The 72,089-nt window shown below is 34.7% G+C and overlaps 3 protein-coding genes and 1 long non-coding RNA gene across 6 annotated transcripts; all 4 read right to left on the minus strand.

The window, feature by feature from the left end:
• Positions 1–23,216: 23,216 nt before the first annotated feature.
• On the minus strand, positions 23,217–24,664 carry LOC113355821 (glucan endo-1,3-beta-glucosidase 14-like). Its single transcript, XM_026598772.1, has 2 exons — positions 24,611–24,664; positions 23,217–24,499 (listed from the first exon to the last, which is right to left on the minus strand). The coding sequence occupies exon 2, from the start codon at positions 24,294–24,296 to the stop codon at positions 23,427–23,429; it is 870 nt and encodes a 289-aa protein (XP_026454557.1). The 5' UTR covers positions 24,297–24,499; positions 24,611–24,664; the 3' UTR covers positions 23,217–23,426.
• Positions 24,665–25,251: 587 nt separating this feature from the next.
• Positions 25,252–28,593, minus strand: LOC113355823 (methyl-CpG-binding domain-containing protein 11-like). The gene is made up of 3 exons (XM_026598776.1): positions 28,436–28,593; positions 28,147–28,259; positions 25,252–26,582 (listed from the first exon to the last, which is right to left on the minus strand). Exons 2-3 carry the CDS (start codon positions 28,246–28,248, stop codon positions 25,524–25,526), a joined length of 1,161 nt encoding a protein of 386 aa, XP_026454561.1. The 5' UTR covers positions 28,249–28,259; positions 28,436–28,593; the 3' UTR covers positions 25,252–25,523.
• Positions 28,594–29,192: 599 nt separating this feature from the next.
• On the minus strand, positions 29,193–33,547 carry LOC113355822. Of its 3 annotated transcripts, none has more exons than XM_026598773.1 (7): positions 33,247–33,547; positions 32,708–32,760; positions 31,678–31,838; positions 31,285–31,462; positions 30,877–31,185; positions 30,704–30,787; positions 29,193–30,461 (listed from the first exon to the last, which is right to left on the minus strand). In XM_026598773.1, exons 4-7 carry the CDS (start codon positions 31,396–31,398, stop codon positions 29,367–29,369), a joined length of 1,602 nt encoding a protein of 533 aa, XP_026454558.1. In that variant the 5' UTR covers positions 31,399–31,462; positions 31,678–31,838; positions 32,708–32,760; positions 33,247–33,547; the 3' UTR covers positions 29,193–29,366. The 3 variants fall into 3 exon arrangements, with proteins under 3 accessions (XP_026454558.1, XP_026454560.1, XP_026454559.1); XM_026598775.1 differs by having other exon boundaries at positions 31,602–31,838; XM_026598774.1 differs by having other exon boundaries at positions 32,708–32,754; positions 33,247–33,537.
• Positions 33,548–48,180: 14,633 nt separating this feature from the next.
• On the minus strand, positions 48,181–49,959 carry LOC113361131. The gene is made up of 4 exons (XR_003364958.1): positions 49,220–49,959; positions 48,969–49,105; positions 48,818–48,879; positions 48,181–48,500 (listed from the first exon to the last, which is right to left on the minus strand). It is a non-coding gene; the product is annotated as an uncharacterized LOC113361131 (long non-coding RNA).
• Between the last annotated feature and the right edge of the window lie 22,130 nt (positions 49,960–72,089).

The raw sequence follows: 72,089 nt of genomic DNA on the forward strand, positions 1-72,089 counted from the left end.
TGTTGGATAGGAAGTTACGATTGCCAATCACTTTAGAATACTGAACGAAACTTGACTAGCTTGTTCTTTGGTTGGTTGGGATAGAAGGTGGAGGTTACATTAAGAAAGACAACCATCGAATTTAACTGGGTGCATCAAAAAGGGCTACCTCTTGCAAAGTGTCATGTAATCTTTTGTTTCCTTTTGTATATTTATCAATAGTGTATCAGTTCAAAAAAAAAAAAAAAAAAAAAAAAATCGATGTATATTCAAAAAAAAAAAAAAAAAAATATATCAGAAAAATACCAAAAAAATCAAGTATTGTTCAATTCCATCCTCTCTTGTTCCAAAAAAAAAAAAAAAAGATTTGTCAATGTAAATAAGAGTTATGTAAATAGTCATCTTTTGTTGTTTCGTTGTAATAAGCAAGGAGGGTGTATGCCATTGATGTACAACGCGAGCAATTGTGAAATACCTCCAACTCATTCACAATTCTCGTAAAGTCCGGACAGCTAGCTAGATTTCGACCTCAGTTCTTAGCCTGAGAAACTATCTCTTGGTGATTAGTAGTCATGACTTCAGATCTTTCTTTACACATGTGTAGATACACTTTACACTCTTATCACATGTCCTTATTTGTTATCAGTGCTAGGATTGTGCCTTCGATAGCTAGATTGACATCTCCATTTTGCTGTGAGCTTAAACTGTTTTGCACATGTCACGTTTGATGGAATCTGAGCTTATATTTTGACCTAGAACTTTGTAGGTACGTTCTAAGCAAACCTTCACGAGACTTCAACTCGTCCACTAGGGACACTTAGTGGTTTAAAAGGCTTAGTGCATACGCTAAATGCATTCGAGAGACCAGACAGTGGTATAGTTAGGATTTCCTTAGTTTTGTTTTACTTGAGGACAAGTAAAATTCAGGTTTGGGGGTATTTGATGAGTGCCAAATATTGTATATATTTATCCCTTTTTCTTTGGCATTTAACTCATCTTTTGTGCATTAATTCTACATTTTATCCCATATTCTGTATTTTCATTGTTTTCATGAATAAATATTTTTATTAATTAATTTTGCATTTTTAGGTAATAAATAAAGTTCGGATGAGTCGCGGAGCGAAAAGAGCAGAAAAGTAGTGAAAAGCCGGGAGAAATTACGCAAGGAAGCCGCGAAGAATGGTGCGCACAACCTCATTTTCTACACACAAAAGCGCCTCCGTTCTCAGCCATCAGATCAGTTCTCAGAAGCATCCGATGGTCGCTCCTTCATAGAGCATCAAAATCTGAAGTCTCTGCCGAGCACCACAGCGCTGAAATTCCAAGCCTTCAGATTAGATGGTAGTTGAATCCAACGGTCGCTCCCTTGCTGTTCATCAACGTTTGATATCTCCACCTTACACTACAACACCTAACCCCATCTAGAGCCGTTAACTTCGTCGTATAAAAAATCCAGCGGTCGCTACAAGCTTCACTTCATCTCACCGTCAGATTAATCTTTCATCTCCCTATCCCACGGCTCAGCGTCGCAGATCATCAAACTCGATACACTCGCCTCACACCCTAGCGACCGAGCACCTACACCTCAAACAAACGCACCCTTCCCTTTCTCCATCGAACCATCTCCTCCATCAACCCCCTCTGCAGAACCACCATACTCTGTACCACCACCATGTCCGTCTCCATCACCACCACCTCACCCCAAATCACTCCACTATTTTCTCCCCAAATCACTCTACCTATACCCATCATCACTATCACGTTTTACATCAACTAATCTCCTCAATTTCTCATCTCTGCCGACTGAAACCCTAGGTGAGAAATTGAAGATATAAGTTGATGTTAGAGCAGCAATTGGAGCGGGAGATGACTCAGGAAGAGAAATAGAAGGATGGGTCGACGAGATGGAGCGAGAATTTCATCAACAGTAGGTAATTGGCAAAACCTAATTTTACGGACTTTGGGGAAAATTGGGGGAAAACCTAATTTTGTGTAATGGGTATAAATTGGTGTTGGGGGAAGCATTAGAAAGACACTATTTACCTCTCTGGACTAGCCAGTAGAGAATTGGAGAAAAATTTTATGAACTAAAAATTTTAGCACTTGTATGTTTACAGTTGCAAATTGCTTCTGTTGTAGTTATTTGTTATGATGCAATCTGTGTTTAACTTATCTCATTTAGTGTATGCATGTTGTCACTTCATGGTTAGCATGAGCTAATCATCTTCAGGCCAAGGCTCAGTGAAGCCTTGTGCACTGTCAAGTGTGAATGAGCTAGTTGGTTACTTCCTGTTGCTGTGTTGTGAATGTGTATTTGAGAGAGGCCAATGCTCATAGAGCCTGTGATTGGCTGTACTGTCAAAAGACAGCCAATGCTAGGGGTGGACTAGTGAGCAAGTTGGTGTTCTTCCATTTCTAGTTGTATGCTTAGGATTGAACTTAACCTAGACCATGTCACTTGATTAGGATACAAGGTGGATCATATGCTTTGGCTTGCCCACCACTTCTCTTTTAATCAATCTTAATTTCAGTCACTTTTAATTTCAGTCTTGTATGCTTGTATCACCTGTTACTTTTCTTGCCTTTCATTTTCTTGCATTTTATAACTATTGTGCACTGAAGTCAGTGCACTGAACACAATCCTGCCTCTTGCCCTTGGCTGCCAAGCCTTGGTTGTTTGTTGCTTTTCTTAACTGCTTCTTTATTGCCTTTCCCTGCTTTGGTTCTCAGCCTGCTTCTCTATTGCCTTACCTTGTGTTCTTATTTCTCTGCCTGAAACCTTGCCTGCCCTTAGCTTATTACACATCTTATTAGCCTAGGAAAACTTCTTATATGCTCCTCTCCCTGTGGACAAACCCCTACTCACCCTTTTATTACAAATCTTGACCTTGTATACTTGCAAGTGTTTTGTGTGCATCTAATCATCACACCAAGACCCTAGTTCACTCATCTCACCATTTATTTATTCACTGCCATCATCTTATGTCACTGCCTTTGGATCTTTGCCACTGTCATTCTTTGTCACTCTTTGTCACTCACTGCCACTGTTACTCTTTGCTTCATTAGTTCACTGCTTAGAGAATTAGCTTAGGAAACTTCAACTTACACACACAAGTCTCTGTGGATCGACTCGCACTTGCACACACTACATCACGACACCGTGCACTTGCGGTTATAACATGTAGGCTTCTTATTCTCTTATTTTACACACATTCCCAAGCCTACCAGATCTTCAATATCTTCTTTGTCTTCAAATCTTCTTAAATCTTCAATAAGAACCTGCACACAATCACTTGATCTCTTGTGATCAATCACGCACAGAACGGAGTCTGTTAACAATGGATTATCACAAGATCGTCTTTAGAACTAAAAACAGTCTAAAGATCCCTGTCGAAACTCTAAATTAGTTTGAGTGAATCTTATATCATAAGAGAAGATTCTAAAGAATAAACAAACTAGGTGCAATCAGATTTTCAACCACCATTAGTCAATCAAATCAATAGAAAACAAAGATAAACCGCAATTATCTAGTTTCCCACCAACTGGTCACGCTAGAGCTTCTCAATCCCAAAGAAGACTTTAAGCGGTAATAGATTTCGCCTAATTAGGTTACTCTCCTCTCCAAATAGGCGGCTACACCAGTAACAACAACAAAAGAGTAAATCTGTTGTTACGAAGGATTAGTTTGCTAGAAAGGAAAACTTCGTGTATTTATAGACAAGGAAGTTTGGACACCAAGGAATTTCCAAAACCGAAAATATTCTCAAGATATTCATTAAAGCACAAATTCGGTTTTCATAATTCCTAGAAATGCTCTGTCCAAAAATAACGATCGAAATCTCTCGGAAAATCTAATTATTAAATGCACATTACTAATTCTGTGATTTCCCTACAAAATGAAATTAATAACCTTAATTAAAAGATTCTTAACTTACTTATGTTTCGATCCTGAGATTCTATTCCCTTATCCGTTAAGGAATATCTTTGAACAATTATAGAAATAACATTCACATCACGTTTTCAGAGTTTGTCGACATCTTTACTTTGTAAGTTCTCTTTCACACTTACAACCTTGAAACCGATTCGCTACACTTCCAAACAAGTTTAGAATTGGTTCATCTGAATTTCAAAGAACTACATGATTGATCAAACCAAAATTCAATCACAATCATGGGTTTACAGTTCAAAACAAGTTTCGGTTCTACCTCCATGTGAGTATTACGTATAGTCACACTAGTTTCCTAAAGATTCGGTTGACTAGGTACTAGGATCGGTTCCCCACATATATATGGTATCTAACTTATATGTGTTGCACATGTCCATAGGATCGGTTCCCCTTTCTGCTATAAACCTTGTTGCACCCCATACAAGGATCGGTTCCCCTTGATGTACTGCACCCCTTACAAGGATCGGTTCTATTTCCCTTACTAGGATCGGTTCCCTTTCCCTTACAAGGTCAGATATACAAAATCCGATCATACCACAGGTGATTACTTAAGATTGGTTTTACTAATAAAATATATACCAATACATAAGTCAGGCCTTTGTGAATAGTTCTACCAAGAACACAACAAGCTTTGAGCGATTATACTCTATTACACATATTGGTTGTTTATAAGATATACAATGAATAACAAAACCAATAACACCTGGAAATTTGCTTTTCGGTTCACAAACAAGTTTATGAACTTACTTCCTTAGAACACATGTAAACATTGTTCCCTAGGATGAAATCCTCACCTCATACCCATACATAATCACAATTGCATTCAAATGATTATGGCGAGGTCTTATCTACAAAGTTTAATGGTTAAGCAATAAACCTCGTACTGTATTCCTCAATACTATGTCTATTTAGAGTTCATATATGCTTTGCATTTATGTTTTCAATATGCACGACTTGAAAGATACGTTAGGGAATGAAACAGTTCAAGTCAAACATCACTAACCTCAAGTGGGAGGATGATTGTTGTCGTTGTAGCTCCTTGCTTCTTCACATCTTCAAGACTTCGTAATATTTGTAATGTCTCATATCCTAATACTTTCAAGCTAACCTATACGAAGTTGAATCTAGTACATAATCAAGCGACTCTTAACATGAGTTTTGATTCACTAAAATATGACAACCAAACTTGACATACCAACCCTTAGTGGGTTCAACTGAGAAATGCTCTAACAATCTCCCCCTTTGTAAATTTTAGTGACAAAACTCTTACATCATATGGATCAACAAATTACAAGAATTCATTACACTCGGCTTGATTCCCAATTCAACAACACAGTAAAACTGCTTACATTCAATCCTTGAAAATGTCGCTATTGAAATTAAAATAACAAAGCTAGTACTCCCCCTAAGGAAGATAGGTAGATATTAAATCCTCACGTCTTTGTTATACCAATCTATATGACATGTTACTCCCCCTTAGTCTGTGCTTTCACTCCTTCGTTAGATAAAACATTCAAGTACCAATGTTCTTTTCCCTAGTGATGCCAATCAATATAAAATCAATGCCAGCATCACCTGTTTACTCCATATAATTCTCCCCCTTTTTGTCACAAAAATGACAAAGAAACGAAAAAATAAAGGACAACACAAAAAGAATCTTACAAATCTCAGAATAGACTTGCAAACTTGTAGAGTTAGGCACGAGGGTTCCACACATCACATTCTGATAACCAATATCAAAACCGAAACTACAAGTAATCTTATTTTGATATGTTACCAAGGAAACAATTGTCCGAAACAATTTTTCCAATTTAGTTTAGCAAACCAAAAACAACTAATCACATTTGTCCTTTTGCTAAACCGATTGCTTAAAAATAACTGCTTAATTTGATAAGACTAAAATAAAGATAAACTCCATTTTTCTCATCAGGTTCTAATTATCCATAAACTTAGACCTTTCAATTTTAAACAAGCTAAATACTAGGTTAGTTAACTAGCATTTCCTTGTTTAGGAATTCGATTAGACTTGAATAACCGAAACCTCAATTTGATAAGACAAACTAAGATCAGAATTAACTTAGCTTCTTATCCGGAATCGAATTGGACTAAACAACTCATCCCGTACACAAATTATTTCGTTAAGCCATAAATAATTCATACAAACCAAAATAAATCAACTTGCGTAATTATTTACCTCAACGGGAAGCAATTGAAACAACATAGACATTGAAAGCACCGCAATTGCACCGTAATTTTGTAAGCCTAAACAATTGATATCATACAAAAGCAAGATAACAATAGTTTTTCTTAACCGGAACCAATTGAATCACACACACATCAATTGTACCGTAATTTTGTAATCCTAAACAATTGATATCATACAATAAAGCAAGATAACAATAGTTTTTCTTAACGGGAACCAATTGAAACACACATCCACACACACATCATGGAATAAATATCAATTGAACCGAAATTTTGTTAAGAAAAAGCAACAAATACATATAATATAACCTCAGGCTTTTCTTAAACAGGAAAATGATTAACTAACAAGATTGTTACCTCAAATTTCGCATCCACTTCTCCAATATGATAGCATCTTCGTCCAGAGATAATTGATATCGAAATATCACCACGTTGTCATCCTTATGCGTAAACAAAAGAATAACAACATACCTCAACCTTTACCAGAGAAAGGTTGAAAACCGGTTTTAACAATTGCAAGCAAGAGTTGAAAACCGTCGAAACACGTATGCTTTTATGCTAAACCAAACCGATTCAAGATATTATGACTTTTTCACATATTGTTTCTATTAGAACCCCTCATAATCCTTTGATAAAGCCTACCTACTAGGGCTAGAACTTAATCCCGCTAAATCAAAAAGTCACCCAAACCATGAGGGTTCACAATATATGAGATCGAATATTAAGGTAGTAAAACCGAAATCAAACATCCCATAAACATACATAGCAATAAGGTAAAACCAATTAAGCACAGGATATGTAAACCAAAAACTATCACATGAAAAATTACTAATCAAATAATTTTATTCATAATAGTTTTATTCATAATAGACCAATACAATCAATGAAGGAAATCAAAAATTGACGTCTATTATATTAGATTAAGTAATACAGTAAATAACTTAAACTCTAGTGGTGCTCTTGTTGTTTACTGAGTTCTCTTCAGTGTTCAAACTCTTAAAGCGTGTCTCAAGAGACTTGTCCGCAACCACTTTATAAATCAAAAGATCTTCCATCTGAAGCTTCAAGTTAGCAAGCTCACTTTTTGCCTCGATCTTGCATCAAGGAGAAAATAATTTTTATGAGTTTATCAAACCCATGCATAGTTTCGTGCATACCATCAGTGGAGAACCACATGGCAGAATCTGAATCATTGATCGCAAAGAGACTTATTTCATCTTGAGATCTATCAGAGTTATTATCAGATACATTTCTTGAGACAAACTTCCTGATTTTTCAATATGGGACAAACCCTTGACAGTTTCTTACTTTTCGTGCTTCCCTTCTATCACTCCTTGTAACACTGCGAGTTATAGGAGACATCTTTATCAAGGAAAGACAATAATCTTAACAGAGATTTTTTGAATCAGGGTTTTCGAAAATATATACATATATGTTTTTCGAACTTCTCTTTTTATTAAAAAGTAGAATCAAAAGATATTCCAAGATGTCTCTTATTACTAGAAACTTCCTTTAATATGTGCCCCCCCTTTTATGTGCTTTTCTCATCCAATATTAAGAGCACATCACGGGATGAGAGTGCATAATTTCGATACAACTAAGTTGCATCAGAGTAAGCTTTTTCCATCTTACAGTCATTATCTGAAACATAGTTCATGTTCCTCTTCGGGAATTTCTGCCCAAAATATTTTCTCCCAAGACGATGATCTTTTCTAACTCTAGAGATATGATCATGTGGAGAAATTGTACTAATGTGATAATTCTCAGAGATAGCTAGATCTCTCTTAATTCTTTCGATGAGATTTTCATAAGAGTTTCTCATTCTAAGGACTTCCTTATTATTCACATTAATGTGATCATCTGAAACAACTATCGGAAATTCCTGATTGTTTCTTTTGGAAGAGATTCGCTCTTTCCCTTCCTTCTGAAGTCATTCCTCATAAAAAACAAAATTGTTTCGATATGGGTGCGGAGGAACCTTTTTCCAAAAGCGATTATAAAGTCTTTCCTCTGACTCCGTTGAGTTGATCTTGTTGGGATGTAGTATAATCTGTCTTTCTACTGAGGAATAATCTTTCAATTTTTTAAGACAAGAAACTTCTTTCAAAAGTTTTACCATCGTATGTTGAAAAAGTATAAGTTTCCTGTCAAGTGACTGAAAATTGTATTCCTTAGAGTCATCACGGAATCGGTTCAAAGTTTCCTTTGGACAAGATTTCGTTTGATCATCAGTAGATCTAGAAGCTGGTTTCTCATCCTCTTCTAACTTGATATAGTTAGGAAAACTACCATCATCTTGGGTTGTTTCAGATGTGATTAACCCGTTTTGTCACAATCTTTAAGAGTCGAGCAAGGACTTTTAGTTTCCTCATCATAAGAAATCACAACTGCATCATTAGTCAGAATCATAGGACGTGTCTCTTTATCTGTAAGAGATTTACCAAGAGCTTCTAGTTTGACAACGGGATTCATTTTCTCTTTGGATAGACATTTCGGTTGAATGTCTTTTTCTCTGATCTTCTGCTTAAGAAGATTTGACTCCGTCTTTAAAATAAACACTTTAGAAGACAAAGATTGTATAGGCTTTAGGAGTTTTACCAACTCTTTATCAGCATCTTATTTTTCTTCATAAAAAGACATAGATGTTTTCGTAACTCCTCGATCATGATTCAACGAAGTACTAAAATCTTCAACTTTTGAGCATTCAAACTCTTGCATAACGTTAATTGAATCGGACATAGATTCAATTCTTATAGGTTGGATCGCACCAAACGTAGATTGTTAGATCTTTTCATGTTTGTCTGATCTGATACCAATTGAAAAGGCGAGGGTACCCAAATATACTTCAAGCTAAAACTTTTCCTACCTATAATTCCTTTCTCGGAAAGTGATTGTCTATGGACTGAGTCAAGACAATACAACTAATCAGTTGATACTTCGTGTGATCATCTATGGATACGAGATCGAGACAATACAATAATGAAGTATGTGTACTTGATACAAAGGTTCGGACTTAACCAAACACAATAGGATTGCTTATAAAATAAATAGGAATTAACGTTTGTGTAATTTACTTTAATTATAATAAAACAATTATAATGCGGAAAATAAAAGAACATGACACAACAAGATTTTGTTAACGAGAAAACCGCAAATGCAGAAAAACCCCGGGACCTAGTCCAGAATTGAATACTCTCAGGATTAAGCCGCTACAAAAAATTATACCAACTTCGTATAGTTGAGACCAACTAACTAACCCTATAGTTCACCTAGTTCCGTATGTATTCCCACGCCTCCAACTTATAAATAAGTCACGTACTTGGATCAATCCCTTTGGTTCATATTCCAAACAGTAAAGGAACAAGAAATCTTTTTGGTACCAACTCTATTCAACCAAGTTATATGAATCGGGCAAAGGCTCTTCCGTTTATCTCAACATAAACTCCTTTGTCGGGTCTAGATCTATCTTATGTTCAATCACCCGAAGGTAATCGTTTAAGATTAAGACAACAACACCTTTAATCCAAAAAACCGTGTGGATTCCGATATACTTAATAAATCAATCCAATCTACCATAAGGATAAACCGATTATTAATTGGATCCTCTTTTACCGAAACAAGTATTGTGCACACCGAAGATTATAAAACCCAAGTAAGATCTTTAATATCTTCTTTGTCTTCAAATCTTCTTAAATCTTCAATAAAAACCTGCACACAATCACTTGAATCTCTTGTGATCAATCACGCACAGAACGGAGTCTGTTAACAATGGATTATCACAAGATCGTCTTTAGAACTAAAAACAGTCTAAAGATCCATGTCGAAACTCTGAACTAGTTTGAGTGAATCTTATATCAGAAGAGAAGATTCTCAAGAATAAACAAACTAGTTGCAATCAGATTTCAACCACCGTTAGTCAATCAAATCAATTGAAAACAAAGATAAAACGCAATTATCTAGTTTCCCACCAACGGGTCGCGTTAGAGCTTCTCAATCCCAAAGAAGACTTTAAACTAAGCGGCCGTAAGAGATTTCGCCTAATTAGGTTACTCTCCTCTCCGAATAGGCGGCTACACCAGTAACAACAACAAAAGAGTAAATATGTTGTTACGAAGGATTAGTTTGCTAGAAAGGCAAACTTCGTGTATTTATATACAAGGAAGTTTGGACACCAAGGAATTTCCAAAACCTAAAATATTCTCAAGATATTCATTAAAGCAAAAATTCGGTTTTCATAATTCCTGGAAATGCTCTGTCCAAAAATAACGATCGAAATCTCTCGGAAAATCTAATTAGTAAATGCACATTACTAATTCTGTAATTTCCCTACAAAATGAAATTAATAACCTTAATTAATAGATTCTTAACTTACTTATGTTTCGATCCTGGGATTCTCTTCCCTTTGTCGTTAAGGAATATCTTTGAACAATTATAGAAATAACATTCACAACACGTGTTCAAAGTTTGTCGACATCTTTACTTTGTAAGTTATCTTTCACACTTACAACCTTGAAACCAATTTGCCACACTTCCAAACAAGTTTAGAATTGGTTCATCTGAATTTCAAGAACTATGTGATTGATCTAACCAACATTCAATCACAATCATGGGTTTACGGTTCTACCTCCATGTGAGTACTACGCATAGTCACACTAGCTTCCCAAAGATTCGGTTGACTAGGTACTAGGATCGGTTCCCCACATATATATGGTATCTAACTTGTATGTGTTGCACATGTCCATAGGATTGGTTCCCCTTTATGCTATAAACCTTACTTCACCCCATACAAGGATCGGTTCCCCTTGATGTACTGCACCCCTTACAAGGATCGGTTCCTTTTCCCTTACTAGGATCGGTTCCCTTTTCCTTACAAGGTCAGAGATACAGAATCCGATCATACCACGAGTGATTACTTAAGATTGGTTTTGCTAATAAAAGTTGTACCAATACATAAGTCAGGCCTTTGTGAATAGTTCTACCAAGAACACAACAAGTTGTGAGCGGTTATACTCTATCACACATATTGGTTGTTCATAAGATATGCAATGAATAAGAAAACCAATAACTCCTGGCAATTTCCTTTTTGGTTCACAAACAAGTTTATGAACTTACTTCCTTAGAACACATGTAAACATTGTTCCCTAGGATGAAATCCTTACCTCATACCCATACATAATCACAATAGCATTCAAATGATTATGGCGATGTCTTATCTACAAAGTTTAATGGTTAAGGAATAAACCTCGTATTGTATTCCTTAATACTATGTCTATCTAGAGTTCATATATGCTTCGTTGTTATGTTTTCAATATGCACGACTCGACTACGTTAGGGAATGAAACAGTTCAAGTCAAATATCACTAACCTCAAGCGGTAGGATGATTGTTGTCATTGTAGCTCCTTGCTTCTTCACATCTTCAAGACTTCTCAATACTTGTAATGTCTCATATCCTAATACTTTCAAGCTAACCTATACGAAGTTGACTCTAGTACATAATCAAACGACTCTTAACATGAGTTTTGATTCACTAAAATATGACATCCAAACTTGACATACCAATTCTTGGTGGGTTCAACCGAGAAAAACTCTAACACTGGGTACTAGGATCGGTTCCCTACATATATATGGTATCTAACTTGCTCCAAATTGCACTCATAGGCTTAATTTCTCATATAAATAAAGAACTCCACCAACAAACCTCAGTGTTATGCTTGCAGATGCTGAAATTTTTTATTCAGATGAATGGATTATTGATAGTAGTGCCAATAATCATGTTACTTCAGATTCTTCTACTTTACAGGAGTCAATTCCTTATGATGGTACTTAAATCATAAATACAGCAAATGGAGGAGGTATGTCCATTACTCATACTGGTTATTCTAGCAAGCATATCCATGATGATTAATTCTTTTCATCTAAATGATATTCTTCTTGTTCCACAAGCCTCTCATAATTTTCAATCTGCTCATTAATTCACATCTGATAACAATTGCTCGTTAACTCTTGATTCCAATGGATTTTATGTGAAGGATCAGAACTGTGGTAAGATTCTCTTCCAAGGTACACATAAAAATGGTCTATATCCTATCACATTTAATTCCTCATCACCACATGCTCTTTCATCAATAACTGACAAAGCTCTACTGCATTGGAGATTTGGCCATCCTTAATTTCAAACTCTTCAGAAAATCTGTAACATTTTACATCTATCAAATGTGTCAAATAAATATTTTTTCTGCAATGAATGTAAGCTTTGTGGGTCATAGAAACTGCCATTTCAATTATATTATATTGTGGTACAACAACCCCTTGATTTGTTACACATGGATCTTTGGGGTCCATGTCATGTTTCATCTGTTTCAGGGAGTCTGTACTATGCAAATATTGTTGATGAATATACTAAATATTGTTGGATACTTCCCTTAGCAACAAAATCTGAATTCAAGACAACTTTTACTTCCTTTGTTACTATAATTGAAAAGTTGTTATCTTTTTCAGTTATTACTATTAGGACAGATAATGGTGGTGAATTTCTAAACACTTTTCTCCAAGATTTTTGTGCCACAAAAGGTATTTCTCATGAACTTTCATGTCCTCATACACCATCAAAAAATGGTGTTGTTGAAGTTAAGCATAAACATTTTCCAGGTGTTACTAGAGTTCTTCTACTTCAATCTGATCTTCCTAATTCTTATTGGGTTGAACCATTGCAAACAACCAATTATCTAATCACAGATTACCCACTAGAGTTATTCAGTTCATGTCTCCTTTCACTAAACTCTTTCACAAACAACCAGACTATAATTTTCTTAAAGTGTTTGGATGTTCTCGATTTCCCTTGTTGAAACCATATACTCACAATAAATTAGAACCTAGAAGTAAACATTGTATCTTTTTTGGTTACAGTCTACAATATAAAGGATATAGATGTTTAGATCCTATCTCAGGGACTATCTACTTCTCAAGGCATGTTTCCTTCAATGAGTCTTCCTTTCCATACAATGATCTTGTCAATCATGTCTCCACTTCTTCTAATGAGAGCATTTCTTCAGTTCTTCCTTCTAAGTCTCTCATGTTAAAAGACCATTCCTCCTCTCATACTTCACCTCTCATCACAAAGAATGATCATGCCATGACTACTAGAGGCAAAAATGGGATTTGTACAACTAATTCATATTCTTCTACAACGCATTCACTTGCCTTTATATCTGTTGTTCCTAAGAGTATTGCGGCTGCTAATAAGGAGAAAGTATGGAAAGTATCTTCAGTTGCAGAATATAATGCGCTCATGCAGGCTGGTACTTAGTCTCTTGTTCCACCTAATAGGTTGCAAGTGGATGTTCAGGATTAAGTATAATGCATATGGAAGTATTGATAAACATAAAGCAAGACTGGTAGCTAAGGGTTATCATCAGCAACCTGGACTTGACTATGAAGAAACATTTATTCATGTAGCTAAGCGTACAACTATCAAAATAATACTCTCAATGGAAGTTCAGTTTGAATGGAAAATACATCAACTTGATGTCAGTAATGCTTTCCTACATGGTGATTTTCAGGAAGAGGTTTTTATGTCTCAACCACCTGGTTTTATATATCCTGCAAAACCAGATCATGTGTGCTTGTTGCATAAATATATCTATGGACTCAAGCAAGCCCCAAGGGCATGGTATGAAAAGTTAAGTAATGCTTTAAAATATCTGCATTTTTTCAACTCAGCTTCAGATACTTCTCTTTTTGTGCACAAAGATGGTGATCAAATAACAATGGCTCTTGTCTATGTGGATGGAATTTTATTAACTGGTTCGTCATCAACATTTCTTCAGTTTGTTATTACTCAGCTTGAACTGCATTTTCCAATCAAAGACTTAGGTGACTTACATTTCTTTCTTGGTCTTGAAGTCAAGAGAAGTGCAAATCAGTTGTATCTTTCTCAGACAAAATATGCAGTTGATCTTCTTCAGAAACATCATATGGAGGGTGCCAAACCTTGTTTCACTCTGATTATAGTATCAACTGAGCTGAGTAATACATCAGGAGAACTTTAAGATAATCCAACTGAGTACAGATCCTTAATAGGGGCATAACAATATCTTACTTGGACTAGGCCAGATATCTCTTTTGCAGTTAATTTAGTATGTCAGTTCATGCAGCATCCTAGAGCTGAACATCTTCTGGCAGCTAAGAAAATCTTAAGATATCTTAAAGGTACTCTACATTTTGGCTTACATTTTCTGAAAGGAAACTCTTTTTTTCGTGGATTCTCTGATGCAGATTGGGAAGGAAGTATTATTGAAAAGAGATCCACTGGAAGCTACTGTATATTTTTGGTCTTGAAAGAAACAAACTATTTTGGTTAGATCCAGTACTGAGTGTTAGAGCATTGCTCGGTAGAACTCGCATGCATTGTTATCTCAAGCATGTTTGTTAGTGATCAAAACTATAAGTCTTGATTTCTAGCCTATTTATAGATGTCTCAGACTAGGACATAGATAGTGTAGTTGAGCTTAGATTTCTCGGCGTTCATCATTTGAAGACGAAAAACTACTAAGGGGAGCTTGTGGAACTTCATCGACAAAAGGTATGTGGAGACTTAAACTCATATATCACTAGGAAAGTCTATTTCTACCCTATCTCCTATATTGAGACATGAGTCGTATTTACAATATAGTTTACAACTATACACTTTTGAGATTTCGAGCTGAGTATATCTCGCTTACATATTTATCGAAATATGTGTTGGCAAGCTTTCGCTTTAGCCATTTTCATCTTTACTCGTGACGAAAGTCGTTGACATTTCAATATCTTGAAAATTGCTTTGATGCTAATAGTGTGTGAAAACGGCTATTGTCATCCTCTAAGAATGTTTCAGTGATTGGAATGTAGAGTTGATAATATAACCATCTTTGGATATAAGCATATATACTGTGTTCGCACATTAGTATATAAATCCATAAATCGGGAGCCAAGTGTATGCATATGTGTGTATACCAAATTGGTGAAGGAGACAAGATAAGTATGCGTACCCATACGCATACAGGTAGATGTTTTCGAACCGAAAACATCTACTGGGTTTGGGAATTACGAAATCCCAAACTAGTCACCTTAAGTATACGTACCCGTACGCATACTGGAGGAAGTTTTCAAAACCGAAAATATCTGCCAAGTTTGGTAATTACAAACTCCTAAACTGGTCACCTTAAGTATGCGTACCCGTACGCATACTGGCGGAAGTTTTGAACCAAAAATTTCTGCTGAGTTTGGAAATTTAACAAACTCAAGAATCCAGTTGCTTTGATACGCATACCCGTACGCATAATTAAGTTGGTTATTTTATCAAACCGGTCAGTTCATGAATTTAAAAATTTAAATCATAAGGATGCAATCTTTACAAACCGTGACTATAATGTTCATGATTGATTCAAGTGAATCAAACCGATTTTGTTTCGATTGTGTCTTCTATGCAATTGAACAACTCATTAACTAGTTTCATTTGAGTCATTTGAACTAGTTATGGTTAAGATGAATAAGGTTGATGTGAGAGTAATCATATGGCTAACTTCGGTTAACTATTTGTGAACCAACATGGTGTACACGTTTAGGTACAATTACATAAACCTAAATGAGGGTATATTTCATTGGTGTGTAACAAGCTAAGTTCGATCTAACGGTTGAAAGATATTAGCTTGGTTGAATCAGGTTTTTCATCCAAGAGTGAATATTGAATGCTTTGTTACCAAGGTAACTTAGATTGCAAACATTGATTTGAAAACTATATAAAGGAGAATTCTAACAACTGGGAAACCTAATCCCCACACCTCATGTGTAATACTAGTTGTATTGCTAGAGTCGATTCTCCTTTAACATTAGGTTTCTTCTAGAGACCTTGTAGGTTAACGACTTAAAGACTTCATTGGGATTATGAAGCCAGGCCGAAACTACTTCTCTTGTAGTTGTGTGATCTGATCTTGTTGTTTCTATCGTACGAGTACAACTATAAAATTGGATTGAGATTTATATCTCGGATAGGCAACATAAAAAGAAATCACAAACATCTTTGTCTCATCGTTTGTGATTCCAAAATATCTAGTTTCGCCATCATACGATTTAGATTATTGTGAGGTGATTGACAATACTAGGCTGTTGTTCGAGAATATAAGACCGGTTTATCAATTGGTTCATGTTCACCTTGATTTATCAAAAGACGGAACAAAAACTCTTGGGTATTTCTGTGGGAGACAGATTTATTCAATCCTATAGACTTTTCTGTGTGAGACAGATTTGTTTATCAAGTTTTCGACTTTGGGTCGTAGCAACTCTTGGTTGTGGGTGAGATCAACTAAGGGAATCAAGTGCGTAGTATCCTGCTGGGATCAGAGATGTAAGGAGCGCAACTGTACCTTAAATCAGTGTGAGATTGATTAGGGTTCAACTACAATCCAGTCTGAAGTTAATTTGTAGTAGGATAGTGTCTGTATCGGCTTAATACAGTGTGGTTTTCAATCTGGACTAGGTCCCGGGGTTTTTTTGCATTTGCGGTTTCCTCATTAATAAAATTTTGGTGTCTGTGTTATTTCTTTTCCGCATTATATTTTGTTATATAATTGAAATATCACAGGTTGTGCGTTAAGATCAATCAAATAGAATATCCAACCTTTGGTTGTTGATTTACACTGATTAACACTTGAACATTGGTATTTGGTACCGTTCAAGTAATTCCTCTTATATTCAATCGGGCTCGCAGATTTATATTTGATGATTGCGTCTTGAATTAATAGTTAGAGATATTAAACTCTTTGATATATTTTATTCTAGATTGAGTCTGACTGTCTAGTTGATTATCTAGAAAGTGTATCGGAGTAAGTCTTCTCAGATTTCCAAACGAATTGTTGGGTGTGGTTGTTAGACCCCCGCATTTTCAATTGGTATCAGAGCAGGCAAACACGTTAAATACCTCATAAGTCTGTGTTTGTAGCGATCTGATATGGATAGCAGTGCTATCTCAATAAATGTACCACCAGATCCATGGATTGTATAATTTTCTTCCATGACTGATTTAATAAAATCTGTAGAAGAAATTCTGTCTAAACCTCCACCAAGTTTAAAATACCTAGAAGTGTATTCAGGTCTTGAGAAAAGGCTTGAGAGCTTGTCTCTTGATGTTGATTTATATCTCCAAAAAGAGAAAGAATCTCTTGATAAGATAAATCAAGTTATGATGAATAATATTCATGTTGAAGTTGACATTGATTTACTAATCAGTGAGAGCAGTGCTTCTCCTCTGCATAATTCAATTAGTTGTAACAAACTGAACGAATTACAAGGGGAGTTTAAATATCATTCATCTGAGTGTATCACCTCTCGGCATTAATCGATTCATCGCTTAATTCCTGATACTTCCTATCAAGATAGTAGTATTGTCTTCTTTTATGAAGAAGCTAGGACGTCTCTTTTTATCAAAAGAGTTTCCCTTCGCAGTACTAAAAAATATCTGCAGAAACTGTTTTTTATAAGTTGGAAAACAAGAAATCATAAACACAAATATTTTTGGGTTCTCTTGAAGTTCTTTGATAGAATTATAAAAACAGTTCCTTGGGTGTTCTCAACACTACAAGATGTAAGAGTTGTTGGAAAGAAACTCTTTCTTGGTGCCATGGTGAGCAAGACATTGTTCACCTCAACAAAACTTGTTTGTGTAGAAAGTGCATCCTCACCAAGAAATGCCCTGTTTTGTATACGGTGAGGGAAACACAAAAACTGGGGCATACATATTATGTTGGGTATGATTTTGAATGTTTGGTACGTTGTAGAATTCGATCGAATTCTTCTAAAAAGGTATGTCTTTAAACTTGAGCAATTTTTATGATAATCTATGTACCTTGTGTATCGTTCATGTCTACCTAACTTGATTTGTGTTTAAGGTTCTTAAATGTTCCGGTTTGAAAATAATAGTTCGGGATGTTTGGATTACATGGTACACATACTAGGTATGCATAACATCATTTAAAATCAAAATCCAGGGGTTTAAGTACGCATACCCGTTTGCATACTGCTCCAGGATACGAAAATTCGTTCGCAAACCCGTATGCATACTTGACGTCGATATTCGGTAAATTTGCTTTGGACGTAACTTCTTCGTCCGAACTCGGAATGACCTCATTCTTTTTGAATCATCTTCCTCTTTGAATTCTCCTAAAAATGGTGATGATAAATATTAAATTTGGAGGACTTGAGATTGGGTTTTGTCCCGAATCTTGTTTTTGAGTGTTTTGCTTCGTTTCGTCACACTTGTTCCACTTCTCTTGGACTTGGGCACTTGGATTCTTGGAGTAATACTCTTATAAGATCATTTGTATATTTTATAAGAATGTTGTTGGTGAATCACAAAGAAGGAAGTTCAAGAATGGGCAGTAGTACACAATGATATCGGGTTCGTGAATGTTCACAATCATCTTATGTGAACTATTGTGCATGGTCGTTAATGACTTTGTATGTTCTTCTTTGTTAAGAAAATCTTTTTATACGCCTTTGATAGCTATTCTTAGTGTAAATTCGAGCGAAAAAGATTGATTCTACCCTCTAAGGACAATTTATCTGGTATGTGTATTACGAGTTTGTCTTGATGTCTAGGAAACTTAGTATGAGAATTTATTATTGTGATTTAAGAAGGATAACTAGGGTTTGGAATAACCATACTTGTGGTATGTACACATAGCTATGTCCAACGTTTTCATCTTCAATGCTTTTAGATTTATTTATTTAAATTCTAAGTATTTTGGAAGATGATTTTTGCAACTTTAATCTTTATGATTTTATATATTGCAAATTGTTATGGGATATGTTGTTTACGTCCGTGAACCTGTGACTGTCCCATACTTGTTCAAAATTTATCTCTATTATGTCGATATGAATGTGTTGATAAAAGATAGAATGAACTTTTGACAAACAAAAGCTAAAGCCTTTTATGTTATTTTTTTGATAAAAAAAAGGATAGAACTTTTGTTTACAAGGATTAAGTCTATTATATGTCATTGTGCAAATAGTAATGAAAGATATAATGAATCCGTATTTATTCCGCAGTATTGGTCGATCTCCGATCCACATTTTTGTACATGTATTGTGTTGCTTCATAAGTTTTCTTATGATTGAGAATAATCAATTGAATTGATCATTCTCATGATTTGTTTAGTTGTGTTGCTCCGTAAGTTCTCTTATGTCTAGCATGACCAATTGAATTGATCACACTCTTGTGGTTAATTTAGTTGTGTATTCCAATTGAATTAATCATGGGTTCTCTTGTGATCAATTTAATTGAGTATTTTGGATACAAATTCATGTTTTCATGTGATTTGGTTATATCCAAAGAAATCCTTATTTTCTTGTAAAAGCAAGGTCTCCTTTGTTGTTCCTCCCGGAATGACATTTTATGGGGGAGACTTCTTTTAATTTCAATATCTTTGTGGGGGGGTGTGGCTGTGGAAAATTTTAGGGGTTATGTTGTATCTTTATAAACTCCTTGATGAATGCATTTAGCTTCGGCTATATGATTGCATCGAAATTTGTTGGTAAGTTAATACACCTTTGGTCATGAAGTATCTCCGTGGAAATTTCATTAGGATCCCACTAATTTTCATAACTTTGCCAATTTTTTTGACAAAAAGGGGGAGAATTAATGTGTAGTTCACACTACAAATACATATGGTTTACGGATCATTATGTAAGGGGGAGTGCTTTTCATGTTGAGATAAAGTGTTGACTAGGGGGGAGTGATACATATCACCATAGTATTGTTGTCAAAGTTGTGATACAATTGAACTTTGATACTATGTAATAATACTAAGACACTGTATAATAATGATTGAGAGCATTTGTTTCCTCATTATTATAGCCACGGATCCTCAAAACGATGATGTTAAACTTACAATAATTGGAACCATTGGAGTACTTGGAAGTGACAAAGATTTTGAGTCGTGTTGAAGATGCCAAGGAGATCAAGCACGTGGATGAGAAGCTACATTTTTTATTTATTTTGTAATCCATATGTATTGATAGTTTTTTCACTAAAATTGACAAAGGGAGAGATTGTTAGAGCATCGCTCGGTCGAACTCGCATGCGTTGTTATCTCAAACATGTTTGTCAATGTTACTGATCAAAACTATAAGTCTTGATTTCTAGCCTATTTATAGATGTCTCGGACTAGGACATATATAGTGTAGTTGAGCTTAGATTTCTCGGCGTTCATCATTTGAAGACGAAGAACTACTAAAAAGAGCTTGTGGAATTTCTTCAACAAAAGGTATGTGGAGACTTAAACTCATATATCACTAGGAAAGTCTATTTCTACCCTATCTCCTATATTGAGACATGAGTCGTATTTGCAATATAGTTTACAACTATACACATTTGAGATTTTGAGTTGAGTATATCTCGCTTACATATTTCTCGAAATATGTGTTGGAAAGCTTTCTCTTTAGCCATGTTCATCTTTACTCGTGACGAAAGTCATGTTGACATTTCAATATCTTGAAAATTGCTTTGATGCTAATAATGTGTGAAAACGGCTATTGTTATCCTCTAAGAATGTTTCAATGATTGGAATGTAGAGTTGATAATATAACCATCTTTGGATATAAGCATATATAGTGTGTTCGCAAATTAGTGTATAAATCAATAAACCGGGATCCAAGTGTATGCATATGTGTGTATACCAAATTGGTGAAGGAGACAAGATAAGTATGGTAGAAGTTTTCGAACTGAAAACATCTGTTGGGTTTGGGAATTACAAACTCCTAAAATAGTCACCTAAAGTATACTGACGGAAGTTTTCAAACCAAAAATTTCTGCTGAGTTTGGAAACTTAACAAACTCAGGAATCCGGTTGCTTATGTACGCATACCCGTACGCATACTTAAGATGGTTATTTTATTAAATCGGTCAGTTCATGAACTTAAACATTTAAATCATAAGGAATGCAATCTTTGCAAACCCTGGCTATAATGTTCATGATTGATTCAAGTGAATCAAACCGTTTTTTTTTTCGATTGTGTCTTCTATGCAATTGAAACAACTCATTAACTAGTTTCATTTGAGTCATTTGAACTAGTTATGGTTAAGATGAATAAGGTTGATATGAGAGTAATCATATGGCTAACCTCGGTTAACTATTTGTGAACCAACATGGTGTACACGTTTAGGTACGGTTACATAAACCTAAATGAGGGTACATTTCATTGGTTTGTAACAAGCTAAGTTCGATCTAACGGTTGAAAGATATTAGCTTGGCTGAATCAGATTTTTCATCCAACGGTGATTATTGAATGCTTTGTTACCAAGGTAACTTAGATTGCAAACCCTGATTTGAAAACTATATAAAGGAGAACTCTAACAACTGGGAAACCTAATCCCCACACCTCATGTGTGATACTAGTTGTATTGCTAGAGTCGATTCTCCTTTAACCTTAGGTTTCTTCGCGAGACCCTGTAGGTTAACTACTTAAAGACTTCATTGGGATTGTGAAGCCAGACCGAAACTACTTCTCTTGTAGTTGTGTGATCTGATCTTGTTGTTTCTATCGTACGAGTACAATTGGAAAATTGGATTGAGATTTATACCTCCGATAGAAAAGATAAAAAGAAATCGCAAACATCTTTGTCTCATCGTTTGTGATTCCACAATATCTAGTTTCGCCATCATACGATTTGGATTATTGTGAGGTGATTGATAATACTAGATTGTTCTTTGAGAATATAAGACCGGTTTATCAATTGGTTCTTGTTCACCTTGATTTATCAAAAGACGGAACAAAAACTCTTGGGTATTTCTGTGGGAGACAGATTTATTCAATCCTATAGACTTTTCTGTGGGAGACAGGTTTGTTTATCAAGTCTTCGACTTTGGATCGTAGCAACTCTTGGTTGTGGGTGAGATAAACTAATGGAATCAAGTGCGTAGTGTCATGCTGGGATCAGAGACGTAAGGAGCGCAACTGTATCTTGAATCAGTGTGACATTGATTAGGGTTCGACTACAGTCCAGTCTGAAGTTAATTGGTAGTAGGCTAGTGTCTGTAGCGGCTTAATACAGTGTGGTGTTCAATCTGGACTAGGTACCGGGGTTTTTCTGCATTTGTGGTTTCCTCGTTAACAAAATTCTGGTGTCTGTGTTATTTCTTTTCCGCATTATATTTTGTTATGTAATTGAAATATCACAGGTTGTGCGTTAAGATCAATCAATTAGAATATCCAACCTTTGGTTGTTGATTTACATTGATTGACACTTGAATATTGGTCTTTGTACTGTTCAAGTAATTCCTCTTATATTCAATCGGGCTCGCAGATTTCTATTTCCTGATTGAAGATTGAATTAAAATTTAGAGATATTAAACTCTTTGATATACTTTATTCTAGATTGAGTCTGACTGTCTATTTGATTCCTCTCAGATTGCCAAACGAATTGTTGGGTGTGGTTGTTATACCCCCGCATTTTCACCGAGGCTGAATACAGAACTTTAGCACACGGTGCAGCTGAGATGGTCTGGGTGTGTTATGTTTTTAATGGATTTCCACTTTCAACGCATTGGGATTTCTAAATTGGGTTGTGATAATATTAGTTCCATTTCTCTTGCTTCGAATCCAGTAATGCATTATAAGATGAAACATGTCCATTTGGACTATCACTTTTTTAGGAAACTTGTTCAGGCTAAATCTTAGGATGTGTTTTATGTTCACACTCTTGATCAGTTAGCTGATAGTTTTGCTAAAAGTTTACAGTCCTAGATTTTTGATGCTTCAGTCCAAGCTTATGGTCACTCAGATACCCATCAGCTTGAGGGGTATAAAGACAGAGAAGAGTGCAGTGATTACAAAGCAGTGCAGGATAAAGAAGTGTGCAGTGCAGGATAAGAATTATTTCACACAGATATTTTTGTAAGTTACACATGTTTCATGTATGTGTGACAGGCTGTTTAAGAAAGGTGTACGGATATATAAAGCTGGCCCTAACATCTTTACTCTTTGTAATGAAGTGTTCTGAGCTTAATTGTTTTTGATTGATCATCATCAATATCAATATTACTAGAGTCCAGATACCAAAATACAAATTTGCCCAATTATTATTTGTTATGTTATCACCAAATTACAAGATTTGGTAAAGGAATGGGAGATGAGAAATGAAATATACAAGTATGAAAAGAAAAAGAAAATCAGTAACCAAATGTTAAAATATCCCGGAGCCACTTTGGCATCAAACAATGTCGATTTTAAACGATTGATTGTCGAGCTTCAATTCTCTTGATACTATAAGGCTGTTAGAACGAGAAGCAACATTGAAACACATAATGCAAGCACCATGGAGCATGAACGAGTTGCAGATGAAGGCTTCAATCCGGTGAAGCCAATGTCATACGCAATACTCCCATCAGCTTTAAACAGTCCGAAATTCCTCTCGGACGTTGGCCCTGGCTTCGAGTTCTCATTAAACAATGCGAAAACGTAAGCCTTCACCGGTATCTTTGGTCTCAATGGGGTTCCTTTATTTTTCAAGAGCCGTTTCCGAAGATTCTTGTTATAAGTTTTGGCGTTTTTAAGTGTCGCCCCGATTTCATTCGCATCTCCTTGTGATGCCCAACCAGTTTCTGATACAATAACCTCCATGTTTTCAAATCCTGCAGCAGCTAGAGCAGCGTAAGCTGCATCAACCTGTGCCTCAAACATGTTATCGTAATGGAGATTATTCTTTGGATCCACAATTCCCGGATTCTTCTCAAAGAGAGCATAATTAAGATCAATATGTTGAGGATCACTAATGTAAGCCAAAAACGGGTAGGCATTAATGTAAAAAGGAGAATCAATCTGTGAAAAGAACTGCAGGAGTGGTTTCATGTACTGCATGACATCCTCCTTGAATACACATGACGATGGAGGATAAGAGTTGGCAAATACACCTTCAGAATGTGGGGTAGATACCTTGATCAAGTTAGTTAAATCGAGCCGGTCAAGAGCACTGTAAACGTTCTTTACTGCACCCAGAAGAACCTCAGAGGTTGCTGCGTCACCACGACCCAGTATCTCATTACCCACAGATATCCCTCGAATATGTGTGTCAGGAAGATATGGTTGAACGTTATCCTTCACCCATGCCATGGCTTTATCCTCGTACACGCTCATGTCTGCCAGTATTTCGTTCGGGATACAAACCGAAATTTCGATTCCGGAATTACTGAAAGCTCTGAGGACAGTTGGTTCCGCATCGTAGATTCGGACGTTCTTTATCTTTGCTGCTTTTAAAAGCGTCACTACACTCTCCGGTTTCGGGATGTTGTCAGCGAGCCTCCCGTAGTTTACCCCGTACGTCCCGGTGAACGCTTGAGCTATCAAGTTACACAACAGACACAAAAATCAAATGTAAGTTACTAAGCAAGCAGAAATAAAGATTACAAAGAATCCACAATGGTGTCTGATAGAATGTGGAACATATATACCTGTATATGCTAGGATGATGAAGAGCAAGAAGCAAAGGGCGAATTGACGAGAAAAATGAGCCATTGATTTGATTGGATTGAGAGGAAATGGACATATAATTTGTAGTAAACGGAAATGGAATCTCTGGTATTGAAGAAAAGGAATAGATAAAATTCAAGTCTTGTAGAATGCTTCATTTGGCGAAATGCCATTTTGATTAACCACATTTTCTTCCGATAGATGACTTCTCTATGGTTAAAAAAGAGTGCGAGACTCCTCTTGGAATCAATACCCTGCTTCTTTTTCTTCTCAAAGGAGACACCTTTTTAGTACTTTTTTTCCATATAATGAAATAATTAATATGTACTTTTCTTGGGTAATCTGGAACCAGGAATGTACTTGCAAGAGTTTTACCATGTTAATCACAAACTTAAACATGCAAATGGATTGATTGATTGAAGAAAGGTTTTTGCTGAGCACCTTCTACAGGTTGCAGCTTTCATTCTTCGCTTTCTGGGGAATTATACCTTTTGGATCAAGTTTAGAACCTCCTAACTTGGATCAAGAAGCATCTCCAGAATGCATATGTTTCTCATCAGATTCATTTTCCTGCATTCCCGTAACAGGTGCGAAGCGAAATGGAACAAAATACACTGAACAATTATGTGATAAAGGTCTAGACATGAATCCATAGTTTAATAACAGCAGTAACTGGATACATACAGCAATTTTCACTTAACTTACATGCATAACTACAAATTTAAAATCCAAGTCTGGTGCAATGCAGCAACAACAAAAAAGGGCCTAACCCATGAGAGTACTGGGGTAGATCATAGAAATATCGCGCCATGAACAATCAGATCAAACATCAATTTTAGACTACAGTTATATGAAAAGGACTCTTATCAGGGATTAGGAGAGATGGAACTAGATTCAACAGCTCACAGCAGGGGGAGCTGGAGGCGCATCAACTCGACCCATTTGATTACCATGTGAAGCTTGTTTGTCTTTGACATCCCCAACAGATTGAGCTCCAGTGCCATTGATCTTTTCGCTCTCTACTCCGGAGGAAACAGCACCATCTTCTTTTTTAACTTCTTCGTGATTTTCACCCTCTTTATTTGCATTTGGTAGGTGTGCCTCCTCTTTTCCGATTTCTTTGCTGCCTGGAGTCTCCTCAACAACAGAAGCTTCCTTATCTTTCTTATCATCAATATTCATACCTGCATCTTTTTGTACATCAACATCCTTTTCCCCATCACTTTTTGCAACAATGGGTACATCAACCTTTTTCTCTGCCTGAACTTCAACCATGGGTACATCAACCTTTTTCTCTGCCTGAACTTCAGCAGGTGTTACCTCACCATCTTTCTCTCCTGAAACTTTTGCAGGCGCTACCTCGACATCTTTCGCGCCTTGAGTTTCTGGTACGTCAACACTTTTATCTCCTTCAACATCTACAGTTACAGGAGGAACAGTTCCTGTATCATCCTTCATGATCTCTTTAGCTATATCTTCAATTTTCATGTCCTTTGGCACTTCTGCTTCAATGTTATTCTCACTGTCATTTCCTTCGACAGCCTTCTCTTTCTCTACTCCTTCAGCAGCTTCCTCTTTCTCTGTTCCTGGTTTATCTTCCTCGGTTACTTCTTTGTCTTGCATGACAACGTCTTTGTCCCCTTCATCGTCTTTCTTAACAACTTCTGCTTCTTTATTAACCTTCCTACCACTTGACGATTTCTTACTCCGTTTCCTTGTAGGCGTCTCAATTTCAGGAGGTGATATAGCCTTCACCTTCTGACTGATCCTCACGGATCTCCTTGGAGTTTCACCTGTTCCCCAATCAAACTCTGATAACGCAGGGCCACCAGGGTGTGACTTGAGGAATTGCTCCAGTTGTTTTCTGGTGTGAAACTCCTCGCCGGATGGAGCAGTGAATACGATTTCGTTCTTTTTAGGTGTTCCTCTTTTCTTCACAATGAACTGCACAAACTAGAGAAGCACAGTGGATGCAACGAGTTAAACTACAACACAGTTTTGGGCCTTCACCTACTTTAGAGTACACATAAACTGGTTAGGGGCAAACCTAATTATAATTCAGATATGTATGATAAGTCGAAAGAAACTAAAATGGCATGTCAGCATAGAATGACAAATGGTGCTCTACAGTCAATATTTTAAGCTTATCTACCTAGAAAAAGCATTCCTTTCAATCTACAAATGGTGGTGCCCTTATAGTCACCTCATAATACAGCCCTTCATACTTCATAACCCAGCATATCCTTGCCTCCCACAAATATGGAAAGGTCCTTCAAAGGTAAGTTGGAAACAAAAGAACTGAATGGCAAATATAAGATGATTACACCGACGTTAACGTCACATATGTTACAAAACATTGGTCATAATTTCACGTTATTTATTCCAAAATAATGACTTACGAAACTAGGTTTGAAGGTTGCAAGCTAGTAAATTTGACTAGAACTCTCTTTGAAAGATGTTTTTTTAGAGGTTGGAAACAACGTTGTCATCTAGTAATACCGCTATGCACTCCAAAACTTCAATCATTAGCCCAAATAAATTTTCATCCCCCCAAAACGAATCTCAACAAAAGCAAATAGTCCAGACTCAAGAATCATGGAAAACCAACTTGGTGACACGGATATAATAAAGCATAGCTCTAATCCTCTTGACATGAAGAATGATAAAGAGATCATAACAGCGTGAGCATATCGCATCTTCAAGTTAAAAAGGATAGATGTTGAGCACATTACAATCGTTTATCCTATGAATAAACAAAATAAAAGCAGCACATAGCAGCTGAGCAACTAGGGGAAAAAAGTAACACCACACAGATATCAAACTTTATATTCTCATCAAATCGTCTTAAAGTCTCATATCATATGTGAAGTACATACACATACAAAATTTCACTCCAACTGCCCATAGAGACCGGCTTAACTAGCTTCAAGTGATGTGGAGCGAAAGAAACTTGTAATCACATACTAAGCGAAGCAGAATGAAAACGACATACACAAACGCGGATAAACTGCCGAAAGTAAATGACAAAAAAATTGCCCATTAATATAATCAATTTCCTAACAAAACAATATACCAAGACAGAAAAACACAGCCAAGTATACCCATAACTCATTTAGGAAGCAAATTTAGAAAAACCGAAGCTATCTTTACACGTGTTTAGCTAATGTTAAAAGAAAAACATATTTCAAGACCAAAAACACCAAAACATATGATTTCCCCTTTGTTAGCTACAAACCCTAGAAATAAAATTCAAGAATAAAGGTACAGAAAATCAGGAAAAAACCATTTGAAAACAACAGAATTTTACAAAAAAGACCATACACAAGCTCAAAACCCCTGATAAAAAAAGAAGTCAAAATTGAGACATTTGATTTCCACAAACCCTAACACATGAAATTAACTCAACTAACCTAAATTTTCATACTAAAATGTACAAAACAAACAACAAACAAGAAATTAAACTCATTAACAAATTAGTAAATAAGAAAAAACACCCAAAATAGGAAAAAGAAAGTACCTTTTTGTTCCAACCAGGAGGTGCAGGAAGTTCAATAGAAACCACTTCATCTTGACTACTCTTACCACCTTCTTTCTCCACTTTACTAGTAGTAGTAGCCATAATCAAAAACCCTTTCAAACATACAAACAAAAAATTCAAACTTTTCAGCAAAATTAGAAGAAACCCTTGTAACTAGCAAAATTAGAAGAAACCCCACAATTTTTTGAGTAAATGAGTAAGAAAGAGACAGAGAAGAGGATGATAAGTAAGTAAAAAAAAGAGGAAGATTTTGGTTCAAAGTTCAAACCTTTGATTCTCCTTGGTTTTCTAGTTAGTTCTTCTTCTTCTAGTTCTTCAGTGGTGAGTTGAGAAGAAAGAGGTAAACAGTGAGGAATTTTTTAAGCATCAAAAAAATAAATACTCCAAGGGAAAGTCTTTCTATCGCTGACATCAATATATATGATATGATATCTCTCTTTCCCCTGTCTCTATCTGCTGTTACTGTGAGGGTTTTGTGTGGCAGCAAGAGGCATCTTACTGCTTGACACGTTAAAGTAGTGGGGGTACGGTAACGGTTAGTTATGGATAACGTTACAGTGCTTTTTGTCTTCTCTCTAGGATGGACCGATGGGTATATATTCTGAAAATCCAAAACCCAAACCCAAACCCAAATGGTTCTTTTTCTTGGCGCTTTTCTAAGTCAATTTGTGGTAGATTTTTTCATTTTTCACCACTCTTGTATGCTTCACATGTGTAACTTTTTCTTTTTGCGCCTTCCGGTGGCTCATGTGATGCACATTGCACATTTTTGGGGTACTGGCTAAATCCAGATTCCAGAAAGAAGAAACACACACTTTTTTTAATTTGGTTTATTCTTAAATAAAAATAAAAAAGACACAAATATCACTTTTCCTGAAACAGAAGTGGTCAGGCGATGTAAAAAGAGAAGAGAAATATAGGCACTTCTTTGTGACAGTGAATTAGCAGCCATCAACTGCTGGAGCTGGAACTCCAATATTGGGACAAAGACCGTATGTGATTAATGAATGGAAGAATAAGAACAGTTGAAAAAGAATAATAACCTTGATAGAAAAACTATATAATCCCCTGAAAACTAAAAGAACAAAGTTTAAACGTAGTACCAGATCTAGCTTTCTAGCTTCTCATGGTGGTGTCTAAAAAATAAGTTTCTAAAGGATTCAAGAAATTACAGATGAGCACCTTTACCAGTTGCTTGACTAATGACATTTGGTGTTTTCACCAAAGGACCTAAAAGATAATCTATCCTTCTTATCTGATCCAAATTTAAAAGTTGGAGTTGGAGTACTGTCACCACTAGGACTAGCAGAGCTTGTAGACGGAAATGAGAAAACAATTGTATCTTCAGTCTTTTGAGAACCAAAACTGTATGAAGGTGCACCTACTGCATTTGCTGTTGCTTTGTCTGAAGGAACACTTGTGTTTTCTTGTGGCCGAGGCAGACCACTGGCTGATGGAAATGGCAGGATCGAAGGAGTAGGAGGTTCACCAAACGACGAAGCAGACACAGGAAAGGTAAAACCAGAACCATTATCGAAACGTTTAGGATCACGCTTGGTAATTAAAATGGAGCTTAATGCAGGCTTGTCTCTTCCAGAAGTGTGTGGTGTCGGAGGTTTCCTATGAGCATCCAGTTTAAACAAACCCACTGATGGTGTTGCTGCTTTAACACCAATATTACTACCAAAACCAAAACCATTTGTGCTAGAACTTGAGTTAGTAGCTGACGTGTTTGCCTTTGCTTCATTGGTAGTAGCTACATCAACTTTTTTTTGCACAGGCTGAGCTTCAAACGGAGAGCTATTTGCCACCTCTTTGCCTTTAGAAGAGTGTTGCAACGTGACGCGACTTTTTTGTGAATCAGAGCCTTCAACATGTGGTTGTTCGTATGTCAGCCCATTCAGAACGCCAGTGTCAGAAGAAGACTGGGGTTTCCTCCAAGAACTGGCCATCTTTAACTCGTTAACTTTCTTTTGGGGGGTTGGGATAGCTCTATCAAGGTGCTCCAATATTCTTCTAGCCACATCTGAAGACTGAGGATGAACAGGTGAAATGCCAACATTGCTTGGTGGTTTATTGTTCGCCATCTGGAAATCTACATCAGCATCAGTTGATGGTCCTATTTCATGATTCCGATTATTGATGCACAAGATACCCATGGAAGCACCTGAACTTTCGAACCTATTAAGACTAGTTCTTCGGTAAGGAGTCGTTTCAACAGAATTACGACGTGCCCTACGAATGGGTCCTAGTGATCCAAAGCCTTTATCCGGAGAACTCGTTTTCCTGGCCACCTATCAACGGTACCAAAACAAAACTATCAGATGAAATCAGAGTTAAGCCATGAGAAATTAACTCTTTTATAGATGAATGTGATTATTGGAGCTTGAGGTCAATAAACTAGCAAAAACCCAGTGAATTATGTCATGATTTAGAAAAATAAACTAAAGGTTCGAGCATATTTTACCGCATGTGAACAATTTTATAAACTAAAATATAAACATTCGTGTTTATGTATTGTTAGTATGAGATTCACCTGACTAAAACCAAAATTTGGAGTATGAGACTGCTTCCACTGATTCGGCATAGTGTTAATACCTCTGTCTCCACCGCTTAGCAACTGAGTATCAAACACAGAATTCAAAGAAAATTGTCATCCAGGATACCAAAAGTACACCTTGTAGGAATAAAAACTAAACCAATAGGTACCTTAGAAGTTGATCTTGAATGAGTAGGCCTGGAATAAGGGGTTCGCGCCAAATTATGGAGACCAATTCTGCGATTTTGTGTTTGTGGGGTTTGATAAGCCCATTGATCCTGCACCATGGCTCCAGGCCAGCACACTGACGGCTTGGGTAGCGGTAATGGTATGGATAATCTTGACGAAAACCTATCAGTTATAGGGGTTCTTTCATCTCTTAGAAGTACACTTTGAGAATCAAGCCCTGATTCTGATGTGTGGCCCCCCATGTAAGCTTTTGCAATATCTATTGGTGACGCACCAACCTGATCTCGTATCTAGAAATTGGATTACGGATTAAATATTGTGTTTGGCATTCAATGAAACGCAAAATATTGCCCATGGAATCTAATTATTCTGAAGACCAATTTACTTACAGATAATTGAGGACGAGTGGCTGGGCTAGCTGCTCTTTTTTCTTCATGCAGATTTTCCTGGGACAGCACCCCATCAGTAGCCTCTTTCTTGATAGCAGTATTTGAAGTTTCCATTGACCGTTCATCGACATGAGAAGATCTTGAATGCAATAACTTTGTCAAGCGATCATATTCATGTCTGCATTTATGTAATCTTCTTGTTAGATAGTAAAAGATAATTATGTATTAATTACGCAGAAAATTATCCTGTTGAAGAGATTTCCAATGCACTTTCAAATTTCAAAGTGACAAAAGAATAATCCATAAAAACACCATACCACTCAGACGATGATGAAAGGTACTTGCACCATAAGATAGAAATTGGGATAACAGAATTCACAACCCCAAACTTGCCTGGAAAAAGTTGCTTCTTTTAGCTTCTTCTCAATGTCAGAAAAGCTACTGCCGTCAGATGAGCTACCTAATTTGTTTCCAGCACTTGGATCATCATCAGAGACAGATTTCGGTCTGTCAGCTTCTCTAGGACTTCCCTCTCCTTCCAGAGATCCAGATATCTGAATTGCATGACAATTTTGACCAAGATTATAAACACAAAAAGGATGTGATATATGCATAACGACCAATTGACTACAGGGATCACATCAACTTTTGCTATGTCAATTAAGAAAGCGAAAAAATAAAACCAGATGCCCCAATAGCATGTAATTTAGATGTGAAAAATCTACTTTGATGCAAATGCATCAACAATATCAACTACAACTCCAGGAATCTCAACAGCTAATTATCATATTGAATGTTAGTCAACACCAAATTAAGAGCAGACGAGCAGTAATGGACGTCACATTCATAAGAAAATCAATCAATCATCAAAAGATAAAATGACACTCAAATTTCACAAACAAGTTTAAAACTAACAACAGAACTCTGAAGTATTCGCTGCGATAAAAAAGGAGATCTAACTGTACAGGAATGACCTGATTTGTGCCCAAACAGGAGCATATCCCACCTAAGGGTCCAAACAAATCAAAATCCTAACATGGTCCACTATAAGGGCAACCATGGAAACTAACTCTTCCACAAAAGATGAGCCAAATGAGATCCAATCTGAAAGGCTATCATGTATGCAAATAGTCCGGAACTTAAAGACATTTACTCTAAGATATTATAAGAAGGAAGTGTATCAGCCACATGCCTGCATTCTTATTTCAAATTCAACAATGTTATTTTGTGTCAAATTGAAATTACTGAAAGGCTACTTGTTTCTGCTTGCTAAAGATATGACAAATGAGTCCATAATCATGATAATGCCATATCAACAACAATTGATTGGAAGATTAACCCGCAGAAACTCTAAATCTACAGAAATAAAAGCAAACAAAAATTACTAGTAAACAAAAATACAAAGCGAAAAGGAATAACTTACATTGGATATGTCTTCTGGAATTTCATCGCTAGCATCTTGATTCACCTCTGTACCTACAACAAGCATGTGCCATTCTCATTACAAATAATACGTAGAGACGAACCGGGGTGATAATCATATTCATCTAGGAAGCAAATTTAGAAAAACTAAAGCCATCTTTACACGTGTTTAGCTAATTTCAAAAGAAAAACATATTTCAAGACTAAAACACCGAAACATTTGATTTACCCCTTCCTTAGCTACAAACCCTAGAAATAAAATTCAACAATAATAGGTACAGAAAATCAGGAAAAAAACCCTTTAAAAACAACAGAATTCTACAAAAAGACCATACATGAACTCAAAACCCCTGATAAAAAAAGAAGTCAAAATTAAGACATTTGATTTCCACAAACCCTAACACATGAAATCAACTCAATTTAACCTAAATTTTCACACTAAAATGTACAAAACAAACAAACTAGACCAAACCAAACAAGAATTGAAGGGTTTGCAAAAATGAAGAAGAAAAACACCCAAAAAGAGGAAAAGGAAAGTACCTTTTTGTTCCAACCAGGAGGTGCAGGAAGTTCAACCGAAACAACTTCATCTTGACTACTCTTACCACCTTCTTTCTCCACTTTACCAGTAGTAGTAGCCATACTCAAAAACCCTTTCAAACAAACAAAAAAATTCTAAATTTTAAGTGCAAAAGATAAAAGATAAAATTTTATGGCTGCAAGTGCAAAAGATAAAAGATTAAACAAATTTTAAGCAACCAAACACTTGACCAAGTGACAGTTAAGTATAGAGTTGGCTTGGTGTTGTACACGGCTGTGTATTTTTTGTTAAAATCAAGAAGAAGGTGGTTTTTCACGGGAGGAATTTTAGATTAAAAAATGTATTCAACCGAAGCGCGCTATCTTTTGCTTTTTTGTTGCCTAGCTAAATTGGGCCCTATACAAATTAATTTGGGCCAATCACTATGGACAAAAGTAAGTCGTTCTGAAGTAAAATAAAATATCCCTTAACCAATTATTTTTTTAATGACTAATTTATCTTTGATTAATTAGTGTTAATTTAATTTATTAATAGGTATTTTATCTTGTTAATCTAGAAATCAACTAATGTTGATTTATCACCAAAACACGATTAAAAAAAAATATTGGAAAAACTCGACCCATAATCAGTAGATGTTCATGTATTCGTCGACCGATTCTGGGTTGATAATTTTTATTCTCAAAAAACATCCAAAATCGGTAAACATAAATTAACATATTGACCGTTTGTAGAAGAATCGGTATATGTTTCGCAACATGTGAACCGATTCTGGTTTTGTTTCGCATACTATGAGTTTATCGAGGAATTGTTTCATTAGGCTATGGGATAAACCATTACTAGACCAATCCACCTTGACTAATAAACTTCGGTCACAATTACGTGTTTCATACACACTGCACATGGAGTAATATTCTTAGTAATCCTTTGGGTAATGAATCAGTCATGAGCAAAGAGTCACGGATCTGAGTATTAGGATACATGTTTTTAATTTATTTTAGGGATTCATCATAATTTTTATATTTTTTCTGAAGTTTCTCTGCATCCTAGATTATCTTGGGTTTTCTTAAGATCTGAAGAGAAAGTGTTTTGCTCAATCAAACACAAATTTTTTCTATGATTTTCAAAAAAAAAAATTGTTGTTGATATTCACATCTGGTGAAACTGTTTTTGGTTTCATCATTTTGTTCTGTAGATTATGAATTCTGTTCTCGCACTTGTATGTCACAAAGAAGATTGTTTAACTCTTCGTATTGGCCTCCAAGAGTCTTTTGCTAATTTGAAGACTAGTATATGCTCAAGTTGGTGTGAATTCTCTCCTCCTTCTATGGAAATTTTTCACATGGTTGATGATCAGCAAAAGGTCATTCATTCTGATTTTGATCTTCAATGTTTGGCTCTATTTAGTATGTATAATAAAGAAGGGATTATGGAGTTACTCGTAAGTCACAAAGCTGAGAGTTCTGGTTCAATAAGTTCTGGAATTATAGCTTTTGATGACCAGCCACAAAGTTCTGGAATTATACCTTTTGAGAAACCACAGATTGATTATGATGTTCCAGAAATTAAGGAACCGTTGAAGTCTGCTCACTGGTTACATCTTTTTCAAGGAGTTGAACAGTTGTTTCCGGGAGGTGTTGAAAAAGTTCGTTGTGATTTACAGAAGTATCACGCAGCAGCTGGTTATGAATACACGGTATATAGGAATGAGAAGTTGAGGATTGGTGCACGTTGTGCTAATAAGAACAAATAGGAGAAATGTGACTGGCATTTATATGATGTGTCTGTTGATGGTGTTGTAGGAAGTCCTTTTATTATCAAGGAACTAAATAATCGGCATACTTATGTTGGTGGATTTGTTAACATGCCACGGATATTGAAGAAACTAGTTAGTAGCTTGATTATTGATAAAATTAAACAGGATCCTAATAAGAAAACTAAGCATATTATGGAATCTTTTACGAGAGACTTCGGCTTTGACATTAGTCGTTATTATGCATACGCAGGTAAGAAGCATGCACTGAATACTTCATGGGGAGAGAACGAGAAATCTTTTATGTTCTTGAACTGGTATAAAAACAAGTTGATTGAAACCAATCCTGGTTCTCACGTGGTTTTGGAAGTTGAAGAAGGGACCCATAAATTTCAGAGGATGTTTATCTGTTTTGAAGCTTGTAGTCGTGGATTCAATTTCTGTCGTCCTGTATTATTCGTTGATGCGGCTCACTTGAAAAGCAAGTACCTTGGTCATATGATGGCAGCAACAGGTCTAACCGGAAATGATGGTAAGGTTTTTATCATTTTTTTATGTTGGTTTCATCATTTTTTATGTTTGGTTTTCATCGCATCTTATGCTTGTGTTATGCTTTCTGTTCATGTTATAGAAATCTTCCCTCTTTCTTATGGTGTGGTTTCATCGGGAATGAAGCGAACTGGAAATGGTTTTTGGATAATTTGAAGAAAGTCCTTTCTCCTTTGCGACCAAAGCTTACTTTTGTGAGTGATCGAGGTATTGGATTGGTAACACAAATTCCTATTGTTTTTCCTGAGGCTTTTCATGGTTGGTGCTACTGGCATATGGAATGAAATATCAATACATGCTTACCAAAGAGTTGCAAAGTTTATAACAAATATGTATTGGGACTGTTTAAGAAATGTGCGTATGCTTCTACTCATAAAGAATTTACAGAGAATTGGGATAAGTTGAGGAAGGTTCAAAATCAGAAGTTACAAGACTATCTAAGTAGAGCTCCTCTTGATAAATGGGCAATTTTTTTCTTCAAGGGTCGACGATATGGTAGGTTGTGTTCAAATATTGCTGAGAGTTTCAATGGTTCGATCGTTGAAGAGAGAGAGAAGCCTATAGCCATCATGGTTGATGAGATCAGGGTGAAGCTAATGGACCAAATGTGTAAACGTCGCGAGGACTCTGCTAACTTAATGAAATGGCGTCAAACTCTATGTCCAGAATATGAAGCTCTGCTCCACGACAACAAGATGCATGGATGTAACTACCCAGTCACCAAGTCGTCGGAATATGTGTTTGAAGTTCATGCTTCATTAACACAGACTGGTGATTTGAAAAGAAGAACATGTTCTTGAAACCGTTGGCGTATTGACGATTTCCCGTGTGCCCATGTTGTCCGTTGCATCATGGTGAATGAAGAAGATCCTTACAATTATGTTGAGCACTACTTTACAGTAAAGTTCTACCGAGAATCGTATAAACATGCAATCAATCTTGTTCCCACAGTCGAAAAGCCCGTGACAGTGTCGCCGAAATCGATGGTTTTTGGTCCGAATAATGGATCACAACCATGACGTCCATCGAAGAAGAAGAGGATTCCTAATACAGGTTCAGTTGTCAATAAGAAGATGAGAACCTGTGGTTTCTGCAAGGTTTTGACCACCCATAATAAACGGACATGCCCTTCTCGTCAGATTTCATGAGAACTTGTAGTCATTCCGACTAGACTACAATATGTGGTTCCTGCAAGTCATCAAATTTTACTCTTAGTTTCGTTTGCTAGACTACAATATGTGTTTCATTTACTATTTCATATTTTTGTTTTAGAAGTTAATATGCTGCAGGTGTTTTCATTTTATAATTTGTCTAAGAATAATAAGTTTGATTAAGTTTAAGTTTTTCAGAATTTTTACAGGCCTTTATAGTTTGGTGTAACCGAATTAGGTTTCATCATTTTTTTTGATGAAACCAGAAAAGGTTTCATCATATTTTGGTGGAACCATTATTTTACTGTCACTTTTTCTTCTATATTTTTTGACAACACAGTAGATGATGTTTTGTCTACTGTTTGTTGGTGCCGCAAATATATGACACATCATTTATGGATAGTTTTTATAAAAATGAGACATCATATTTCTGTAGACATAAGCTTTTAAGGAAATACAACTGAAATAGCACGAAATCGTTTTTTATATAAACTGTAACCATTTCACAAGTACTTTAAACTTCAACTAAAACTTGAATCTGCAAGAAGAACTGTATGTCAAGGAGTATCAGCATTACAATAACCATTTCAAAAGTAATTTAAACTTCAACTAAAACTGAATGTTCAATAGGACGGGAACGACATGCGAGTATTATTCTATATTGTCAAGGAGTATCTTCAACGCCAACTTTGGTCTCATATTATGCACCTTTTCTCGTATATCATCTGTAGACATGTTTCCTTTCAAGAGGCTCTTCATGTAATAGAAAACATGCAGGCCACAATCGTTCCTGAAAAACCAAAACAATGTCTCAATTGTTGCAAAGTGACTAGCTGAGAGTGTTCTGATATTAGTAGCTATATGTAAAGCATTCGGTTACAAGTGATGTAATGATTTCAAGCATATGCATATGTGAACTATAAACTTCCAAACATAACTTACCCTATTTGTTCACAACATGTAAGGTTGTGCAAAGAGTATGTTGTTGGCTGACTTGCCTGCTGATCACAGGGGAGCTTTGCGTCGTGCTGTGCAAATGCTGATACTATACGTTGTTTCATGCTTTCAGCACTTTTTCTGCATTCCTCTCCCGTGGAAGCCAAGGAGTTGTAGTGATAAAATTCCCCGGTTTCAAAATCAAAAGAAAGCAATGTCCAATGGTTTACATCTCCAAGTGATGTCAGCAACGGAACGAACAAAAACCGCACGCTATAATCCATTTTGTCGATGAAGCCTTCTATTACAGCACCACATTTCTTTCCTAATGAGTGACATGTCTGAAACAAAATACCAGATAACAGCTCCTTAATTAGTTACAGACATGCAAGTTTGATGAAACCAAACTTGGTTCCATCAAAATTAACCATATAAACAACATCATTTTTGTTTTCCACAACTATTTTTTATGCCAAAAAATTTACATTAAAGAATTTCAGAGTAAACTTACATAGGAAAATGTGCTTAGAAACACAGCTCTCTGGTACTTTGGAGAACCATCTTGTTTCAACTCATTTTTTTTGATGTTGTTTTGCAGCTTCAAAATGTAGAACTCTATGATGTCTCCTGCGACGTCACCCTTTCTCATCAAATTATCCATCATCTTCCCCGATATATGTAAATGCTCCCATGTCGTTGACCTGTTAATTTTATTTTTTAAAAAGCTAGTCAATGATGGATAAAAAAAGGAGAAACAATGCATAACTTGGAACAAAATTTTGATGAAACCAGTCTTAGTTTCATCAGTTATTTCCCACTTACCTTTCATTGTTCTTTCTGAAAAAAGTGGTCACGAGGGGTTTCTCATTTCTGTTGAGTACTTTCAAGATCTTCAAGTTATCAACTGGTTTCGACTTCACCCCATGTACTTCCTGCACCTCCTTGTTCTCCTTGCACTTACGAGCTGTAACCTTTCTTCTTTTTTTCACACTGGTTTTGTAATCCTGCATTCTGATAGGTGGAACCAAATTCCTTCTGTCTTCCCTCATTCTTGTAACCATGTTACTCATCCTTTGTGCAGCACTGAGTTCTCCCTGTCCTTTCTCTTGACTGTCACACTGCGACAGTCCTAAATCAAATCCAGCTTGTTCATTTTCTAACTCAAGTAAATCCTTCGCCATCTTTACAGCTGGGTAGTAGTATACGCTTCCAACATTTGGCTTTGACGACGAACAACCTTTCTTATTGTATTCGTATTCCATTTTCCTGATAACATCTTCATCAATTACAAATTGAGTTTCGTTTTCTTCTTGTTCAATAATTTTCTTCGACGAAGAAGCTTTGCTCATTTCAGATTCCACCCGTTCTGCTACCTTGATATCCTCAACGGTATTTGGAGTCAACTCAGTACCCTCTCCTTCTTGTTCATCATTGGTGACTGACATCGATGAAGAAGCTTTGCTCATTTCAGGTTCAACCTGCTCTGCCATCTTGGTGTCCTCGATAGTATTCGGATTCAACCCAGTACCATCTCCTTCTTGTTCTTCCTCGGTGACTGGCTTCGATGAAGTAGCTTTCTCCATTTCAGATTCAACCCGCTCGGCCACCTTGATATCCTCGATAGTATTTGGAGTCAACTCAGTACTATCTCCTTCTTGTTCATCATCGGTGGATGTCTTCGACGAAGAAGATATGACCCGCTCTTGTTCATATTCTTGTTGATTTATCATGTTAACATCCCTTGTTATCACCTGCAATATTAAGATACCTAATTTATTTTATTTTTCATCTTCCTGTGTCAAAACCTAATGCTGTAAAAATCTAAAACTTCTGAAAAAATAAAAAGAACTGGCCAATTCATCAAACAAACATTAACTTGAAATGATGAAACCAAATCTGGTTCCATCAAAAGAATGATGGAACCAAATCTGGTTTCATCAAAAAAATTATGAAATGTATAAGAAAATTGTAATATATGCGAGTAATTCAATTGTTACTAAGAAAAATCAAATCTATCTTTGTACCAGTTGTTGTTCCCTGTCCTCGGCATCATATTTTTCCAGTAGTGATTCTTCTTCTTTAGAAAGAACATATGTAGTATTGGTCCTAAGCTTTTCAATCAATGCTCGCGCAAATTGGTATTTGGCTTTAAAGGAGTTAGCTTCACTGCTAGCACCAACATTTTCTTCATCTTGCACTTTAACCGGCACTTCATTTTCTTCATCTGGCACAACAATTTCCACTTCATCTACGAGATCAACCAAGCGCATTTCTGATTCGTCATACTGAAGCAAGAATGATCCCTTTCGGTGACCAATATTCTCCTGCAGTACACAAGAAAAATTGGTTTCAGCTAAAAAATTTGATGAATCCAAAACTGGTTTCATCAAAAAAGTAAATCTGAACAAGAAAATATTTACCAAAATTCGTTTAAAATAAAACAGACGACATACCAAGCATAGCATTTTTAATGGTAACAAGTAATGGTAACAACTCATAGAAATAATCTAATAAAACCCTCGAAGATTTCGAATATTGTCTTACAAAAATATCAAATAAAACCCTCGAAGTTATCTAAGAAACAAAAATTCAGCTAGAATTTTTGATGAAACCAAATTTGGTTCCATCAGAAAAGTAAATCTTCTAAGTAAATATTTACCTTAGACCAAAGTTCTGTTTTTTCTTCAAGATTCTCGAAGTTAGACAATACTTGTTGACAGATGTTGCTAAGGTTCCATCTAGCAAACCTCGAATACTTGTCTAGCCCATGCTTTCTTTGTGCGATCTTTTTCATCTCTGCCAACCAATACTGCAAAAAAAAAACAACAACCAATATTCAAATTAATCATCAAAAACAAGTCCCTTATTAATCAATAACCAATATTGAAAAAAAATACTTAACTTATGAAAAAAAAGAACAAATCTTAACTTACCAGAGGGTATATTACACAACCAACAACATTTTCTACGTTTGTTCTGTTTGTCATTATCGAATCAAGTACATAGTCATGGAAGACTTCCGGCCAGCACACCTTGTTCATATCAAACACCATATACAAGTACTTTGCTTCGAGAGTCTGACCACATTTGTTAGGTACAAATACTGAAACCAACAGAAACATTACGAAAAACTTGACAAAGTCATCCGCTCTGGTTTCATCATTTGCGGCTTCAAGCATACGCTTTTCAATATCGGTTTTTTTCGTCTTTTTATTTCCAGCAAAATAATTAGCCACAAAGACGTTAACCTTTTTAACCAGATCTTCATCAATGTTGTCTGCTTCTACATAGTTCACCATTTGGAAACCAAAAGTCACAGCAAAATGTTCGGGAATTGTCCGCAAAGTCATTTTCCTTGATCTTGCTAATTTGAAACAATACAGGAGCTTACCATCAAGTTTGTTTTCAATTGTACTTAAAAACATTATTACTGCTTTTGTCTTTTTGATGAGATCATGTTTGTTCATTACACCATCATAGAACGGCTCAAAGAAACGCCAGAAAGGACATGATTTAAGAGCTTTCAAATGCAGTTGCTTGTTTTTTATCAACGCCTTAATTTTCACTGCTAGCTCGTACAAATGATGCAATGAGCACCTGTATGGTTCCTTATCTCTTTTTTTACCTATTATGAAACCAAAATTAAACCATAAGAGAATAATAAATAATAATGATGAAACCATAAGACATACACTTGTAATGATGAAACCATAAGCACGAACAAAGTGATGAAACCATAAGCATAATTGAAACTTGTATGAAACCATAAAATTATGTAACATAGCACCAATCTCCACAGTTTGAATTCAAATCAACAGCCAATAACAACTCTAGAAGTAAACCAATAACTAAAACTGATGAAACCAATTTTGGGTTTCATCAAGAAACAGAAAATGAAATCTGGTTTCATCGCAAATCTGTTACATCATTCTTGCAAACCTAAACCTAACAAATGAAAAGTGAAGAAACCAAAAATGGTTTCATCAAAAAGACCATATTATTATGATGTAACAGATTAACAATTGGTGGAACCAATTTACCAATTGGTTGTAAAATGATGAAACCCAGAATGGTTTCATAAAAAAAACAAATTATACTTTGGTTTCATCAAATAAAAAACAAATGAAATATGGTTTCATCAAATAGAAAAAAAATATCTAGTTGCATCAAGTATACAAACAATTGAAATCTGTTTTCATTTGGTTACATCAAACAAACTGAAACCTAAACCTAAACCAAAGAAACGATGTAACCAAATGAAAATAGAACCTAACCTAAGAAATGAAACCTAAAAACAGAAAACCAACCCAGAAATCAAATGAAACCTAATAATATTTTGAATTCAAACTCGAAATCAACTTGAAAGCAAATTCGATTTCTTACCTTTAGGAGATGGTTTCGCTATTTTCTTTAGGTTTTCATCTTTCTTTTTCGCCTGTTGATTTTGTTTCTTCGCCATTTGGGGTTAAAAAATTAGGTTAGATTTTGTAGCAGTGGTTGAAGTACGCAACCACAGAATAAGAGAAGAAGGTAAAATCGAGAAGATGAAGACGAATACAGATTGATTCTGAACGATTTTGGCTTAGGGATGAGCAGATCTGAGATTTCTGGGTTGGTTTTTGAAGGAGTTACAGAGGAGCGGAGGTTTTAAGAAATTTTGTCCGTTACGCAGGTTGTAAAGTAATAAATTACTGGGTCGTTTTCTTTCTCAGTTTCTTTTGGGTTGAATTAGGGGAGGGTTGTTTAGACAGTTTATGATATTTGGGGTTTTTGTATCACTTTTGTTTGGATGGGTTTTTTGTAGATGGATTATAACCCCTTTGGGGTTATAACCCGCGGACCGTTAGAATTATTAAGGTTAGTGTAGAGGGTAATTTAGTATTTTCAGACACTTTTGTCATATAGTGATAGGCCCAAATTAATCAGGCCCCAATTTAGCCAGGTTTTGTTGTGGTTGCTCAGACAGATTCCATTGCCATTTTGACTATCCAACATTTATTAGTTTCATATGCTTCGGAAAAAAAATGTAAATATATATAAATTTCATTTTGCGTAAACAGTAAATAATGGCTTTTGTTAACTAGAATTACTTTATTTTTTTGAAAATTATTTTATTTTATTTCTTTGAAAATTGTGTTTTTTTGTCTTATTCTACTGGAAATTGGTTTTTTTACACTTAAAACATCAAATTTTATTCCCAATGCAAAGAATTACTGTTTTCAATACAATAAAACAAACAAATCTTATTTTCAATTCAAGAAATTATTATTTTAGTGAACCTTAACATGTATACGAGTATACAAGTTAAATAAATAATAATAAACACTACCACTTGAAATTCAAAAGGTTTTTTCACAGAAATCCACACTCACAAGCAAAGAAAAATCACTTAGGATTTAATAAATATAAAAGATAATGGCCCAACGCCTTATACAAAAATGTTGTAGGGCACTGCACCCAGTAATTGCCGAGAATAAAGTAAACTTTAGATCTCTGCCTCGATTATTGTGGCAAACCAAAGGAAGAAATCCTATCAGTGTGAACAGTTACTCGGATACCTGTCTCCGTCGACCCCATAGTTTCAGAGATCGTACACGTATGTGAAAGCATATTATAAATCAAAAGTCTTCTCATTTGTCTCACTAACAACTCATTGTTCTTGATCTGTAATTCTGTATAACTTCCGCAGAAAATGTGTTTGCCCGATCAAACATGTAAGGAATATCGTACTCTGGAAGAATTATAGTTCCCGTACTCCAGCACCTTGTTGTGTGGTTAAAGATTGACAAGAGAAGTCGATTTAATGTCGAACTAAAATCACACAGGGATAATTCCCCATCTATTTCTGACAAGTGCAATTGACTAATACTCAACATTCCGTCACTATACACTCCACGAGGTTCCGTAGTGCTATACTTGCGTCCTCCAGGTTCCAGCGTGCGAAATTCTTCCGTCTCAATATCGAATGACATGATAGAATCCGAGAATGGAGAAATAAACCCACGGTTTAACCAACAATAATGTCTTCGATCAATCATCCAGCATAAGGTCCCTTTCACAATAAGGGGAGGTCTGTTTCTAGATGGTGGATAAGAAAATCTGCCGACGTCTCTCCTAGTTTTAGTTCTTAAACAATATGGGCTGTTTCCAGAAGTAGTATAATACAGCAATTCGTAATCCTTTCTTATTGGATTGAAGTATAAACCGCATGCATGCATATGAATATCTTTCGTAGTTAGTTGTTCCCCTGTAGTAGGATTCCACGTATAGAAAGTTTTAGGGAAGCCAATCACATTGGCAAACATAAGAAACCCATCATAAGAATCCAAAAGAAAGTTGGGATCAGTAGCAGAAACAGACCGAGATCTCGTGAGTTTTTCTTCAATCCTCCCAAACTCTTTGTCCAGATAATATAGCTTTGTAAATTCGCAATCAGTTTCTGAAGAAAGCTGAACAACTATTACCACTTGGCAGTGGTTAAATTTGTAAAGGTCTCGATACACGTTGACACCTGAAAATTTGTAATTTTTCTTCTTAGATTAGGGAGGTGGAGATTAGGGAGCCAAATAACACTAAATTTATTTTTATCGAATTTATTAAGGAAAAAATGTGTCAAAACCTATTTTGGTTGCGCACCGAGTGCTACACGTACACAGAATTAGATGGACACAGACAATACACTGGAGCCACCTACCGGCTTGCACTGTTGGGTCATTGAGTTATATCATGATGACGTGGAATGCATTTTGTTTTTTATTGGAACTGGAGCAGTTAGGGTCTGCCTGCCGACCAACTCTGTGTTGAGCAGAAAAGAGGATTCTCAAAACTCCTCCTCCATGATCACTTGAAAGTTGAAACGAAAAAAATGGATCGGCATACACTTTTTGATTCAAATACATAATCAAAATCATCTAAAAATTCAGATGTGAACCCCCTTGACTAGGAATTAATTATATAAACTACTCAGATTTCCACCAAAAAACAAACAAAAAAAAAATTCTCAGATTCTCATAACAGAACAATACATAGACAACAATAATAAGAAGAAAATTATACATACTGTTTGTTTAAACGTAGTAGATTCTTCGAAATTCATCTCGCTTGATCTTCTTCAATTGCTATTACTCATTTCATAAATAAAATTAATCCCCGATCGGAACATTCCTAATCCTATAATTAAGAACTCTTGATGGGTTTATTAATCTCTAATCGCTGTGTACTGGAGAAGGCTTCTGTGATCAAATTTTTCTAATCTACAAATAAAAACAAATTGATTTCGCTACTATAAAGAGGCAAATTTATGGAATATTTTGTGAAGATATAATCACGTTTTCGGGTGGTGGTTGGCGGATGTGGGCAACTGCAACCGATCAAGTTCTCCAATAACGATAGTTTAGATAACATTTGGCCGGTGGCCCGCACATATTAGTTGACCTAGTAGCACAATTTAGAAATGATTTATCTTTTAAACTGTACCACGGATATTCATAAATTTTATATTATTAAAAAGCATTTTATTATAAACATGAATATTAAATTATATAAAATCACATATTAATTAGACAAAATAAAAAAACAACTGGGTCATCTAATAATGGGACTGAAGGTTGTTTTCTTTTGATCAGAATACATACAGTTAAACCTCTTCTAGCCTTGGGACCACTAAATTTTATTAATTTAAAGAGTATGAAATTGTCGATAAATTAATAGTTTATTATTTTAAAGATAAATTAATAATATATTAATTTAGAGAATATTTCCTATTGATAAAGTTAATAAATTGAATTTTGGCTCATTTAATTTGGACGATTTGGAATTTAAAGTATTCTACTATCACAGTATGATAGTTTTCGTTGCAATATAATAATGCAACTCTAGGTCTTATGAGTGCATTAAGAATTATTAGGGATGAAATACAATTAGATTTGAACTTCAATGAAAAACAAACAACTATTGATTCATATTTTCCTAAAGTTTGATATGTATAAGAAATTTTTTAATTTTCTTATTAATAATTATTAATTTATATAATATTTGGGACCTAAAATACTTAAGGGAGATTTTTGAAACGTATTAAATTATTATATTATCGAAATTATTATTTTAGCACCATAGACCCAAGAAGGGATGAAACTTTTTTATTATTTTAGCGAGTATTAATTTACAGAGGTTCTACTATATTCTAGTTTTTGTACGATAGTTGATAACATTTGGCCGTTGAAATATACCATTGTTCAACTTAAAAAAATATCAATCTTTGGAAGCAACTAGCGCAAGATGTGAAGCCACTTTCTTCAGTTGACTCAATTTTCCTTTTTTTTTTCTTTACTTCATGGGGTATTTGTATAAGGTCGACCAAAATTAGAGGTTATTTATAATTTTCCCACAAAAAAATCATAAGATGTCAAAAGGGAATGAGGACTTGCAAAGAAAAAAAAAGTAATTAGAGCATCCCACTTACAAATTAGCATATTCAAAGAGTAACCATCAAAATAAGGTTATTATTGGGGCGTCACACTTCAATAGAGGGGCATCACTTGGATTCTTAATGTCCAAAAAAGTGGTTATGGGATATCCTAACATATATACAAAAATGTCTAGATTACCCTTTAACTAAAATAAATACTTAAAAACCGTAGAAGTGGTTTTACGTTTAGGTTTGGTTTAGTTCCAACCGTAGAATTTTATTTACATGTAGTTTTACGTCCAGGTTTGGATTAGTTCCAACCGTAGAAGTGATTTTACAGGTTTCTTTTAATTCCAACCGTAGAATCCGATTTTACGTCCAGTTTTCTTTTAATTCCAACAATACAAGTGATTTTACGTCCAGGTTTGGATTAATTCCAACCGTAAAATTTTATTTGCATGTAGTTTTACGTCCAGGTTTGAATTAGTTCCAACTATAGAAGCTCATTTTACGTCCAGGTTCCTTTTAATTCCAACCGTAGAATCTGATTTTATGTCCAGTTTTCTTTTAATTCCAACCATAGAAGTGATTTTACGTCCAGGTTTAGATTATTTTCAACTGTAGAAGTGTCCAGGTTTGGATTATTTCCAACTGTAGAAGTTTATTTTACGACCAGTTTTTCTTCCCATAAAAACTTTGCCTAAGAATTCACCGAGTATACAACAAAATACATTAATTTAATTTTATCTAATTAAATTAAATTAAAATTAACTAAATAAGGGTTTTTTAGTCATTACAAAATTATTTGAGATAAGGAGTTTTTGATATTCCTTATGGGTGACCCGTTTTTGTCCTATTAGGTGACGCCCATCTAATGGAATGTGACGCCCCGATAATAACCTTCCATCAAAAATCTCGGTAGCTTTGTTAAACTTCAACAAATGTGAAAACTTTTTGGGTTTCTTTTATGTTCCTAGAATAGCAAACCATGTGGCTGATACTTTACCCAAAGAGGCAATTTTTTTTGTTAAACTTACTAATTGGGACAAGAGTCCTCCTGCCTATATTTTATCAAACTTGGAAGTAGATAAATCTAATGTAAGAGAACAACATCTTCACTCTACATTAGACATCTCTACCATACAAGATCTAAAGGTTGCTAACCCCCTAATTTAGTTGTTTGGAATGAATTTTAACTCACAGAGAAGAGAAAAAAAAATAAAATAATAATCTCAGTAGCATCCCAGTTACATATCGTAGTTTCCTGTAAGCATAATAGGCACCAAAGATGTTTCCACAAATTTTATTCACCAAAATACCGTAAAAATGGGTATAACAGTAGTATAAGGTATGCATGTAAGCACAACAATGTATCAAAAGCAATTCAGAATGCAGTTACCAATTGTTTAGTAGCTTGAAAATCTCCATCAATCTCCACAACAAAGTTCCCTGGAGGGAAATCGACATACCACGCAAGCCTTAACCGTACACTCGAATTTCATGGCTATTATCAATTTATCAAAGCAGCCGATCAAGTCATCGACTAAGACTACCGCAATTCATTTTAGATTATTGTACTTTTCCAATTATTGACTTTCCAACAGGACTTTTCTCTACACTGTTCCTGTCTCATACTAGAGTCTAGTCTTCTTTACGAGTCGGTCTGGGGATTATACAGCTTCCTAATCCTCCTCTTCTCACATTACATTTTCATAGCTTCATACACATTTACAGGGAGGACCTGCTGAGATCACAGTTGAGAGAGAGCTAGAGATGACTTCTAATGTGGGTCCGACAGGATTTTTACTTGTTTTCGTCATTGCATTTGCTTTGCTTCGCCATGCAACCTCTGACGAAATTGATGTCTTAGACACAACAGGATGGACAATACCTAGTAATGGAGAGTAGACCTCTATCGTACCTGGGCTGCTAGCAAGAAATTCAAAGTCAATGATATCCTGCGTAAGCCACTTGACTTCTATCCCGGATTTCAGTAATGGTGTTTTCTTTGCTCTTGTGTGAGTCACAAATTCTGATTCGTTATTCTTCTCCTCTACAAAATAGTCCTTGTACAGTAGATTATATTCTTTCACAAAAAAAAAACAGTAAGATCTAAATTTGAATTGCTTCTAAATACTTCTGTTAAAAGATTCGCAGTTCAACTGTCTAACTTTTCTCTTAATATCTGTTTCACAGTCCTTGGGTTTCCACCAGGAGAACTCGATGTGGTTAAAGTATAGAAAGAAGAATATGAGAGCTGCAATGCAATGAAGTGCAAACCTCCATCAGTAGGAAAGGTCCCAAGTGCGGTGGTAGCAGACAAGTTATGTTTTCAAGATACACTCAAGTTTCCGCAAAAGACAAAATAACGTAGCGCAACAGCTTTCTCCACTGCTTTCTTGATGAAAGCAATCCTTATTCAAGCCAAGATCACCAGAAAATGCATATTTAATAGAACCCCTACACAAACGGCAAATGAATTTTTAATAAGCTAATCTTTATCAAATAATTCGTATTGTGATGAATATCAAAACCTAGCATGGTGCGTGCTGTTAAACAACAATACTTATCCATCTAAGCTGACAACTGTAACACTATTTTATAAATCCTCACTAATCCAGCATTGAGCTTAACAAAGTAAATGTAAATTTTTCAAAGCATACTGCCATAACCATTTCAGCTTGGCAACTAAAACTTGATCAAAACAAAAATTAGAATTCACATTCCCATCCCTGACAAAAAGTACTGCATGCACTTTGTAACATCAATATCATTACCTCTCTCCTTTTGTGGGACATGGACCAATACACAGCTTGCATCCATACTGCGTCTCAAGGGCCTGCAAATCGAACACCCCAAAACACTATCAAACTATCTTCATGACCTACAACTTAAAAAACCTCCTTTGCATGAAAAGAACCCTGTTACCTCCAAGAATGAGCACTTGAATGCCAAAATGTATCCCTCCCTTGTTCAGTCTCAAATGTAAGCAACTTCAGTTCATGGCCACCTTCTAATTAAGGGTCTCATCATATCCAACAGACTTCACTTCACCACCTAAAGAACTAAACCAAAGAGACATAGATCACATTCAAATATTATATTCACCTGAGATAAGACTACAGTTTAGACTGTATCATCACTCCAAACATAACATTATTGTTATCCAATTTTCTTACCTTTCTCAAAAATGTCAATCTGAAAGCAAGTCAGGCTAACACTTCATAATTGTCAGAGTATACAGAAAACAAAGAGCAAAGTGTTCTTAGGTAGTGATTAATGCCTCTAAGAGCTCGCGGTACTCCTCCATCCAATTATCGAAGTCCCTTACTATCTTATATATTAGTGATATTGTTAATTTGAGAATCCACAATATGAATCCAATAACTCAAGTTAGTGGCTGTTCTTTCCTTCTAAATCGCTTATCCCATCAATGTTGTATATACACATCATTGACAGAGCTGTCAAGGTACTCTCGGTTATATGTCTCTAAGTGACATTTTCACAAACAGCTACTCGAGAAAAGAAATTTCAGCATCAATAACAAACAACGGAGCTATCAAATTCAAATCTATAAAAGCAAAATCTGATTGATGCCCAGATCTAGGAATCAATTCCCCGGGAGAATTCGGTGATAATTTCTGCATAGTTCCCACAATCGAACAATTATAATCGTCCTTGTAACTCCTTTAGTACGATGAAGCATCAGTTTATTTTATCAATGAAATCTCTTTGTCTCTCTGATGCATTTTCAATACGTCCAACATATCAGGTTTAGCACTATCTATGGGCGGTTGGGTGGTACATTGATGCGGCTCAATGGAACTAGTTTTAGGAGCTCAATATGCCCGCGAAGCCCGAATTGAACGAGAGAATGGTGGCCAGCCAGGTTAGTTCTCCTAGATAGTAGTCTACTAGTCTTTCATCCATCGATACCAACTGAGACGGACAGCAGCTAAGGGTAATTTTTGAAGCCCATTACAGGGGCTCCAACTCCAATAGAGGGTTTTTATAGATTTAAATGTCCTAAATATGAAATATGGATGAGAACACCTAATATATCCGTTGACATGGTTATATTGACATAATCTTCACATTTTAGCTCTATTTTTTTTACTGAGCCCAACCGGCAATGAATTTGAAGCTAATATTTCGGTGACATATTCTTCTTATAAGTCTCTACATTCCAACAAAAAATGAGAGTATTCCGAGATGTATAAAACCACCATCTACGATTTTGAATATCAACTGTTGAAGATTAACAGTTGAAATTAAAATTTGTGGATTGTGAAGTTTCGTATTTCGGAATACTTTTATTTTTGGTAGGAATGTAGAGTTTTACATGAGGAACACGTTACCAAAAAATTAGCTTCAAATTCATTGTCGATTGGGCTCAGTATAAAAAATGGTGCTAAAATGTGAAGATTATGTTAATATAATCATGTCAACGGATCCTACCCCCAAATTAAATATCCTTTGATAACTAACCTAATTTGTTTTTGTTTTTGTTTTTTTTGATGGAAAGTTGTATAAATTAAAACTAGCAAATATAGTACAATAGGGTTACAATTTTGTTTTTATTGAATGCATTGGAATAAATGTTAGATTTTTTAATTTTATGCTGCAAATGAGTAGATATATGTTGAAGATTTTTTTATCCTTGATTCCTTTGCAATGTAGTCCGCAACATAGTTCTGTTTTCTATTTATGTACTTCACCCGTGCTTGGGGTAATTTTTTCAAAATTATCTCGGCTTCTTGGAAAGTATTTTCCGCTGTCCAAGGGGCTTATATACTTACCTTAGAGCTTCTCCAATGATGACGTGGTCAGTTTCACATGTGACATTGTGGGAACACATCCTTTATCATACATGGCAATTAATTTTCCTAAAATTATGGAACATAAAATTTTCTTCTCTAACCCACATATATTGTTTTCCTTTCTTGGCGAGCTGTCATCTTTATTTTCTATCATTGTTTTTTCTTTAGATGCAGTCATATCTTCACAGAATCACCAATACCATCGTATACCACCAGTACAAGAAGTTGAGTAAAATAAATTTTACGAAAGTCGCATCAAATCCATTGATTTGATTTATTTTCCTAACAGCTTTCCTATATTATAAACCCTAATTATTATTTTTGATTAATCATCAACGACGATCATAACAGAAACATTAACATGCTAATACTGTTACATTAATCCTACCTTCAAAAAAAAAATATTCTTAACCAAAAAAATTTCATCTTGATAATAAGAATAACAAAAAGTACAATATTGGTGGGTGATGCATTGATCTTATATGATTGATTCAATGGCTCCGTGTAAAAAAAAAGGTTTCCATTAATAATATTTAATGCAAAATATTGATTTGAAATTAAAAATTGTTTTTAAATAAAAAAAATCTGACTAGGATGTCTACCTAAATTCATGCCATGTCATCTCCCCATTAATTTAGGAGGTTGGGGTTGGAGAAAAATTTTGGGAAAAATGGAAATGTATCCTACGTGGATGAAGACTTTTTTCCTCACACACAAGCCATTGGAGAAGCTCTTATTATTGTTGTATGCCAAAGCTTTGCAGTCAGTGACTATGGAAACACTTGATAGAATGTTATTCTTTAACCAAGTAGCTTCCTTTAACAGGGTTTTCGTTTCCGCGTGAAAAGCTGAAGTATCCTACTCCGAACCCACTGATATATGCATAAAAGTCTCCTGATCCACTGAGTACAATAAAAAGACATAACCCATAGAAGAGTCTTATTTTCTAAAGGAAGCATCAATAAAGATTATCCAATCTGTGTTTATGTCGGCCCAACTATTCATTACTAAAGTTCCTTTATTTTGGGTAATTCCCTATTGGATAACTTTAGTAGGATTAGAGTTCAGGTATCTATTAATCTGATCCATTAAGTTTATTGTTTGGGAATTGGTTTTTTTGAAGACTACCGACCATCTATGTTTCCAGATGAACCACATAATTATTGTTATTTTTCCCAAAAAATGTGCAATATCGGGGTCCGATAACCAACCCCCAATCCAATCATTAATCGAGCTTGTGTTGCTCTTAGTATTAATGGATTATAAAGAGAAACCGAACCATATAGCCTTTTACAAAAGGACATGATATGAATAGATGTTGTTCAGTTTCCTCTTCCTGAGAATTGCACATCTGACAATGAGGGTCTACATCTGAATTGTGGGGTCCAAGCCTAGAAGATGCGGGGAGTGCTTGTTGCGATAATTTCCAAATAAATAATCTTATTCTTGGGGTTACTTGTATTTTCCATTTTATTTTCCAAGGAAAACCCGTCAAATTATCATTTTATTGATCTTGGTTAATCAAAAAGTTGTAGATATTCTTTGCAGTGAAATTTCCAAAACCATTTTTTTGATAACTAACCTAAGTACCAAAATCAAACCTAATTAAAATAAAAAACAAAAACCAAACCTAAACCAAAGAAAAAAAAACCTTTATTATCTTCTTATCGTCCGTCGTCTCTTTTTACTCTTCCATATTTTTTCTTCGACAACGATTAATCTTCGGTTTTAGCCAGTGATGAATTCAACTGAGTAAGAAGTTAGATACCCATCATTTTTTTGTGGATTTTGATTGCGTGAAGACTTAAAAATTAGTTTCAGAACTGAATACGGTTGAAAAATTATTATTTCTCTATCGTACACCAATTCTACGGTGTGAAAAATATGAATTCCAAACCGTAGAATCCATTTAAGATTGGAAAAATATGAACTACCAACCGTATATAATATTTACGGTTAGAAAACCTACCTGAATACTGCATTTTGAAGAAAAAAATAATCTGAATTTTCCCAACTGTAGGTTGTTAATCTTCACAATTTTCCCAACCATAGGTTGTTAATATTTACAATTTTCCCAACCGTAATTTACCATGACTTTATATTCGGGTAGGAAAATATAAACTCCCAACTGTATAACCTATTTACGGTTAGGTCAATTTTTCATATATATATATATTTCTTTTTTAATTTTTGATTTTCAAACACTAACTATAAATTAAATTATTGGTCTCAACTAGTGAAGATTCTCAAGAATAATCAAAGTAGGTGCAATCAAAGGTTCAACAACAGTTAGTCAATCAAACCAATAATCAAAAATCTATTTGATGTCAAAAGAGAAGGTTCTCAAGAATAATTCAAATTAGGTGCAATCAAAGGTTCCACGACCATTAGTCAATCAAATCAATAATTGAAAACTAAAACAACAGTACAATTATCTAGTTTACCACCAACGGTACTTTCTAGAGCTTCTTGATCCCACATAAGTCGTTAAACAAGTGTACATAAGAGATTTCACCTAATTAGGGTACTCTCCTCTCCGAAATAGTATTACAAGTAACACTATTAGTCAGCTCCACCAGATACAACAAAAAGATGAAGTTTTCCTGGCTAAGGATAGTTTGTAGGAAGAACAAAATTCATTATTCATAGGTAAAGAATGTTTGGACAACAAGGAAATTCCAAAACCGAAAAGATTCTCAAGATATGCAATGAAGTACCTAATTCCGGTTTTCATATTTCCAAATAATATCCAACCTGTAATTCTGGAATCTCTCTTAGAAAACTTCTAATATTATTTTATCACTTGACTAATATAGTTTTTCTAGTGATATGTTTTGATTGATGGAAAATCAAAAACATATAAGATGAAAATATTATTTAAAAGATTCTTCAATATTTTGGTTTGGGATCACCTTTTATCAAGGAATATATTTGAACAATCAACAATAATAATTATGCATATGTTCAAATTATATCGATATCTAAAACCTTCCTGTCTAGAAAATCCTAATTCCAAAATCATACAAACCCTAAAGTATATGTGAATATTGAAAATCGGTTTTGCTCTTAGGACCGGTTCTACCATGACTCCTAACATAGGTAGGGTTCTACCAAGACTCCCAACAAAATCTAGGATCGGTTCTACCATAACTCCCAATATAGGCATGGATTGGTTCTACCTTGACTCTCAACATAAGTTAAGCCGGTTCTACCTTAATTTCCTCCTTAAGTACGAATTGGTCATCCAATATCTTCAAAGAACCGGACGAAAACACCTATTTATTTCTTTTCGATTGCGAAACAAGTTCGTATATCTGCTTCCTTAAACCAATGTAATAAAACATAGTTCCCTAGGATGAAATCAAACATATATCCCATACACAATCAAGTAACAAGTTACATAAATTATCTCGATGTATCATTTACGAAGTTCAAAAGATAAATATCATACTTCTTAATTCAGTATACCATATCAAAGCATTTAACAAATAGTATATACTTCCTTGACACTTTGATCATCATAATATGACCAAGTCTAATGCTAGAGTATCATATATAACCTTACATGTTATATTTTCAATCTTAAACGAATTGAAAGAAACGATAGGAATGGAAACAAGTCAAGTCAGTATTACTAACCTCAAGCAGAAGGATGATGTCTTTATTGTAGTCGATACGTCTTCGCATTCTTCAGGTATTCAAAGTAATACCTGTATGTCTCAATATTCCTAGACTTTCTAGTCTAACCTAAACGAAGTTGACTCTAGTAATCTTAATCAAGCGACTCTAATGTTTTGCCACTAAAGTATGAAAACCAACCTTGACATACCAACGTTTGCTGGGTTCAACCAAGGAATGCCCTAACAGTTACTACTATATATTGGCACATACGTTTCATGGATTGTCCTTAACTAGTGAAGAGACAGCTGATGAACTCGGTAGGCATATAAAAGTATCGACATAGTACAATAAAAGAAAATTCTTCTTTGCTCTTGCAGCAAAATACAATGAGTTGAGAGGTGAAGAGAAGATCTCAGCAATTGAATTTAGAGGGCTTCAAAGCATTCCACTGAACAACATCGTCTCAGCAAAATTATCTTACTTGAACACCATGTATGTTTTTACGATATTAAGTGTCATTTTTATGTTCAGAGTGTCAACATGGTCTTCAAACAATGTTGTTCCCAAGTGATCAAAACCTTATTAGATGCAATTGGTTAAAGCATAATGCTACTGTCCTATAGCTATCACGATCCAAGGGATTTGTTTATTCTCTTCTGCTTACATTTACTTTTATATTTCTCTTGCATCCGCAAGTAGATATATTTGGTTTAACAATTTGTTTCTCTTGCATTTTCCACTAGATGTATCTGTTGTAACACTTTGTTTTTGACCTTTTTTTTTTTTTTTTTTTTTTTTTTTTTAATTCAGTTCCTTTTATTCATTATATTTAATCATTCATTCACTACAATTAGAACATATATTAACAATGATAAATTACAAAAAAAAATCTTATCATTAAGTTTTACACAAGAATTCAACAAGTTAACCTTGCACCTGTACCTTATGGACATTTCAGAAGTGGCCGTTCAAATGACCAAGAAGTTGATCTGAAGCCGCACTACTCAAATGAGTAAACTTAAATCTCTGGAAAGGAATTCAACAAGTCAAACACATTGTCGAGCATCATATATCCATAACAATCATTAATGGAGCATCGATACGATTATGGCTAGACATTTATAAAGGAAATAACAGCTTAAAGGAACAATTTCCTCATGCTTTCAATAAGGCAATGCAAAAAGAATTAAAAATAAAATAATCCAAGAGTTGATTCAGAATGGAGTATGGGATATTTATTTCAGAAACCCCTTGTCTATGGAACATATATATGAAAGACATCCTCAATATGATTGCATTCATTGGTGTCCCACCAAATCTTACTCAAGCCGAAGATGAGGTAGTGTGCATATTTGGAAATCATTTTTTGGCTAAAAAATGCTAGTACTGGTTAAGTATGAAAAATCCTACATCTCTTCCAGGACCCTCTTATTCCTCACAAAGGCACTTGGGTAAGCATGTACCTCCTAATTAAACAAGCAATCCCAACTGTATATAATATACTTAAAATGGGATGTTCAATCTCAAACAGTAGGTGCAATCTGTGCGATAAGTTGATGAATCTGTTGAGCACTTATTATTGCATTGCTCATATTCTACAAAGGTTTGGAATCATTTCTTAGGCAGTTTCAATGTCAGATGGGTACAAGGAAGAAACATGAAGCAACAATTGTACGCTTGGAAACTTAAAAGAGGTAGAAATATAATATTTTCTATTGTTTGGGTATTGTGGAGCGAAAGAAACATAAAGGTTATGGAAAAAAAGAAGGGTAGGAATGTTCAGGTTGTTATTGATGAGGTAAAAATATTGGTCTTCTTATGGATCTCCACAACAAATTGGTTCAGAACTATTCAATTTAGATTTTGTATCCATTAATTAAAAGGTTTTAATAGAGGGAAAATGTAGCTAGCAGTAACAGATAGAAAAGGAATTCAGTTTTGATCCCATCCCTTATTTTCTTATTTCTCTTCATCTTTAAATTTTTAATAAATTTATACTCCCTCCGTCTATTTAGTACTTGCCGTTTTGACTAAGTCAAAATATTAAGGAGACCGAACGAAATGTCATGATTACCTTTATTAAATGTCAGATTATTATTAAAATTAAAACTAACATGAGTAATATATATATAAAGCATATATCGGGTAATTTTATTATTTTGTGGATTTTTAAAAGAAGATAAAAACATATGTCTTCCCACTAATTTAAGGAACTTTATTAGGAATATGATATCTATAGTCATTAATATTTTATTAAAAAACGGAATGAAAGATATTAATAAATTTGTTTCTTTATATGAGAATATACGGTACAAGATTTTGGATTATGTTTATATTAAAAATTATTTTATAATTATAAAAAATTAAGGATTTATTTTATAGTTTAATGAAAAATATGTCTATAAATAGAAGTTGTTAGCGCATAGCTCGGTTGAACCCACCAAGCGTTGGTATGTCAAGTTTGGTTGTCATATTTTAGTGAACGAAAACTCACTTAAAAAGTCGCTTGATTATATACTAGAGTCAACTTCGTATAGGTTAACTATAAAGTTATTAAGATAAGAGACTTACAAGTATTACTCGAAGACTTGAAGAATGTGAAGAAGTAAAGAGCTACATCGACCACATCATCCTTCCTCTTGAGGTTAGTAATATTTGACTTGAATTGTTTCATTCCTAACGTATCTTTGAAGTCGTGCATATTGAAAACATAACTGCGAAGCTGTGAATGATTATACTCTAGTTAGACATAGTATTAAGGAATTACAATACGCAGTATAACGTCTATCTTTTGAACTTCGTATATAAGACATCGACATAATCGTATGAATGTATTGTGATTATGTATGGGTATGGGTGAATATTTCGTCATAGGAAACAATGTTTTACATTCGTTTAAAGGAAATACATTCATAAACTTGTTTTGTGAATCGAAAGGTAAATCTCTAGGCTTATTGGTGTTGTTATTCATTGCAAATCTTTGGATTACCAATATGTGTGATTGTGTATAACCGTTCATAACTTGTTTATGTATCTTGGTAAAGCTAATCACAATGCCTGACTTTTGTATCGGTATGACTTTTATTAGTGATCTTAAGTAATCACCTGAGATGGTATGATCGATATTTTGTAATTGGTGTGACCAACTCTATACATTGGGTAACCGATCCTAGTAAGAGGTTATGTGGAATCGATTCTTGTAAGAGGTACAACAAGTCTTAGTAATTGGTGTAACCGATCCCATGACTTGTACAACCGATCACAAGTAAATACCATAAGAATGTGGTAACCGATCCTGATACTTAGTCAACCAATTTTTGGAAACTAATGTGACGGATCCTAGTACCCACATGAAGGTAGAACCGAAACTTGTTTTGGTAGAACTGTTAAACCCATAAGGACTGATTTGATATAATAATCAATCACATAGTTCCTGGAAATCAGATGAACCAATTCTAAACTTGTTTGGAAGTGTGGCAAATCGGTTCCAAGATTGTAAGTATGAAAAAGAATTTACAAAATAAATATGTCGACATACTTTGAACATGTGCAGCAATTCTTATCTTTTATTGTTCAAAGATATTCCTTAATAACTAAAGGAGAATCCCACATCGAAATAAATTGAGAATCTTTTAATTAAAGTTTTTATTTTTTATATGCTTTTAATTTCCAGCAATTAAATGCGTATCTCTGGAAAATAAAAATTAGTAATGTGTATTTACTAATTGGAGATTTTCATGTGAGATTTCAGTCAATACTTGGAAAGAGCATTTCCAGGAATTATGAAAACCATTTGGGACTTTATTGCATATCTTTGAGAATATTCAGTTTTGGAAATTCCTTGGTGTCCAAACTTCCTTTGTATATCAATACTGAAGTTTGCATTTTAAGCAAACTAATCCTCAGAGCCAGCAAAAATACCTAGTTGTGTTGTTACTGGTGGATCCGTCTATTCAAAGAGGAAAGTAACCTAATTAGGAGAAATCTCTTAAGACCGCTCGTTTTTAAGACTTTTTTGGGATTGAGAAGCTCTACGAGTACCGTTGGTGGGAAACTAGATAATTACGGTATTATTAGTTTTCGATTTGACTTTGATTGCACCTAGTTTGTTTATGTTTGAGAATCTTCTCTTATGATATAAGTTTCACTCAAACTAGATTGAAGTGTCGACGAGGTTCTTTATAACTGTTTGTAAATATAAAGACGTCTTGTGATAATACATCGTTAACAGATTCCGTTCTGTGTGTGATTGATTACAAGAGATTCAAGTTGTTTGTGTGCAGGTGTTTATTGAAGATCTAAGAAGATTTGAAGACAAAGAAGATTTCTATTTGGGTTCATAATCTTTGGTGTGCACAAAACTTGATCGGCTGGGGATCCAACTATAATCTGTTTATCTTTTGATAGATTTGATTGATTAGTTGTGTAGATCGGCATCAGTACTTAGCATCATGATAGATCCTATTATTGATTGCATAGTGTAAACTCAATTACTTTGGTAGTTGTTTTTGAGATTGATCTAAAAACCCGACAAAGGAGTTTATTGGTTAAGCGGAAGAGCCTTTTGTCAAACTCATATTATCACGTCATTTGAAAAGAGTTGTTATCGAACAGATTTGTTGTTCCTTTACTGTTTGGAATACGAACCAAAGGAATTGCTCCAAGTGTGTGACTTATTGCAAGTTGGAGGTTCAGGGATACTGAGGGAACTAGGTGAACTATAGGTTTAGTTGCTTGGTCTCAACTATACGAAGTTGGTTTAGATTTTGTATAGTGGCTTAATTCTGAGAGTATTCAATTCTGGACAAGGTCCCGGGGTTTTTCTGCATTTGCGGTTTCCTCGTTAACAAAATATTGTTATGCCATTTACTTTTATTTTCCTCAATTATAATTTAAAGTAAATTACACAAACTTTAATTCCTTATTACTTGATAACAATCCTATAATGTTTGGTTTAGTCCGAACTTATTATCAAGTAATCACACTTTGTTTGTTGTATTGTCCCGATTCCGTATTCATAGACGATCACACAAAGTGTGAATACCGATTTGTTGTAATGTCTCGACTCAGTCCATAGAGAATCACTTTCGGAGAAAGGACTTATAGGTAGAAAAGTTTTAGATTGAGATATATTTGGGTACCCTCGTCTTTTCAATTGGTATCAAAGCAGGCAAACACGAAAATATCTAACAATCTGTGTTTAGTGCGATCCATCCTATAAGAAATGAACTCGAGTTCTCATGAATCGACTTCAATTAACGTACCACCAAGATTTGACGAAACAAACTATCTATGGAGGAAATATGCCATGAGATCTTTTATTCAACTGCGAGACTTTAGTACATGGTTATTAGTCGTCGATAGTTATAATCGCCCGAAAATAAAAAATTCGGAAACTGAGTTTAAACGCTTAGTGGATTATTCAAACGAAGAAAAGGCTTTTGCTAAACAAAATTCAGATGGTTTGAATGTTATTGTACATGCTATAAGTTGTGATATATAACATCATGTATCAACATGTCAAACTTCTAAAGAAGCTTGGGATAATCTTCAGATTGTATTTGAAGGAAATATATCAGAGAAAGAAGCTAGACTTCAAACTCTTATGCCCGATTGGGAAAACCTTCGAATGGATGACAACGACACTTTTGAAGAGTTTTACATCAAACTCTCTGAGATAGTAAATGCTTCTTTCTCACTTGGAAATACTATTTCTTAAAAGGATATAGTATGCAAAATTCTCAGATCGTTGCCATCTAGATACGAATCTAAGAAGCATGCAATCATAGAAGAAAATGATCATTCAACACTCTCACGAAGTACAATCGTTGGAAAGTTAAAGATATTTGATCATGAATCACAGTCTATTCAAACTAAAGTAATTTCTTTTAAAGCTGCAAAAATTCCAAAATCTCCAATGGAGAGAGATAGACAGATGGATAATTCAGATGAACAGATTGCATAATTTTCTGATAATGAAAATGAACAATCATTATCACCGATCACTAAATAGTTTTTAGATATCTTAAAGAAAAGTAATAAGAGATTCATAAAGGATACTCATTGATCTTCTCGTCCACACGGTCGTGTTCCTGTCAAGAAAGATCAGGAAGAAGATGATGATTATCAGCCTCAATGCTTTAAGTGTAAAGGGTTTGGTCATATGGCTAAAGACTGTCCCAATCTTAAGAAATACACTGGAAGTAAGGCACTGGATGTAACTCTAGTGGTAAAGGGAAAAATAAGACAAGATGCAGAAACTGTCTTAAAAACAGAATTGCTAAGAGTTGCATATGCAACCCCAGTCAATCTCAAGATACTTCGTTAGTTCGAGGTAACAAGAAGAAACTCTTTCATATGATACTATATCAAGGACACTCTGGTTGTTCAAAATTCCATAATGAGAGAAAATCTCATACTAATACCACCTGATCGGTATTAGAATTTTTTTCCTCACTTCGTGTGCCGAATATTGTGAGGAAGAAGAAAGATTAAAGCACTTATGTGTAGATTACGGAAAGAAAATATAGTAATTGAAAATATTTGAGATAATCGTATTTATAGGAATATTATATTTTCGGAAAAAATATGAAATTTATAAAAATATCCTTATCCTTATTTGGTCATTCCTTGTCTGAACTGTGAGTCTGGATCCAATGTCTTCTCTTGATAAGATGCTAGATCAGAAAGATCTCTTCAAGAATAAGTCTGCATCTTCTCTGGACATTGAGAAATCAAAGAGTAAAATCAAAAAGAGAGATTGGCTTATCAAGAAGGGAAGAGAAAATATTCTGAAGAAAGATCAGTGTATCGAAGCATTTACACACTTATGTGTTCAATCAAAGACAGAATTACATGTTCTTGCAGAATCCTTCACGAAAATTTCTCAACTGTAAGAAATTCTGGTCAAGTAACAAGGTTATCTACTGGAAGAATTTCACAAGCTGAAAAACGAAAGTAATAATCTTCCTTTCTCCAGTGCTGAGATGAAGGATTAAGTCCAGGAAAATAGACATCAGTTTTTGATTTCTTTCAATAATTGTATAAGGTCTATTTTGAATAAAACTATTTATTATGAACAAAATTATTATTTTATAGTTTTGCGTGTGATAATTTTCGATTACATAACATGTGCTTGAATGTTTTATATTATTGATACGTGTATATGGGATGTTTGATTTCAGTTTTTGTAATCTTAATATTCGATCTCATATGGTGTGAACCCTTATGGTTTGGGTGACTTTTTGATTTAGCGGGATTGAGTTCTAGGCCATGTTGGTAGGCTTTATCAAAGGATCATAAGGGGTTCCGATTGAAACTCATGTGTGAAAAAGTCACAATATGTTGAATCATTTTTGGTTTAGCATAAAAGCATATGTGTTCCGGGTTTTCAACTTTTGCATTGCATTAGTCAAAATCGAGTCAACCTTTCACAGGTAAAGGTTGCTTTTTGTTATTGTTCTTTTGTTTTGGCGGGAGGATGACAACACAACGGGGGAGAGTTCTAACTTGAACTTGCGCTTAATGACATATCTTTCGGGGGAGTAGAGGTTGTGGAATTTGAGGTAACTTATTTGTTAGTTAATCGCTTTCCTGTTTAAGAAAAGCCTGATTTTATTGCATATATTTTGCTTTTTCTTAACAAAATTTCAGTACAATTGATTTTTATTCCATTATTTTTGTATGGATGTATGTGTGTGATTAAATTGTTTCCGGTAAAGAAAACTATTGTTATCTTTCTTTATGGTTTGGTATCAATTGTTTAGGCTTAAAAAATTTCGATGCAATTGCAGTGCTATAATGACTATGTTTGTTTCAATTGCTTCCGGTTAAGATAAATAATTATCAAGTTGATTTATTTGGTTTGTATGAATTGTTTATGGCTTAACAAAAAATTAGGGATCATTTGTTTAGTCCAATTCGATTCTGGATAAGAGAAACTAAATTAATTTTGATCTTAGTTAGACTTATCAAAGTGGAGGATTCAGTTATTCAAGTCTAATTGAATGCCTTAACAAGAATTACTAGTTAACTAACCTAGTACTTGTCTTGTTTAAAGGTGAAAGGTCTAAATTATTTATTCGAATAATTAGAACCTGAGAAAAATAAAGTTAATTCTGATCTTTATTTTGGTCTTATCAAACAAGCGATTGTACTTGTGCAATCAGTTTAGCAAAAAAAATAAGGTGATTAGTCAATTTTTAATTTGCTAAACTATTAGGGAAAATTGCTTCGGCAATTGTTTCCTTGATAACATATTAAAACCAAATTACTTGTAGTTTCGGTTTTGATATTGGTTATCAAAAAATGGTATGTGAAACTTTCGTGCTTAACTCTTATAGGTTCTTTTAGATTTGTAAGATCCTTTCAGTTTGTCTTTTATTTGCTCGTACCTTTGTCATTTTGTGACAAAAAGGGGGAGAAATATATGGAGTAAACAAGTGATGTTTGATTCACTAAGGAAAGGACAATGGTGCTAAAACGTTATGTTATAGCATTGCTCGGTCGAACTCGCAAGCGTTGCTATCTCAAGCTTGCTTGTCAAATTTAGTTGTCAAAACAATATGTCTTGATTTTTAGTCTACTTATATCTAAGTCTCGGACTAGGATAGTTAAGTGTAGTTGAGCTCCAGACTCCACGAAGATCATCTTACGAAGACGAAGAAATACTCAAGGAACCAGTTGAACTTCATCCGACTAAAAGGTATGTGGAGACTTGAACTTATCTATCACTCAAAAGTCTATCTACTCTATCTCCCACTCTTGAGACAAAAGTCGTATAAGTATATAGTTTTTTACTATACATATTTGCTATTTCGAGCCAAGTATATCTCGTCTATCTATTTCTCATAATATATGTTGGTAAGCTTTCGCTTTAACCAAATTCATCTTTACTCGTGACGAATGTCATGATGACATTTCAATATCTTGAAAATCTCTTTGATGAAAAATAGTTTGTGAATAACAATTATATAACATCCTCTAAGAATGTTTCAATGATTGAAATGAAGAGTTGAGATTATGTAACCATCTTTGGATATAAGCATATAAAGTGTGTTCACACATTAGTGTATAAATCCATAAACCGGGAACCAAGTGTATGCATATGTGTGTATACGTAATTGGTGAAGGAGACAGATAAAGTATGCGTACGGGTACGCATACTGGTGGAAGTTCACGTCCATGAATTTCTGCTGAGTTTGGAGTTTACAAACTCTTAAACCAGTCACCTAAAGTATGCGTACCCGTACGCATACTGGCGGAACTTTTCTACCCAAAATTTTCTGCTGAGTTTGGAAACCAAAACCAACTCAAATATGGTTGCTTAAGTACGCATACCCGTACGCATACTTGAGCTGGTTATTTTCTCAAATCGGTAATTCATGAACTTAAACAAATAAATTATAAGGAGTGCAATATTTGCAAACCGTGGCTATAATGTTCATGAATTGATTCAAATGAATCAAACCGATTTTGTTTCAATTGTGTCTATTCATAAAGACCTAAGCAATTGAACAACTCTCCAACTAGTTCTTTTGAAGTCATTTGAACTAGTTGTGACAAAGATGAACACGGTTGATATGAAAGTGCTCATATGGCTAACCATTGGTTAACTATTGTTGAACCAACTAAGTGTACACGTTTAGGTACGGTTACTCAAACATAAATGAAATACATTTCATTTGTATATAACAAGCTAAGTTTCGATCTAACGGTTGAAAGATATTAGCTTGAATCTAATCGGGTTTTCATATAACGGTGAATATTGAATGCTTTGTTACTAAGCTAACATTGATTGCTAACCCTGATTTGAAAACTATATAAAGGAGAACTCTGGAAACTAGGAAACCTAATCCCCACACCTCCCGTGTGATACTAGTTGTGTTAGCTAGAGTCGATTCTCTTTTAACCTTAGGTTTCTTCTCGAGACCCTATAGGTTAGCGACTTAAAGACTTCATTGGGATTGTGAAGCCAGACCGAACTACTTCTCTTGTAGTTTAGTGATCTGATCTTGCCGTTTCTATCGTAAGAGTACAATCGTAAGATTGCGTGGAGATTATATCTCCGATATGCAAGATAAAAGAAGTCACAAACATCTTCGTCTCATCGTTTGTGATTCTGAAATATCTTGTTTCGCTAGTCGATTAAGATTATTGTGAGGTAATTGATAATTCTAGGAATATAAGTCCGAGTTATCGATTGGTTCCTGTTCACCTTGATTTTTATCAAAAGACGGAACAAACTCGTTGGTTTATCTGTGGGAGACAAATTTATCTATTATCATAGACTTTTCTGTGTGATAAAGATTTTTTTATTAAAGTCTTCGACTTTGGGTCGTAGCAACTCTTGGTTGTGGGTGAGATCAGCTAAGGGAATCAAGTGCGCAGCATCCTGCTGGGATCAGAGACGTAAGGAGCGCAACTGTACCTTGAATTAGTGTGGGATTGATTGGGGTTCAACTACAGTCTAGACCGAAGTTAGTTTGTAGTAGGCTAGAGTCTATAGCGGCTTAATACAGCGTGGTGTTCAATCTGGGCTAGGTCCCGGAGTTTTTCTGCATTTGTGGTTTCCTCGTTAACAAAACTTCTGGTGTCTGTGTTATTTATTTTCTGCATTATATTTTGTTATATAATTGAAATATCACAGGTTGTGCGTTTTATCAATCAACTGTGAAATCCAACCTTTGGTTGTTGATTGGAAATTCATTGATCCTTGGATATTGGTCTTTGGTACCATCCAAGTTTATATCTCTTATATTCAATCGGGCTCGTAGATTTCTACTTGCTTATTACAGATTGAATTAGAGATTGAGATATTTAACTCCTTGATATATCTTTCTTAAGATTGAGTCTCACTGTCTAGTTGATTCTATTGAAAGTATACTGGAATTAGTCCATACAGATTGTTAATCGAAATATTGGGTGTGGTTGTTAGACCCTCGCATTTTCACGTTATATCTAACGAAAGAGTAAAGTATTGACTAAGGAGGAGAAACAAATCATATGATGATTGTAGTTATTTGGATTACAAAAGGAAAATAACAAAGATGTGCGGGAGTATTAGCTTACCTCTATAGGGAGTATTAGATTTGTTATTATAATGTCAACAACGACATTTAAGAATTGAACTAATGCAGGTTATTGTGATGTTGAAACTTGGAATCAAGCGTATGTATAATGAATTCTTGTAATTTGTTTATCCATATGATGTAAGAGTTTTGTCACTAAAACTGACAAAGGGGGAGATTGTTAGAGCATAGATCGATTGAACCTACCAAGCGTTGGCATGTCAAGTTTGGTTGTCATATTTTAGTGAACCAAAACTCATTTAAAGAGTCGCTTGATTATATGCTAGAGCCAACTTCGTATAGGTTAACTATAAAGTTATTAGGATATGAGATTTACAAGTATTACTCAAAGACTTGAAGAATGTGAAGAAGTAAAGAGCTACATCGACCACATCATCCTTCCTCTTGAGGTTAGTAATATTTGACTTGAACTGTTCATTCCTAACGTATTTTTCAATTCGTGCATATTGAAAACATAACTGCGAAGCCGTGAATGATTATACTCTAGTTAGACATAGTATTAAGGAATTACAGTACAAAGTATAACGTCTATATTTTGAACTTCATATATAAGACATCTACATGATCGTATGAATGCTATTGTGATTATGTATGGGTATGGGTGAAGATTTCATCCTAGGAAATAATGTTTTACATTCGTTTAAAGAAAGTACGTTCATAAACTTGTTTTGTGAATCGAAAGGGAAGTCGCTAGGCTTATTGGTATTGTTATTCATTGCAAATCTTTGGATTACCAATATGTGTGATTGTGTATAACCTTTCATAACTTGTTTATGTATCTTGGTAAAACTAATCAGAATGCCTGAATTTTGTATTGATATGACTTTTATTAGTGAAATCGATCTTAAGTAATCATCTGAGATGGTATGATCGATATTTTGTAATTGGTGTGACCAACTCGAGACATTGGGTAACCGATCCTAGTAAGAGGTGTGACTGATCACAAGTATGTGAAATCGATCATTGTAAGAGGTACAACAAGTCTTAGTAATTGGTGTAACCGATCCTACGACTTGTGCAACCGATCACAAGTAAATACCATAAGAATGTGGTAACCGATCCTAGTACTTAGTCAACCAATTTTTGGAAACTAATCTGACCGATCCTAATACCCACATGGAGGTATAACCGAAACTTTTTTTGGTATAACGTTAAACCCATGAGTTGTGATTTGATATGATAATCAATCACATAGTTCTTGGAAGTCAGGTGAACCAATTCTAAACTTGTTTGAAAGTGTGGAAAATCGGTTCCAAAATTGTAAATATGAAAAAGGATTTACAAAGTAAAGATGTCTACATACTTTGAACATGTGTAGTAATTCGTATTTTTTATTGTTCAAAGATATTCCTTAATAACTAAAGGAGAATCCCGGATCGAAATAAATTGAGAATCTTTTAATTAAGATTTTTAGTTTTTATATGCTTTTAATTTCCAGCAATTAAATGCATATCTCTGGAGAGTAAAAATTAGTAATGTGCATTTACTAATTGGAGATTTTTTAGTGAGATTTCAGTCAATATTTGGACAGAGCATTTCCAGGAATTATGAAAACCGTTAGGGACTTTATTGCATATCTTTGAGAATATTCGGTTTTGGAAATTCCTTGGTGTCTAAACTTCCTTTGTCTATAAATACTGAAGTTTTCATTTTGAACAAAATAATCCTCAGAGCCATCAAAACTACCTAGTTGTGTTGTTACTGGTGGAGCCGTCTATTCGGAGAGGAAAGTAACCTAATTAGGCGAAATCTCTTACGATCGCTCGTTTAAAAGACTTCTTTGGGATTGAGAAGCTCTACGAGTACCGTTGGTGGGAAACTAGATAACTGCAGTATTATTAGTTTTCGATTTGATTTGATTTGATTGACTAATGGTTGTTGGACTTTGACTGCACCCTGTTTGTTTATGCTTGAGAATCCTCTCTTCTGATATAACATTCACTCAAACTTGATCGAAGTGTCGACGGAGATCTTTAGAACTGTTTGTAGATCAACTATGCGAAGTTGGTTTATATTTTGTATAATGGCTTAATTCTGAGAGTTTTCAATTCTGGACAAGGTCTCGTGGTTTTTATGCATCTGCGGTTTCCTCGTTAACCAAATCTTTTTGTGTCATTTACTTTTATTTTCCGCAATTATAATTGTTATTATTACAATTAAAGTAAATTACACAAACGTTAATTCCTTATTACTTGATAAAATCTATAGTGTTTGGTTAAGTCCGAACCTATTATCAAGTAATCATACTTTGGTTGTTGTAGTGTCTCGATCACATATCCATAGACGATCACATAAAGTGTGAATACCGATTTGTTGTATTGTCACGACTCAGTCCATAGATAATCACATTCGGAGAAAGGACTTATAGGTGGAAAAGTTTTAGATTGAGGTGTATTTGGATACCCTCATCTTTTCAGAAGCGTACAGATGAAAAAAAACATACCAAAGTAGAATAGGAATATGATATTTACAGATGAAAAGACGGAGAGAGTAACTTTTTTATCGCAGAAAAACAAATACAATCTATTCCTTGATTATTTTCACAAATAAAAAAAAAACAAATTTTGTGAATATGAACAGCTACTGATGCATGTCTTCATAGACCCCGTTGTCTCAAAGATTTTACAAGCATGTGAAAGCATATTATAAAGCAGAAGTATTCTCATTTGTCTCACTAACAACTAATTGTTCTTGATATGTATAAATTCAGCAAAAGATTTGTTTGCCCCATCATACATGCAAGGAAAATCTTACTCCGGAAGTGTTACAATTTTCCTCGTACTCCAGCACCATGTTGCATGGTTAAAGATTGACAATAAAAGTTGATTTCATGTTGAATTGATCATATAAGTACAATTCCCCATATATTTTGACAAGTGCGATTCACCAATACTCAACATTCCGTCACGATACTCTCCACGAGTCCCTTGATGCTATATTTGTGTCTTCCAGGTTCCAATGTGATAAATTCTTCGGTTTCAATACTGAACAACATAATAGAATCCGGTAATGGAGGATAAACACACTTTTTAGATAATAATAATGTTTTCGATCATCATTCGGTATAAGGTCCCTTTCACAATAACACGAGTTCTATATTTAAATGGTGGATAAAAAATCTGTCGACGTCTCTACGTGGTTTAGTTATTAAACTATATACGTTAGAATTATAATAATATTCTATATACATGGTATAATATAACAATTCATGAATTTTTCTACTTGGATTGAAGCATAAACGGTATACACGCTTATGTATATCTGTCATAGTTAACTGTTCCCCTGTTATAAGATTCCACATGTAGAAAGTTTGAGGAAAGCCAATAAAGATGGCCAACATAAGAACCCATCATAGGGACTCAAAAGAATGTCTGGATTAGTAGTAGATTCACACATGGATCTCCCAATTCTTTGTCCATATAATATAGCTTTATAAATTCACAATCATATTTTGAAGAAAGTTGAACAACTATTACTGAAATAGATCTTTGACATTGCATGTGACCAAAGATTAGTAATGGTTAAAACTTGTAAAGGTCTCGGCACACGCTGACACTTTAAAATACACTTGGATGGAATTCTACTGAGTGTGTCTAAGATGATATCATAAGGTATATCAACGAGATAACAACTTGTTATATGTAGTAATTGAAGTAGTAGCTTACCCCCTCAACTTATGCGATTATTCCATACCATTCGTGGAAGAGGACTGGTAGTTTTCATTTGTAGTCAATAGAGAAAACAAAAACAAAAAAGAGCAAACCAGATCCTAGCTTATTAGAAAGCAAATAAATTAAATCAAAACTGTCAGTCACAAATTACACGTACTCTTCTGTCTTTTATCTGTCCTTTATTCTATTTTGGTTTGTCTTTTTTTATTTGTTCCCTTCTATTAATAGACATATTTCTTCATTAAACTATCAAGTGTATATTTTCTTTTTTATAATTATAAAGTCAATTTTAATGTAAACTCAATCCAAAATTTTGAATAGTATATCCATTGATAAAGAAACAAATATCTTCTTATTTATCTTCATTCGTTTTCTTAACAAAAATATTTATGGCTATAAATTTTAGATTCCTAATAAAGTTTCTTAAATTAGTGGCAAGATGTTCGTTTTTATTTTCTTTTAAGAAGTTCAAAAAATAATAAAATTTCCTATATTTGCTTTTTTTTTATATATGACACATGTTAATTTTAATTTTAGCAATAATATAGCATTTAATAAGGGTAGTCATGGCATAATATTTTGACTTAGTCAAAGCGGATGGATTAAAAAAATAATAGGGAAGGAGTATATACTATGTACCACTTCACAAATAAAAATGCTTTCAATTTTCCCTCTCCAATATGGACATAATCCTTGCAATGAAATGGGTAAGAAAGGCTGGCTAGTTACGGGCCTAGGAAGTTTATTTGGGGCCTGTCAAAATTTTGCTCCCAAGTAGAAGGATATTAAGGGGTGTCTAAAATGGGTGAAATTACAAATTTAGGCTCAAATTACCCTTATTCCTAAACACATATAAATTGAAAACACTTCTATTTTTAGAGAAAAAAACAAAACCTAAAACCTAGAATTCTAAAACACAAAAACATTTCATATTCTTCTAATTTTTACAAATCTTCAAACCCTGATAAAAAGGAGATTGTAATATTTTTCTCAACAATGACTGATCCTTAAGGTAAACCAACATCAAACTCATTCTATTAAACTCATTTATCCATTGATTTAGGCATCTAAATACCATTTTTTTACAAATAAAAATCTCTCATTCTACTCAAACCGGTTTACATGGAAGCATTGTATATACCTATTCTTGGATGTTCTTCTCCTCCATGAAGAACATGCACCAGAATTGGCTTATAGAATGATTACCATCCACCGATTACTAAAAACGCGAGGGTACCAAAATACGACAACCTAACTCTCTATGTGATCAAGTTCTTAAATATAAATATCATGAAGAAATAGACCCCACGACCATCTTCTTAAAGTCAAAAGAAACATATTCGTGGATATGAAAAAGCATACTCTCTGGTATTGCAAACATCCAAGAGATGGGAATCTAGAAAATTGGTAATGGGAAAAGAACCAATCTTTAGAAGGATCACTGGTTAAAAGATTTCCACCCTCCCATTATCACACCTGATAGTTTTCCCGATACCATTAAAAGGTCAGTGACCTTATGAAAGACAATAACACTTGGAATAGAACCAATATTCTAGCTTGGTTTACCTCAAACCTTTTTAATGATATTCTTGAAATAAATCTGGATACCCCTGATGTTGAAGATAAAGTTATCTGGCCTCTTACCAAAGGGTTTGAATTCACGATGAAATCCCTTTATAAAAATATCGTTCAAACTGATGATACGCCCAATGTTGGGAATCATTGGAAAAAGTTATGGAAGCTTAAAATTGGCCTACTCATAAAAATATTTTTATGAATATGTGCTCATACGATATTACCCACTAATACAAGAATAACAAGAGTGTTATCTTATATTGGAAGTGAAGGAACCCAAACACATATATTTATGGAACGTAATTTCATTAGAGAAGTTTGGAGAAAACTGTATCTAAACCCTGTAGACATGATTAGAAACCACTCAGACTATCATGCTTATATGGAGAAGCTTGGAGCAAACTCTATCTAAACCTTGAAGACATGATTAGAAACCACTCAGACTATCATGCTTATATGAATAGTTGGTTTCATATCATAAGACATATATTATGCAATCTAAACTTGACTGAGGTCTATGCAATCACAAAATTGACAGATATGGAAGAGAATATGTCTCCTAAGCTTTCAAAAGAAAAAGGAAACAACCATCCAAAACAACTAGAGCTATTATAAATCACATCAATACTAGACTGATTTTTCATGACAAGAATAAGTCATATTATTGTCATGTCTCCTGCAGTGAAAATTAAGCTAGAGAGTTACCCATTCATTTGAATTTCAATTGGAAAAAACCAGGGTTTCCATGTCATAAATGAGCATTGCAATCTCTGCACCAACAAATGACAATGAGACGACAAGTTTTAGCTTAATTATTACTGATTTTATAGGGAAATGTAAAGGATCAAAAGGAATTCCAGTCTCCTTCACCACCAAAGGGGATCTGATTAGAGTTAGAGCAACAACAACTTTTCAGTGGAAATAAATTTGGGACACAAGATGGAGTTTGAAATCAACGAAGAAGAAATCCTTCACCTATTGATTGAAGAACATGTTGTTGTTGTAGGAGGAAGATTAAAAAAACACTATCAGTCGCCATGAAAATGGAACATAGATTAAAGATTATTTCTTTTTCATTGTGATTCCGTGATTGAAAATCCAGGAAGCTGAAGAAAAGGTTAAAGTGGCAATGCATTTATCTGATTGTAATACATTTGATGAATAAGCTTTGAAGGAATTGGTTAAGGCTCAAAATGAACATGTATGCTAGTAGATAAGTACAAGCAAATATATTATTGAGACAAAAATCCAGAGTTATAGGTGGATTAAAGA

This window comes from Papaver somniferum, chromosome 3 (genome assembly GCF_003573695.1).
Source record: "Papaver somniferum cultivar HN1 chromosome 3, ASM357369v1, whole genome shotgun sequence".
Classification (NCBI taxonomy): domain Eukaryota; kingdom Viridiplantae; phylum Streptophyta; class Magnoliopsida; order Ranunculales; family Papaveraceae; genus Papaver; species Papaver somniferum.

Coding starts and splice junctions, on each gene's coding strand:
- LOC113355821 (XM_026598772.1), bottom strand. CDS start 24,296: ATGAGCGTGTACGAGGATAAAGCCATGGCATGGGTGAAGGATAACGTT.
- LOC113355823 (XM_026598776.1), bottom strand. CDS start 28,248: ATGGCTACTACTACTAGTAAAGTGGAGAAAGAAGGTGGTAAGAGTAGT. Junction 26,583..28,146: donor CTCCTGGTTGGAACAAAAAG/GTACTTTCTTTT, acceptor GTGCTTCTCTAG/TTTGTGCAGTTCATTGTGAA.
- LOC113355822 (XM_026598773.1), bottom strand. CDS start 31,398: ATGGAAACTTCAAATACTGCTATCAAGAAAGAGGCTACTGATGGGGTG. Junction 31,186..31,284: donor CCACTCGTCCTCAATTATCT/GTAAGTAAATTG, acceptor TCCAATTTCTAG/ATACGAGATCAGGTTGGTGC. Junction 30,462..30,703: donor CAAATTTTGGTTTTAGTCAG/GTGAATCTCATA, acceptor TACCGTTGATAG/GTGGCCAGGAAAACGAGTTC.